Below are 72,089 nucleotides of genomic sequence, written 5' to 3' on the forward strand. Positions count from 1 at the left end.
CAACAAAATCAAGTTAATTCAAATAAATATCCTTTATTAAAGAAAAAGAATGTTGTTAAGCACCAAAACTGTGTGTTGTTACATTGCATGTACAATAAGAAAAAGGTGAGTGCAATTTTGGGTGAGCAAGTACTTAATTCTGAAGTCAGGAGTCTCAAACGTAAAAAAGAAAGCAACACAACAATTACGATGCAAAAAGATTGCACTAAAGAGCAAAAGGCAATAATCAAAACAATTATTGATTTCATAGTATTGCTATAAATGCCTGCTTAGTATTTTCTTTGTATTGTTAATACTTTAGAATGTTAATTGAGCATATTTAAGTATGTAAATTTGCAAGAGATGGCATTTACAGTATGATGCAGACAATGCACTTAATGTAATGGTGGGAGAGCCATCCTGTAAAGCCAAGCACAGTGCACTAGTGTTTTGCTTCTGCCTTTATAACATTGTACAAAGCTAACAGTGGTGAGTCAGTTTGCCATTGTAATCTTCATTTACCCAAAGCAGGTAAAAACAAAGTGTCAGTTTCTTTAGCCCCAGTGGGCTTTACTCATGCAAAATGATCTGCAGCCTTCCATTCCTCAATAAACTACATAGTATGGTTTCACACTTGGCAATGCATACAGTACAGAGACATCATATGTTACTGCTATGGGGTGCACTGTCCAACCTTTGTAACATCACACAAATGAAGGGACTCCTTCCTACTGGTAACTAGGAAGACTTTGTAGTAAAGGCAATGAATTTGCATGGAAAAACCTAAAACAACACATCATACCCTTTGATAGTTGACTATACAACATGCAAGTAAAAATGTTTTCTCCTGTTAAAAAAAAACTTCAACATACATACCTTTTGCTTTTAAATTTCTCAAGGTCTTTCCTACTTACTTTCAATGCCCCAAACTGAACCACTCTTAACTGTAACTGAATCTACAAAAAAAAAAAAAAAAGAAAGAAAGAAAGAAAGAAAGAAAGAAAGAAAGAAAGAAAGAAAAGAAATGGAACTTCCCCCTCCCCTCAAAACAAATGATTGCTTTAGAGTCCGTGTGGACCAGCATTCACCAACATTTAGCATGTCACCTCAGAGGTATTCTCTGTACCTGCACTTTGTAGTAACCCAGTAAATGTGGTTTGAAGAGAGGGGACATTTCTAAATTTGGAATGCAGTCGTACAAATGCCAAGTTATGTGTTTGCTGTGGGCAAAATGAAACTTTAATAGCATCTTTAACATAACTCAAGAAACATTTAGTACACACTCATTCTCTCTCGCTCTCTGCCTCCCACTTTTAAAAAGCCTCTGTTTAAATACATGACAGCTTAGATAATGATATAAACTCATTTTGTATGAAAACTTTTTAAGTTACATTATATTTATAGGATAAAAAATACCATTGCTTCACTTTACAAAGCAATTAGGCAGAATTTTAATGTGCTTTAACAAAAAAGGAAAGTTCAAGCATGACTACTACTGATGTTCAGTAGGAGACAAATGCTGTGTGCTCAACAGTAAGGTGCTTCTACGCTCCCACCTGTCTTCCATCTAAAACAAGTCTCAATGGTCACGGGCATCACCAAGCACAAATAAAATGTTCGATATGCATATTAAGCATTATATAATCATTTGTATTCAGTGCAAAAACAAAGATAAACGAAAGTCTCCACTTCCCATCAAATGGCTGCCTTACTCTGTCTGCAGCTGTATTCAATGTTCTGTATGTAGTTGGTCAGAATTTCTTAGTTATTATGTTTTACTTGGTAAAAATATAACCTCCCTGATAGGCCTGCTAAAGACCCGAAGTCACTACGCAGATTGGTTTCTGCTGATGAGCATATCGCAAAGCTAGGCTAAAAGCATTGATTTAAATAAATACAAAGACATCCTGTGAATGAGTTCCAAAAAGGTCTCAGGGAGTATAGAGAATGCAACTGCATCAATGAGTGTGTCCCTGTGCCACATGGATGGCACCTGTGAGGCTGCGACTTTCCTAGTGTGAGGTGTCTATGATACACTGTGCAATTTAGTCTACTCTAGGACATACTGTGGCACGGCTGTAGAAAAGAACCCTCTCAACACACACAGTAGATTCAAAATATTCATTACAGGAAAGGCCACCACACCAGTATCTTTTTTTAAAATGATAATTTGCATCATGTGTTGAGGTACATATCTATAGTCCCAGCACTCAAGAGGCAGAGGCAGGTGGATCTCTGAGTTCAAGGCCAGCCTGGTTCTATATAGCGAGTCCCAGGACAGCCAGGGATACACAGAGAAGGAAAAGTTTAAGTGCAATGAACAGCTCAGGAATGATTGTTTTTATGAACTCCATACCCCAATAAAGCACTCTTTAAATAAGGTCATTGCTTATCCCCTGAAGTCCTCGTTCTCTAGTAATTTCTTACTGCTAAAATACAATTAGGACTTTAAACCATCAGAGATACCTTTTTCTATACATACACTGGCTAGCTACTAAACACAATTGTGGTTGTATTAGGGGAATATTTGAAATTAACATTAAAATATAAACGTTAACAATAAGCTAAGCATCCCCAAGTCACCTACTTGTTTCCTGTCATCAGTATACCATATATGGGAACAGCATGAGCAAGCAGGGCCTGTGAGATGGAATGACACAGTGGGAGTCTAACTGTAGACACAGACTGGGAATTGGAAGCATTGACTGTGCCATGACAACTGAACACATGACTGTACTGTGAAGGCCAGAGCTCATCACTTCTCATGTGCTGACTTTTTCCAAAATTAAGCCAAAGGTCCTTGTTAAGTGTCTAGGGAACTAAGATAGAGGAGGGAAACAAAAATAAAAAACACCATGCTTATTGCTATTTTTCTGGGGCTATAAATCTAGTGATTTGTTGAACACCTGTATACTAGTTATTTCAAATTATATTATTGTGGGTAAATCCAATAGTGTGTGATTTTTTTTTTTCAAGTAGGAATATTTTCTACTTGAAACAACGCTACAGATGGAAGTCTACTCCTGAGCCACACTCCAGTACAAGCACTAGAACCCTGAGGCAGGGAAACCAGCATGTTGGAAGAAAACTGTTTGCTTCACAGTGGGTTGAAGGCTCCGGTGCTGCAGTGTGGGTTGTCAAGAATAAAGTCATCCCTGGAAAGCTGCTGGGGTGCCATGCATCCACATCTAAACTGGCCAGGAGTTTGGTGCCAAGAATGATTACAACACAAGGACTGCTGCTTATTGTACATTATATTCCATTTTTTCCTAAAGTTTAAAAGAAATATGGGCTGGAAAAATAGCTCAAGGGTTAAGAGCATGAACTGCTCCTTCAGAGCATTTAAGTTTGATTCCCAGCAACCACATGAGGGGTCTGTAAATCTAGCTCAAGGTGAGAGCTTCTGTGGACATACATAATTTAAAAAAAAAAAAAAAAGTCTTTAAAAACGGAAAAAAATGGAGCCGGCCACCTTGACACCCAGCTGCAATCCCAACACTGGAGAGGGAAATGGGAGGAGGAGCGTGGTGAATCCAGTCTGCAGGGCAAGTTCCAGGCCAGCCAGGGCAAAACCTGGTCTCAAAATTAAAAAAAAAAAAAAAACAAACAAAAAAAACAGGATAAATACTGATGCATTGGGAGTGTGTGACAGGTGACTTCTAGGAAGCTTGCAAACTTCGTAATTTTTCAAATATTTTTATCCAGCCAATGACTCTTTTGGGTTAAATACATGCTGATGCTTTGCTGTGGGTAGAAAGGACCCACAGATCATCTTGGGGTGAGGTCTGTATATCAGAGCTCTTTTAACTGTTCCAGACAAGATATGAGAATTATGCAAGGACTAAAATATATAAATAAAATGCTACAAGAGCGGCAGTCTCATCAACAAATGTGCTACAGACACTTAAGTGTAACGATTTGGTTTACTTTAAACCCGTTACAGAATGTATTTTTTTCCATAATTAAAGAAAAATATCTCTTTAAAAACGACAAGAAAGGGAGCCATGCTCCTAGAGAGAACCTCTGGTGCACAGTGAGGTGCTTGCTTCCCCACCAGGGTGGCTTTCCGGGCTAAACTGGGGAAGAACTCTCTAGGAATGAAGTTCTTTTTGGTATGTTAATCCCTCCATATAAAGCCAAGATCTGTCTTCACACTACAACGTGCTGTAAACTAGGTGCAGCATATATACCTTCATGCACGTCCATACAATCCCACTGACAAGCCATGCCAGCTCCATTCATAAATGGACCCTTAAGATACTGCTAAGTCAGCGTTCAAACTAAGTATGTACGTTTAAAGATTTAGTAACAGCAACAAATGCTCCCCTAATGCCCTATCCAAAGCCTAAGAACACAGTGAAATGCCAGTGAGAGGCTCTTGGGATTGGCTATCTTCTGAACACACACTCTTCACCATGGAGCGTAACAATAAGTACTTAAAACTGGTGCATGATAATAAAGAGTTGTAAATCTGTATCCCTACTGTTGAATCCTCATTTTTGATTCTCAATAGGAAAGTCATGAGTTATAGTAATCAAGCAGTAGTTCAAACAAAAAAAGACTAAAAATAATTTGAAACATTATCAAATTATGAAGCATTGCTTCTCATAAATGGTGCACATAAAATTCAAACTATTCTAAATTCAGAATTATGAAACACTATTTTAAAGGCATGGAAATTTTAACTTCAAACTCTTACAAAATGTAAGACGGTGGCGTCTTAAAAATATGCCTTGTTAAATGTGTCATGTTTGGTGCACACATTAATGGATATAGCTCCATTAGCTTCTCAGATACTGAACATTTCTGGAGATGGAAATGTGGAAATCTTAAGTGTATTCCATTTTCTTTTAATTCCTGACTGTAACTACCATGACAAATGTCTTCTTTAGCATGTCACTCTAGTCTAGAAGCTCATGTGGAAGCTGCTGTGCTTCAGCAATTATCTTCTCAGTTCACTGAAAGATGAATCCCAAAGTAGCTCACACAGTAGAACTCTGCCAACCCCATGTTAGGTGTGACTGGCCACTATGAGATCAGGAATGGGTGGATAGGAAGAGGAGGGGTGTAAGAAACAACCATCTTCAGGAGGCCTTCTCACAGCTGTCAGGAACATTGCACATACATACAACACTGACATCACCACTACCAGTGAGTCTTAACAGGAAGTTAACACCCTCCCCTCCTCCAATGGTGCTTCCTTTCCACACCACTTTGCCAAGACACTCAAGGTCTAATGGAATCCAATATGGGACCAAGAGCTTAAACTTCTCCCCAAAAGAATCAGACCCAGTCTTCATCCATGGGCATTGTTCTTCTTTAAGTCACCTGTTAGTAACAAAATAACACAATGTGTTAGGACAAAATGCCTCTTAAAGGTAGGGTATGTTTGTTTTTAATAGTCAGCTATATAGTAACGGTGTAGGAGTTTCTTTAAATGCTTATACTTTTTTTATTATTTAGTTTTATTTTATGTGTATGAAAGTTTGCCTGGGAATGTATATGCACCATGTGCCTGCAGTGCCTATAGAGGCCAGAAGAGAGCATCAGATTCCCTGTGACTGTTGCCATGTAAATATCGGGGCTTGTACACAAGGCTCTGCAAGATGGTTTAACCACTAAGTCATCTCTTCAGCCCAGTGATGTCTGTATTTTTCAAGAGGTAAGAACAAAATTCATTTAATACAAATTTTGATCACTATTGAGAGTGTAAGATTCACATTAATTCCTATTACTCTTAGGCTAATACTTTATGTCAGGGGGTATATTATATTTTACAAACTGCCAACACAATAAGACTTATTACGGTTGTCTTTAAACATCAATAGAGACAGACTATTAACTGACCCTCTAGGAGAAGCATAGAAACATGAACACAAAGCAACCACGCTTCTGTATTCCAGTTCTGTTTTCTATTCAAAGCTACACACAGGCACTGAGTACTTGAAACCCAGCTAGTTTTAGGTTAAAAAGCTCAAACAAAATGGTTTTCCAATAAGTACATTTTGCTTGGATTAGATATTTCACCAAGATGTGCTATTAAGGAAATACAACATAAACACTGACTTTGAATCAAAGCCTGGGTTTGAAGTACCTAAGAAGGCTGATTGCAGAGGTAATATTTCAGTTTTATGGCAACTGTATATTAAAAGGTACCACTTTGGCCCTCTGTCAGAAAGATTAATAAAAATCAATCAATTCCACATATTCCTTTTTACTTTTGAAGCAGCACTAACGTTTGTCTTAAAAGACAATTGTGCCTCACATTCTCTTTCTATCCTTATACTGACAAATTTGAGAAAGACAATTTTGTTTTTCTTGTGATTAGAGAGCTATTTAGGGGCAATGTTAGCCACAGCTGTCTCACAGCAAAATGATAGAGCATACATTCATCTTTTAAAAGCATCTAGGTTGTACAACATGTGCTGAGTATTTACTGGTTTCTTTCAACACTGTAAGAACTAAAAGCCCCTCACACTCCGACAGTCAGTGCTCAGACATATAAACTGCACTTCAGCTGAGTTACACAAAATCGTGCTGCAATACCTGGTGAGATGGAGAAGACAGGCATGGAAATGCTGACTTGAGCAAGCTATAGTTAACCCTGAAAATACAGCCATGCAATTACCCAATCACCAGCAAGTGGGTGAGATACAGCATTAGTGGCAAGAGAAGTTACAGTCAGGTGGTGGCTCTAATTCCAGCACTTGGGAGGCAGAGGCAGGGGGATCTATGTGATTCAAGGACAGCCTGGTCTATAGAGTGAGTTCCAGGACAGGGCTCCAAAGCTGCACAGAGAAACCTTATCTTGGAAAATATGGGGGGGTGGGGTGGGGAGTGCTGCAAGCAGGAGACAATATAGCAGGAGCAAGAACCTTAAAGAAGTGGATGATCTGCAAGTATCTACTGTGAAAGACAATTTGAGTCTCTGAATATTAGCCTATTAGCTAGAAACACTTATTTGTCTTACACTACATTTCTTAAAGGAAAGTAAGTGTTTTCCTATAAAATAAGTGAGATGAATAGCAGTAACAGAAAATGCCAGTCAGAATCCACAGTGGCTGAAACCAGGGTTAGATAACACATGATAGAAACCTTGTGAAGCTCGAGACAAACACTGGTGCAGATGGACCTGACAGCAACTTCCTCCTTTCCTGGGCTCAAGAGGAAAAGGGAGAAATGCTTTAGCAGTAATGCTCTATTTGACTTGGTCATATGTGACTGTGCCAAGTGCTCAAAAGTTATGTGCACTTACAGATACATTAAATATCCACTTAGTGAGATTGGGGTCAAAGGCAGGAATCCACACTTCTTAGTAAATCCCTTAGGCTATGCTTAACACCATACAAAGTTAGGGATCACTGTATACCTTCCCATCCAAAGATAACTATCCTGGATCTAAAAATAAGCTATCACCTCCTATCCCCTTGAGATGGGGTCTGGAGTCTTGGTTGTCCTGAAGGTCACTCTATAGACAAGCTCAAAAGAACTCAGAGATTCTCCTGCCTCTGCCTCTGAGTACTGGGATTAAAGATGTGTGCCACCATATATGGCTTTAAAAAACAAGCGATGTTGTATATAACCCCTCTAGAAACAGTGTTCCCTCTCTTGGGGCTTGCTTTTCTGTTTTTGTTTTGAGATGAGTTTTGATATGTAATCATAGCTGGCTTCAAAGCCATGATCTTTCTGCCTCCACCTCCTCAACATTGCCTGGGTATTGCAGAACTGAACAACCAAGTCTAGTTGAGTCTTCCTGTTTGACTAAATACCATGGAGTCCATCAGAAAACAAAACATTTTACACACTCTGTACATGTTATCTTATTTCAGCTGAACCCACTGCCAATCCTTTAACTATATAACTTACAGCATGTGCCACAGCTGTTTATTCTTTTAACATAGTGTTACTTATGCAATTTAAAAGCAGCAGAGGGCTTGGTGGCACACACCTTTAATTCCAGCACTCAGGGAGACAGAGGCAAGTGGGAAGAAGGGAGGCAAACACTAGCCTGATCTATATAGCCAGTGCCAGACCAGCTAAAGACGAAGAGAAGCAAGCAGACTTCGTATTAGAATGCATTAGAATGCATATGTGTAACCAAATACAGTCTTACTGCGCAGAGGACTCAAGATGATTATAGCTTGTATTTATAAATAAAGCTATAATGTTTATTATAGACAACACAGGAACAGTAGTATGACCGAATAGTTTTAAGTTACAAGCAGCTAAGAAAGGATCAAATATGCCTAATTTAATTTAATTTAGTTCAGTTAAAAAGGCTTTTCTGGTCAAGATAAAAATAAGAGTATCTCTTCACTTGGAATATCACACAGCATTTCTGTAGCCACTGCCTTTGAAAGGAGCTTTCTGAGGTTGGAGTACTCTTGGCACTCTGCAAGAGGCCCTGAAATGAGTGATGGATACCATGAGGCAAGAGAATCACAAAGCATTCCAGACCAGCCTGGATATTGGATACAGACAGATGCTACCTTAAAAGGCACATACAGTAAAGAAAATAACTGCAACAATGATATAAAAACAAACCAATAAAAATACAGAATGTGACTTCTAGAAACATACCCACCTGATTAGTCACAAGAGGAACTACTGTATAAAGGAAAAGGATTTGTATTTTGTGTGTGTATATACACGCATGCGCGCGCGCACACATACACACACGCACGCACGCACGCACAAAGCAAATCAAAATCCAGGTGGAAATAAGATAATGTTTTTGAGTTAAAACCTGGAGTTCACATTATCTATTATCCACACTGAAACTGATCAATATAATGAATAGGCCACAGACAGACAAGAAGACATGCTGAGCATCACACTTGGCCAGGAAAGTGTTTTGTTCTTTATTTTCTATTTTTAATTTTTGTATGTGTGTGTCTCTGAATCGGGTATGTATGTGGTACCCACAGAGACCAGAAAAGAGCATTGGATCCTCGTACAGGCAGTTGTGAACCCCTGTGCTAGGAACTCATTTCAGGGCCTTTTGCACAATGCCAAGAGTACTCCAGCCTCACTTAGGAAAACAGAATAAATATCAGGGTTAGGATTTTTGTATTTAGTGTCAAATCTGATGACCTCCAATAAAGCTAGGAGATGGTCTTGACATGATGGTGAGATTCCCAAAGGATCCCCATACTGCATCCACTGGATATTGGATAGCTGGCACAAGCTGCCAAAGACAGCAGGTCATTTTTACCTGCTAGTTTTCCCAGTCTGTGCAAGGTAAAGCTTCCTCTTCCTCCTCCGACTCTGGGGAGGCCTCTTTAATTCTTCTTAGCGCTTCATGGATGCTCCGAGTCAAAGGGTCTGTGTCAGGCAGGAGTGTGAAGGATTCTCTCAAAACCTCCTTCTGAACCTTCTTCAATTTCACCCCTTTCCTTATCTGCGCCAAGATGTTATTACTATCATCTTCATCAGGGAAAGGAGGCAGAGTCCGCTGTTCAACTTTTTTCAGATGAAAACTACCACGTTTCAAGGATGCTAACACCTCATCCATGGGTGAACTCACTTAGGAAAACAAAACAAACATCAGAGTTAGGATTATTGTATTTAGTGTCAAATCTGATGACCTCCAATAAAGCTTGGTCTTGATATGATAGGTGAGATTCCCAAAGGATCCCCATACTGCATCCACCACCAACACAAAGTAAGACAGTGATTGTTCCATTTAATTAGTTAATTTGTTTTCTGTGTGTATCCCTGGCTGTCCTGAAACGTGCTCTAAAGATCAGACTAGCCTTGAACTCATGGGAGATCCACCTGCCTCTGCCTCCTGAGTACTGGGATTAAAGGCATGTGCAGCCACCACCACCCTGCTTTTTTTTTTTTTTTTTTTTTTTTTAAATGTTTTTGGTTGTGAGCCTAGCCTTTAACAGCTAGAAGACACCTCAGGGGGTAACATCTTTGCTGTGCCCAAGATGAGGATCTGAGTTCAAATTCCCAACATCCATATAAAAACTAGACACAGTGGTGCATACCTATAATCCCAGTACTTGGCAGATGCATGGTGACAAGCAGAGCCTGAGGGGTTGAAGTGGGTTACTGGCTGAACTGGTGAGCTCCAGGTTCAGTGACAGACCTTATCTCAAAAAGTAAGACAGAGAGCAGTTGAAGAAACCTTATCTCAAAAAGTTAGACAGAGAGCAGTTGAAGAAAACACTCAAAATTGACTCGGGCTCAACATGAAAAACCAAGTGCGTATAAGCACACCCTGCACCACACTCACTGCATCACATAGCACTGCACTGCGTGCACACGCACACATGTGCATATGCATACACACACACACACACACACAATTTAATCTTGGTTCACTGTTGATGTGCTTTTTCGTTTAGTTATTTCACACAGGAGAGTCTATTCAAATTGTGGTATGAAATATTTTACAGAATATTCTCAGATTAATATGTAATATGCTCTCCATTATTTGCCCCATGCAAATTTAAAGTCCCTCAAAGGCAAGAAAAGATGTGTTATTTTTTAGAAATGACTTTATTGAAGCATACTGGAAATGTGATAAATGGTACATATAATCTCCTTTCCTTCTTTAGTGGCTTCAAACCCTTTCTTACATATGTCTTCATCATCATCATCGTCATTATCATCATCATCAATAGCATGAGCTCCACCACTAAGCTAGTCAGGGACACATTCAAGTTAATCATCAAAAGTACTACCTACCTAACATATAGGTCAAATGTCACTTGGATATTTTAACAATGTGCCTAACAGCTCAGGTAAGACGCTAAGAATTCTCTGCTGTGACCTTGGGTGCCATTTGTTGTCAAATCACATTCAAAAACTAACTTTAAGGCTTTGCAACCCAGAATTCAATGCAAAGGTCCTTCCCTGGGCTTCAGACAGGCCCTGTTCACTCACCTCTCCTCCTCTGTAACCCTTCAGCAGTCTTTCTCAGCTTCTTCCGGGCGCTGACCAGCTGGCTGCTATCAAAGAGCTGTGCTGATGGGGCGCTGGCTGACTTTGGGATCCTCTTCTCACTGCCCTCCTGTCTAAGCATCTCTTTCTCCAGGGTCTCTGAAGTGGTGGTGGCACCATTGTCCTTTGCAACAGGCAGGGGTGGTGGTGGGGGTGGAGGCAGTGGAGGGGGAGGGGGAGGTGTTGGAGGAAGAGGGGGCAGGGGTGGATCCACTGTAGCAGAGCATGGTTTGAGGTCATTACTAGTCAAAAGTGGAAGCGATGAAGGGGGAGGCGGTTCAGAGGTAACAGCATTGGGAGGTAATGAAGTGGCTTCAAGTTGTACTGACGAAGTGTCTTCAGGATGGACAAGGCTCCGGGGCTCTGCTGCCTCTGAAGACTGGAGCTGGCTTCTTTCTTCCCCAACCTCTGTCTTCTCCTCTCCTTGCAGAGCTCCTACTAGAGAGGCACACTGCTGATCACAGGGCACGGGACTTGCTGGACTTCTTCTTCTGGCATGAGCCGCTCTTAGTCTAGTTGATTTAAGGGTGACCTGCCCAGGGTACCTCTAAAACACCAGAGTTACTGTATGAGTATGTTATATTAAAATGATTGTCAACCAATGCTCAGTGATTCTGCCCTTTAACACAATGTTATTATTGGCTTTTTTTTTCCCCCCTGACTTTTTCCCCAAGGGATAGGCAAAAAGACAACCAGGAAAACTAGAATACCTGTGCCTAAACTTTCAATACCTTTCAAACAATTATCACCAACTGTTTTTGCCTGCTATCAGATAATAAACCTTGTTCCCTCTTACCCAACTAAGCCAAATGCTTAAAAACAGCATGTGCAGGGCATTGGGGTGCACTTGCCTTTAATTCCAGCACCCAAAAGACAGAGGCAGGTGGATAGCTATGAGTTTGAGACCAGCCTGGTCTACATACATTCCAGTCTAGACAATGTGTATGCATGTAATATCTCATAGGCAAACAAGAAAACCAGCCACATGACTTTAAATCTTCAATGGGAAAAAAAAAAAAAAAAACCAGTATATAAAACTCAAGACAAACACAGTATTACCTTTTATTTTCAAATTCTTATATTAAAAAAGTTGAAACCTTTAAAAAAAAAAAAAAAAAAAGGGGGGGGGTGTCAAGGCACTTTTTCAAATGCCTGATAATAATTTTATGATAGAAGGGGGACAAAGCAGTGAAGTTTTTTGTAGTATTGGCTTTTTTTTGTTTCGACAGAAGGCCGTCCATTGTTTGCACTACTAAAGCTGTACACCAGGGTCTAGAGAAAATTATTGTCAGACTCAGTCACAGCAAAGGGAGACGACCGAACTACTATGGCTGGACTACATTCTAACCAGAAATCGCCTAATAGGAGTGTATGATGGCTCTCTCTGAAAAGGAATGAAAACCAATCAATAGAGTGAGTTTCTATTACCTGCTTAAATGTTCGGAGTCTATCGAGGGTCCTTTGCCTCTCTTGGCTAACCCAGGCACTTTTTCTTTCCTCTTCATCATGTAATTTTTCTCTCTTCTGGTAAAACAAAAGAACACATTACACTGTGCACAATTTATCTTACTATTTTCAAGGGAGAAAGAAAAGATTTCCCCCAATATGTTAAATGATTTTTAGAGAATGATTCATTGGATAAAATCTTTTATGATGTAAAATACTCTACTCCCTGTAAGTTCACACTGGCCTGATAAAGTGAGATGAAATTGTTTCTAAGCTAAACACTGATATTTGTACATCCAAATGCACATACAGTTGCTTTACTTTCCACAGCCCAATGCACTGATCCCAACACTCAATGCTTTTCCAACTAGCCTCGTAAATAAATCTATAAAATGCTAAGCATTCTTTCAGAGTCTCTTGCTAAAAGTAGCAACAATTCATTCTGGAATCCACTTATTCCCTATAATGATCATGTATCACTTTATATATTATATACAATAAGGGTTTTCAACTAGTTGAGACAGACTCTGCTTGTCAAGAGGTTAAATCAAAACTTTATAAATTTAAATCCTTTTTTTGTTTTCCTCTGTGTAACCATCCGCTGGGATTAAAAGTGTGTGCCGCCACCACCAGAATTTAACATCTGATGTATGATCAAAATTTATAAATAGACATAAAATATAGAAAGGTCACACACCAGAAAGTCATGTAACTTGTTAAAATATCCAAACATAGTAAGAGTCTATTAAAGAACAACCAACTCCATGTTCTCTGTCATTTATTATTTTATATGTCAACTACATATCTTTTATCTCATGCTAGGTCAGGGCTTACTGAACCACAATACTTGGTTTTTGATACAAGGACTCACAATAGAGTTCAGGTTGGCCTTGAATTCACAGGCATGCATTATGATTAGCTAGAATGGGGGGCTTCTCCATAGAGGCGGGAAGGATCACAAGTTTAACCAACATGGGATCTGTTGGCAAGAAGGAACTTTGATAACAGACACTATCTTTAGAGAACAGTAGTTTTAACCCATGTATGAATAAAGTTTTTTTTGTTTGTTTGTTTGTTTTTCAAGACGACTTCTCTCTATTGCTTTTAAAGTCTGTCCTGAAACTAGCTCTGTAGACCAGGGTGGCCTCAAACTCAGAGATCCACCTGCCTCTGCCTCCCAAGTGCTGGGATTAAAGGCATGCGCCACCAATGCCAGGCTTGAATAAAGTTCCTAAATTGTGCAGGCAGGCAGCATGTATAGCAAGCTCCAAACAGCATCCAGTCTCTTAAGTGACATTCTTGGCAGAAGGATGAATAGCTGAAGTAGTGTTAACTATGTGATTGAAGGGCTGATGACTGATTGATACTGATTAGGGAATGACCTGTTTCCTAATGGGTAGAACTGCCAGATATACTTCGTGCCTCTTGGTAGTGGGGCAGATCCTTTGGATAAATATTAGTTCTATGGATTATGACATGGGACAAGGAATTATGAACAGCACACTTGGCATTAAATTAGCTGAGTCACTTATTACTAGATACAAAAGCCAGGACTCTCTTCCTAAGTCTCAGATGCAGACTCACTACATCATCTTCAAGATTTCCACACAGGAAAACAAACAGAAAACCTGCTTTAAGCTCCACAATAAAAGTAAATATAAAGTTAGCTGTGGTGATGCACACCTTTAATTCCAGCACTGGGAGGCAGAGACAGGTGAATCTCTGTGAGTTTGAGGCCAGCCTAGTCTACAGAGTGAGTTCCAGGACAGGCTCTAAATCAGAGAAACCCTGTCTTGAAAAACATATCTTCTGCCTAAGACTACACCCCACATACTTGGTTAGTTAGAGGTGAGACCCAAATCCACTTCCCCCTCCCGGTGCTGAGACCCTATCCAGCTTTAGCCTATGCATGTCTTGTGCATGCTGCCAGACCTTGTGAATTACTAATGCACCTATCCTGCTATATATATCTGGAATACAATCATCCAGAACCTCTGGCTCCTAGAATCGTGCCATCTCCTCTTCCATACAGTCTGCTGACCTTCGAGGAGGGCTTTGAGGAAGACGGCCATGTAGGACTGAGTGTTCCAAAGGCCCACACCCTGTCCAGCTGAGGAGGGTTGATCAAGGCACTAACTGTGGCCCAGCCATGAGCTTTTAACATTTTCAGGCAGTTTTACTGGACTATCATGCCTGGAGTCATATCTCCTGTCTTAGTTTCTAGAATGCTGCTAAGATTACAGGTATATGCCACCAGGCACTGCTCAAGCATTTTTTTTTTCTGTCTTGGATTTAAAACAGTTTTATGTAGACCATGATGGCCTCAATTTTTCAGTAATCTTCCTGCCTTTGTCTGCCAAGTTCTAGAACCATAGTTGTGCACCACCATATACAACGGTGGGTGATATTTTTAATGGGGAAAGGTAACTTTTTTTTTTTTCTGACCACAATTTTCTTGTTTACCATTTGTTGGGGTGGCACTGGTCAGCAAGTACACTTGGTGCTTTCTTTAGTTCATTTTCTGAGTTAATATTAAGCTACCTTAGATATTTAATTGCATGGTTTCTATGAAAAACTATTTAAACTATTAGGATGTTATATTTTAAATAACCTATCACCTAAGAAATTCCAATAAAGATAACTTCAGCTTCCAAACAGGCTTTGAGAGACAATAATCACTTGTAATCTAAGGCTCTGGGCCCTCACATCTGATGCTTATAAGCCAGATGGAGCTATGTGCATCTAAGAGCAGCTCTAAATAAGGTCCAACACAAAGGATGTAAACATAACAGCATTATGAAATAGAGGGAGTTGATGGTTGAGTTTGATTTTTTTTTTAAAGACAATTCAAAACCGACATGCCTGAAACCAACTCTCATTTCCCCTGAGCTATTTCCACATGAAATCCTACCAAGACCAAACAACCCAAAAAGTTAACAGCAAACCTGAGCAAGGATCTGAACGAGGACTTTACTAAAGAAAATATACATGTGGCAGGTGAGCATATAAAAACCATGCTCAGCACCTTGTCTTTTAGGAATATGAACTAAACCATTAAGATACCAGTAATCATTAAAACAGTTACATTCTGACAAGAGCCAAAGCCGGAGAGGGTATGACAACATAGAGCTCTCATTTATTGCTGAGTAAGTGCAACTGGCACATTTCATCTTACCCTGCCTTACTAAGTGAAATACATCAACCTGAATATGCTACACTCTGTACATTACACACACACAGGGCAGTGAAAGGAACCTGTTTGATTCTGTCAGATTCATGTCTGTAAGACCTTACTGCACCAGGAAAGAACTCCAACATAATCAACAGGCTTAGACAGAAATGACGTGTCAACACTGACTTGCTGCTAACACATGTACAACTTTGGTGGTAACAGAAAGCTAAAGGTGAAGCTAAGAGTGGCACATGGGAACTAGATCTCTCATTTCCTAAACTAGATCTCTCATTTATTCATTCAAACATTTATTCCAGCACTTGGGAGGCAGAGACAGGCAGATCTCAATGAGTTTGAGGGCAGCTTAGTCTACAAGGTTCCAGGGCACCTAGGAGTCAAGATGTAGGCCGTGAGAGACATAAGTCCAGACTCTCTCTGAAAATAAAAAGCTGTGGATTCCTTCCAGACTACCATGGTTTGATCAAACAAGACCCCCTAAAACAGTGTTCCAGGTGATCCAACATTCAAAACAGCTGGGACAGAAAGCAGCCTTACAGACTACAGCCAGGATTTCTGTGTCTTCTTAGGATTCCCATGGTATTACAGCGTACCCTACCAGCAGGAAGCAGTTTGGAAAGAACAATGCCAAAATTCCCAAATACTGTTTATACATGTTTGTTTTCATTTAAGTGGGGTTGGTTAATGATCACAATGATCTTTTTTTAAAGGTAAAAGGGGATTATGGTATAGAAATGAATACTTTGCATTGGAATGGATTTTCATTTATTGGTAACAAATTTAAGGTCAATTTTGTGATAAGTATATTTCTCCTCTTGTTTAAGTATTGTGTTTATATACCTCATTTTAAAATGTAATGTATAATTATGTACAAATTATAGTTACCTATAATAGTCAAAATGTATAGCTAAGTTTGTTAGGTTTTTATAGCTATATAGAGATATATTTCAAGTGAATAGGCATTCTTCAAACCTTTCAGAGACCTACAAAATATGGCATTTAAAATGGTTTAGGGTTTTTCTTGATAGTGAGACACAATTGCTCCTGGCAACACCACCTGCATCAAAAAGGAAGATGGACATCCAAGAAACTCGTTATGGCGTTTACTCCCAATATGGCAAAACTAGCCATTTGGGCAAGATACTGCTCTTGTCTGGACTGTTTGACTTTGTGCTCTATAAACTAGACATGCAGGGCCCACAGAAAAGTGACTGCTGAAACAAGATGGACATTGTTACAGAGTTCCTGATTCATGGAAGAGTCTGCCAGACAGTCTACAGGACACAGAGAAAAGTGACTGGCAGACAGTTTAAAGTTTCCTATAGGCTGAAGATGAAACATTACAGAAGAACTTCAGGTGACTGACCAAGCAGCAAGATGTCTCTCTCTCATCTAGAGTTTATATACTATCCTCCTGTGGTTTTTGATGGAGTTGAAGATAGATAGTTATGGTTATAATAAGTTTTCCTTAGTTAGGATTAAAGATAAGTTACATATAAGACTTTAGACCCATAAAGATAGGATATATGATAAAATATTTTCTTTAATTCCTGATAATGTTATTGGGCTAATTATTGTTAACTGTTTTGTTATATATTTTACTACATGTCAAAGTTAAACCCCTTCTTTTTATTTTGGAGAGAAAAGTTGATAGGAGATAATTCTGTTTCTCTTATTGGTTAATGAATAAAGTACTGTTAGCCAACAGGAAAACAGATGGGTGGAACTAGGAGACAAAGAGGATTCTGGGAGATGTAGTAGAGGGGAGTCAAGATATAGGCCATGAGAGGAATAAGAGGTCTGGACACTCTCTCTGGAAAGACCAGTTGGAAACACTTTGATAGAAATGAGTTAATAGCTAAGACAGAGCTCTAGCCATTGACCAACAGCTTTATAACAAAAACAAACATTCATTCATTCATTCAATCATTCAAATATACACATTCACAGTCACTAACATGCAGTGACACAATTCTCATACTGTGGGCTTTGTGCGCCTTCCAGACACATGTAAGATTTCTGTTCCAAGAGTCCTGACTTACTAATTGTGCTGTGTGATGGGCTTTATACTCATCTTCACTCTGAAAACGCTGCTGGAACTTTTCGTTATGTTTTGCAATACAAATTTCCTAGGGGGGAAAAATGTTTTAATTAAAGTGAGATTTAGACTGAGGCAAAGTTTATCTATTCGTTTTACTCAGACGCACAGAGTGATGAGGACTAGCTCACTAAACCCACTAAAACCCATCTCTACATGTCTGGAGGTTCAGAAGTGGCCACTAAGATCAGTCTAACCTAATGGCAGTGCCTCAGTACTCTCTTAACACCCCCAACCTCACTAAATAAGATTTAGAATACTGACATCACCAATCAGAATATTTTAGCATTGCAGAGTCACCCTCAGAACAGCTGGACAACCAATACTGGCTGTTAGGATGTATGTTGGAGGTCAATTATAAGAGAAACACAATTGTTTAATGAAAGAAACTAAGAATAGATCATGGCAACTTAGTTTTACAAACGGAGGCAATGATGATAAATCATCACAACTTCAACGAAAACAAGTTTTTCGTACCTTTTTATTTCTGAGGTAGGCTTTCTTGGCTGAGACACGCCCCCTTCTTGCTTCCAGCTGCCGTGCCTTCTGCTGCAGTTTCTGGAGCTCCTCCCTCTGTGCATGCACAGATGCCACCATCTCTTCCTTCTCCAGCATGGCTTCCATGCTTTCGTAAGTGTCATAGTATACCACTTCATCTCTCTTTTCTGTCACAAAGTTGTGGTTAGGAACAAGCTTTTTTATTAACCAGTGATTAAAAGGAGAGGAAATAGACCTCAGACTAAATTATACAACATTTTTAAGTGTCTGGTACACAGTAAGTGTTCAGTAAATAAAGACCTAATTCTTCTTTTGCAAAACTACAAAAATTCTGATTCTAGGGGAAGCATCCTTTAACAAAGTAGGTATGCTACAAAAATACTCAAAACCAACAAGCAGCCTGAATGGTTGAATCCACAAAAATCATTCCAGTTCAAGGACTACTTTTTAAAGTCTTAAGTCTTGGGACCCATGCATTCTTTTTCCATGTCCTCTAACTTTTGTGGAATCTGTGGGTAAATGCACACAATACCTGATATGAGTCTTTTGATGCTCTCCAGTTGTGCAGTCAATAGTAACTCTTCACACTTCAGGATTTCAAACTGTACTTCATACAACTGAAGCTGCAGATCATAATAATCAGCCTCTAGCTGATCCAACTGAGCTATAGCTTCTGTACCGCCCTGTAAACTTTGCATCTGCAGGAAAATAATAACACTACTATTAACTGGTAGAGACAAGGAAAAAAAACTCAACTGGATATTAATACTAATCCAATATGGTAAGTTCCTAAAGCAACTTATTTAAGAAAGTAGTACCAAGCAATGGGGGCACGTGCCTTTAATCCCAGGTGAGCTACACAGAGAAACCCTGAAGAAAAACACAAAACACTCAGCTCTGAAAGTCTGAACCTCTGTAACATCACTATGTATGTTCACTTCGACTATCATAAGCACATTGGGGAGGCAGCTGTAATTTTAGAAAATACACACAGAACCAAGGAAGAAAGAGAAAAATCATCTAAACATAGGAAAAACTAAACCAAAACTTCCCAAAGTTTTAACTTATCACAAAGCAAAACTTTAAATGTTTTACTAACATAGCTCTTTCTTATTTAGAGTAACAATGTATTATTATTCTGACACAAATCCCAATGGCGTCTCTTCTCAGTTCAAAAGCAGACGCTAAGTTATAGATCTCCCTTTCACAATAAACATACAAAATGTAAAGTGGGAAAAGCAATTACTATACACATCTGCGCCCCCCCTCCCCCCCGTTTCTGTTGCAGCAAAGCTTCCTGGATTGGCTGGCTGGACAGGAAGGTGAGTATATGTTAAGTAGATCAGGCGAGAGAATGACTTTAAATATGAAAAGTCCTTACAGTCTATGGATGATAGTCACTGTTCTTTTTGGTAATGAAGTCTGTATCTTTAACAAAAATGAAACTGGGACCCTAGATTGGGCCTAAGTGGGAAACCTGAAATTTCTGGAATCAGTTTCTGAAGTGGCCTGGCTGGCTGGCCCTGAAGAGGTTTCCTCTTCATCTTATTTGATGTAATCAACGACAGAGAAAGGATTCAGAAATTGTGTCCCAACACTACTCCCTCCAGCAGATGCAGCTTTCTCAGGAGCTTCCCATGTCAGGCTGTAAGCACTCTTCTATTCTAAGAGCATTTCTTCCAGAGTATCTACGACTCTTATGGCTCCTGTGAGGTTCTCTTTCCTTGCCCCACAAAGACCCTTGCACAGACATCAATGTGCCCTGAAGATCCTGGTAGTACAGAAGTGGCCCCAGGCTTCAAGTGACTTTGCAGAAGCAACTACCAAAGGCAAAGAATGGAAGAACAGAAAGGAATTGGGGGGGGGGGGGTGAGACAGGATTTCTCTGTGGCTTTGGAGGCTACCCTGGAACTAACTCTCGTAGACCAGGTTTGTCTTGAACTCAGAGAGTGGCCTGCCTCTGCCTCCCAAGTGCTGGGATTAAAGGCATGTGTCACCACTGCCCGGCCAGAAAGGAATTTTTAAAGCCTCACTCATATGAGGCTGACATCATTTGGGTCTCCAGTGCATAAGGGAGGTATCTAGAAAAGCCTATGGCAGTAAGGGGGAGGGGGTCGCTCTGCCTCATATCACTGTTGAATTGAATGATCCCTTTTGTCTTGATGTTAATGGACACATGATGTTTTGAACAAGATTTTAGATTGGCTGAGGAACACTTAAACAGATGTTCAATATCCTTAGCCATCAGAGAAATGCAAACCAAAATGACTCTGAGATTCAATCTTACACCTGTCAGAATGGCTAAGGCCAAAAATACAACTGACAGCTCATAATGGAGAGGATGTGCAGTAAAGGGAATACTCCTCCATGGCTAGTAGGAATGAAAACTTTACAGCCACTCTGGGAATTAATATGGTGGTTTCTCAGGACTCTGGGAATCAATCTACCTCAAGACCCAGCAATACAACTCTTGGGAGTATACCCAAAGGATGCTCAATCATACCACAAGGACACTTGCTTAACTATGCTCATAGCAGCTTTATCTGTAATAGCCAGAATATGGAAACAACCTAATACACACAGCTGAGGAATGGGTAAAGAAAATGTGGTACATATATACAATGGCTTAACTCCATTCTCAGAAGTCTGACACTTTCTTCAGAATTGAACAGATATTTAGCATGCTCATGATACACAGTCAAACATGCAGGCTAAATATTTATATGTATAGAAATAAATTAACGGGGAAAATTATATATATCCTACTCTTTCTTAGGTAGCTGCAAAAAATTTATACAGCAAAAAATTTTAGAAAGTTAGCAAAAAACTAAAGTAAGCCAGGCATGGTGGTAGCAGAGGCAGGCAGATGAGTTCAAGTTTAAAAAAAAAGTTAAGGTGACATAAATCAAAACATAGTGGAAGAATAGTGAAGTATGGCTTCACATTTTGTATGTTTATTGTGGAAACACCTAGCATCTGCTTTTAAACTGAGAAGAAAATTGAAATGTGGGTGGGGGAGCTGGAAAGATGGCTTAGTGGTCAAGAGCAGTATGATGACCAAGGCTGGATTCCCTGCATGGTGGCTCACAACTGTCTGTAACTACAAGAGCTGACTCTCACATGCAGGCAAAAACAGCAATACACATAAAAAAATTTTTTAAATGATTTGTGTCAGGATAATAATAATACATTATTACCCTAAATATAAGCAAGCTATGGTATAAACTTTAAAAGTTTGCTTTGTGGTAAGTTATGTTAAAACTTTTCGGCACAGTTTTATGTATTACAGGCAGCTTTATGTAGTCCTGTCACGTCTGTATTAACATCATGATTCAAAAAACAGTTTAATAACTTGATCACACAACCATATGGACAAATAAAAATTTTAATATGAAAGAAAAAAAACCCACTTTTCAGTGATTTACTACTAGTTCAGCTTTTTAGGCAGTCTGTTTTCTGGATGTTTAGGAGGTGCCCTTTCTCCTTCCTTAGTTCTATGTATATTTTCTGAAAGTATAGATACTTTTAAAAAGGCTCAGTGGTAGAATACTTGTCTCGCTTGATCCCCAGGACTAAAGAAGGGAACTCAATCTTCCTTCTACTGCTTGGCTATACCCAAATCTAAGCTCCTTGGGGTTGGAGCTTTCTGACAAGGCCCATAAGACTCCCACATCACCATTCAATAGCATCCTCTGGTGGTCACTGAAAAGGTGAGTAAACAGCTTAAGCACAGGAATTGTATCTTTCTTCTCTTTGTAGTCCCTTTCATAGTACTTATATAAAAATGCCTTTCAGAATTAGTGTTAGTTAATGCTGTGTTCTCCTATGCCAGGCATTAGGCTAAATGTTTCACATATACCAACTCATAGATCATGACACCCAGAGACTAGACATTACCATTTTATAGAACAGTAAGAAGCAGGCAACTACTAGCTGCAAGTGTTTTGGGTTTTTTTGTTTGTTTTTAAGTAATAATGTGATTTATTTCATTGCAAGATGTTCTGATGGGCAATAAATTAAGATCTTAAGTAGGAGCATACAATAATGTTCAATATTCCATGTATTAAAGTAAAACTGAAATAGGGAAATATAAGCTTAATTATAATTTGCCTGCATGCTTTTTTAGGAAAAATCCAAAAGAAACAATGAATTGACCTCAGAACTGGCATACAATATTCAGCTCAACATGCTAGCAGTTTGCTGCTTGCTGTCACAGAAATGGCTCAGGAAATCAGAAGCAGCAGTGGTTTAAATTCTCTGTGGTCAATGAGAAAACACTAATAAGTCAGCTTTATACAAAGGCAGGGTCCTTCTGGGAGCTTTCTTATTCATCTTCTGCTAACCAGTAGATTAAAGTTCATTGGCCACTGAGCCGAAACTGCCTTCCATGACTGGTTTCACAATGGTACATTAACTTTAGTATCTTCTTCCCTTAATAACTATAAAGAAAACCTAATCACAAATTAAAGTCAAGTCAAAAGAAACAGTGTTTAATCTTTGCCTTAGTCAGTGTTCTATTGCTGTGAAGAGACACCATGACCACAGCAACTCTTATAACAGAAAACATTTATCTGGAGCTAGCTTATAAATTTCAAAGGTTTAGTCCATCCATCACTCCATCATGGCAGGGAGCACGACAACATACAGGTAGACAAGGGGAAGGAACTTTAAATTCTACATCTGGATTAACAGAGAGCAGAAGAGAGAGCCACTGGGCCTGGCTTAGGCTTCTGAAACCTCAAAGCTACCCACAATGGCTCATCCAACAAGGCCTCTCTCTGCCTAATCCTTCTCAAGTAGCACCATGCCTTGATGACTAAGCATTCAAATAAGAGCCTATAGGGCCATTCTTATTCAAACCATCACAATCTTAAATGTGAAAATTCAAATGCTAAATACAGCACTGTTTAAGAGATTAGTGATAACTAAATGTCAATTTGGAAATTTTATTTCAAGTTCATCATTAATCTAGTGAAAAGTACTCCTAATTCTATCAATTCATAATTTTAATTTTATGATTAAACATCAAGAAGTTTGTCTTTAAAATAACTACTACTATTTTTCTCAAACAACACAAATGTTTTAGAACTGGATCATATGGTCCTTTCTCTTGTCTCATCCCAATTTAAAATGCAATACTGGCCTTTAAAAAAAAAATATGTATACAGCATTCTGGCATGTCATGTCAGAAGAGGGGACCAAATCTCATTATAGATGGTTTGTGAGCCACCACATGGTAACTGGGAATTTAACTCAGGACCTCCGGAAGATCACCCAGTGCTCTTAACCTCTGAGTCATCTCCCCAGCCCTGAAGTACTGACATTTTTAAGAATAAAACTTAGCATTTGTTTGGGATGGGTTTAATATTTTACATGTGTTCTATTTCTCATGAGTAATGCAGACACCTAAAATTAAGGCTATTAAAACTGACACAGTACATCATCACAGTTAAATATATATAAAACACAATACTTATATATACAACAAGCATAAACCTGGCAAGAATGACTTAACTGGCAATTTAAAAAAAAAATCCTTTGAAGAATTAAGACACATAATGCAAGACTTTTAACCCCAGATGTGGCCTATAAAATGACCACAGATTCAAACTCTAGAGCTCTGGTAAACCTCTCCCTTCCTTTGCCTCTGGAGGCCTATTTAACAGAAGCTGTACTACTGTCCAATGTTAGGAGTCAAGGGTCTTGCCTGGGCACCCTGTATTGCCAGAGCAGGCCAGTGTCAGACAGATCATGTCTGATAATGTCTACTTCACAGGCAATAAAAAGGCTGGGATTTGAAAAGAAACCCAGATAGCCAATAACAAGAATTAGCAAGCTCATTAAAGAAAAACTGCAGTAGAAATGCCTCAGGGGAACATGGAATGGTGGTGAAACCCTTCAGAGACGAACAGCTCTACCTTCTAACAACACACACACACACACACACACACACACACACACACACTTACACACACTCTCTCTCTCTCACTCACACAAAGAGCGTACACCTATGAGGCATCAGTTTATCTCATGTGCTGTTTTTCAAAGTAGCAGAAAAATATTAATAGTGTCAGTAAGCACAGAATGTTGACATCCACTGGCAATCCCAACACACAGAAACAGTAAAGGGCAGCCTAGATTATATAATAATGCAACATTTTGTTATACTCAAACCAAAAACAGATATAATCTTTAAACTTTCATGCATATGGGTGTTTTTGCCTGCATGTATATCTATGTGCTCAAGGAAAAATGGAAGGTGCTGGGCTGTCTAGAAATGGAGTTACAGGGGGCTGTTAGCCACCTTTTTGGCTGTCTGTCCTCTTAAACACTGATCCACCTCTTTGTCCAGCCCTGCAAAAGCAACATGTTCTACATAAAAAGAGGGGTCCCAGCACCCACATGGTAGACAACCATCCCTAACACCAGTTCCAGGGAATCAGATGTCTTCTGACCTCCAGGGGTAACAAGCGTCTATATGGTATACATACATTCGTACAGGCAAAACATTCATATACATAAAATTTAATTTCACAGAGTTTCTCTGTGTAACTGTGCTGGCTGTCCGAGAACTCATTCTGTAGATCACAGTAGCCTGGAACTCAGAGATCTGGCTAGTTCTGCCTCCCAAGTGCTGAAATTAACGGTGTACATCACCACCACCCTGATGGCAAGTTCAAAAAGTTTTCAGTCTGTACTATTAAAAGTAGGCATGAGAGTAACAGCTTGACAAATACATGAGGTACGAGAGTGTTGATATAGAATCTCTCACATAGCCCAGGCTGCCTATACTTGTTGCATAGTTGAGGACGAACTGAACTCAATCTTACTGTCTCTACCTTAAAGGTGCTAGGACAATTAAGAGTATGCTCCACCCTAAGGGGAAAGGGACAAGATTTCCTTAGCAAATTGGGAGTGGGGGAGGGGAGAGCTGGTAGAGTTAGGAGAAAGAGAAAAGGAGAGAAGAGGGGAGAGAGGAGGACATGAGGGAGCAGGAAGACTGAGTCAGGTAGAGAGATACCGTAATAGAGGGAGCCATTCTAGGTATAAAGAGAAATCTCGCACTAGGGAAATGACCCCAAATAACAATCTAAGCAATAGTGGAGAGGCTACCTTAAATGCCCTTCCCTGATAAGGAGATTGAGGACTACCTTATATGACATTTTAGAGCCTCCATCCAGTAGCTGATGGAAGCAGAGGCAGACACCCACAGGTAAACACTGAACTGAACTCCTGGAATCCAGTTGCAGAGAGGGAGGAGTGATGAGCAAAAGGGTCAAGACCAGGCTGGAGAAACCCACAGAGACAGCTGACCTGAACAAGGGGAGCTCATGGACCCCAGACTGATAGCTGGGAAACCAGCATATGACCAATCCAGATCCCCTGCATGTGGTGTTAGTGGGGAGGCCTGGGCAATCTATGAGGCCTCTGGTAGTGAATCAGTATTTATCCCTAGTATATGAATGGACTTTGAGAGCCCATAGAGGGATACTCTATCAGCCTAGACACACTGGGAAAGGGCATAGGCCCTGCTCCAAATGATGTGACAGACTTTGAAGATCTCCCATGCCTCACTTTCCCTGGGGAGCAGAAAGGGGATTGGTTGGGGCAGGGGAGAAAGGGAGGGAGAGGGAACTGGGATTACCATGTCTTTAAAAAAAAAAAAAGCTTGTTTCTAATTATGAAAGGGGGGGGGGAGAGTGTGCTCCAACATACCTGGCTCCACATTTAGCATTTAAAAAAAAAAAGAGCAACCAAGAGAATGAGAAAAAAAGCAGTTCTATATTGGGTAACAGACCTGAATCCAGAAAATAAACAGAATTTTTAAAACAAAACAAAAAAAGCTTTAAAAAGATAGTTAGAAAAGACAGCTAACTTCAAGGGACACTTCTTAAAAGTAAATACACATTGTTTTACACATTCTAACAATCACACACTGCCAGTGGGGATAAAAATGACTGGAAATGAATGCATTATGGCTCAGAGGTTTTGTTTTGTTTATTATATAGTTCTCTGTAAATACTGTGGCTGGGGATGGCTAGATTTTTCTGTTATGTGACTAAGTGGCTTCATTTTAACTTTTCATTATTTTAGTGCTGGGCATCATATGCATTCTATGCTAGAGTTCCACCACAGAGCTATAATACTCCCTAGTAAAATGGGTTTAAATGTGCATGGCTTTGTAAATGTATACATATGTCTGTGTACACTGGTGAGTGTAGGCTGATAATGCAAGAAAGGAAATGAAGAGAGCATATTATTAAATGAGAAAAGAATTTCTATAGCTGGACAGTGGTGGTACACACCTTTAATTCCAGCACTCAGGAGCCAAAGACAGGTGGAGCTCTGAGTTCAAGACCAACCTGGTCTACAGGACAGCCAGGGCTACACAGAGAATCCTTTTTTTCGTTGCCTAGTTTTGACTCCTTTGTAGCTTTTTTTTTTTTTTTGGGGGGGGGGGGTTGATGTGATTTCAACTGTCTGGGTGTTAAAGCATAAGAACCATGTTTGTATTCCAGAAGAAACCAATATGTGTTATACCTTTGAGACAGTGACTATGAAAGCTGGGCTTGCTTTCCAATTCCACTGTTCATTAGAGCAGTAAAAATTGGACATGACTTGTCTGAACACACTTGTCATGATGACAAACAAACACTAATGGGGAAAAAGGTTTTGTAACCTGAAATTACCCCCTTTCCATCATTGTTTAAGTCATTCTACTCCACCTATTATTTAGTGTCAACTGTATTTCTATATACAAAATAGTTAAAAAGACAACACAATCTAAAAATTAATCAAATAACTATTTTATAACTAATATAAATTCAGTCACCTCTGCCTAGCTCACTCTCTTACCAATCTATTCAAGATGAATGTGTTGCAAGCTTAGATCTAACCATCACCAAATGCTCAGACTACAAGAAAACCTGCAGTTTTTATGTTTTCCTAATTCCACATTGCTTTCAATATAGTTTTCATCCATTAATGTACAAGAGGTCCAAATTATATAAGAGAGTTGTGTGTGCTCATTTTTGAATCATACCTTGGTTTTTACTATTGACACTGAAATCAAGTTTGTCAAGTCAGGTTCTCCATAGAAGGATCCTCCTAGGATGTATCTTCTACACTTGTTCATATATAACAAATCTTGTCATGTTTTCCTTACAACGGAGACATACTGCTGCTTTTTTTTTTTTTTAATTTTCATTTATTTTACCAGCCATTTTCTCCTCCCTCCTCTCTCTACCTCCCATCTATGTTGCCCCCACCATCCACTCCTTCATTCAGAAAGGTGCAGGCCTCCGATCGGAGTCAACAAAGCATGGCACATCCCCCTCCCTGAGAAAAGACCAAGTCCTGCATCAAGGCTGGGCAAGGCATCCCAGCATTGGGAATAGTTCCCAAAAACCAGCTCAACCAGGTCCTGATCCCACTGCTAGAGGCCCCACAAACAGACCAAGATACACAACTGTCATGCACAGGCAGAGGGCCTAGGTCTGTCCCATGCAGGCTCCCTAGCTGTTGGTGCAGAGTCCCTAAGCTCTCACCAGCTCACGTCAGCTGAGACATGCTGCTTTAAGGGTAATGTCTGACTCTTGGCTGGGCACAAAACACTCTGTTTTTCCAACTTTGCTTCTTACCGCTCCTGTAACTGTCTTGCCCACAACTCTCTAGTCTAAGCTCTGTACTTCTCCAATGGTCCACCTTGAATCTGATCAAGCTCACAGATCATTTTCACACGTACTTTTCAAATCTAATTATATGCTATGACCAAATCTTATTCATGCTTTAAAAAAGACAGCTTTTAAAAGACTATATGCAGGATCAATGACATGGTTCAGTAGGTTAAAGGCTCTTGCCTCAAAAGTATGGAAGCCTAAATTTGATCCCCAAGAACACCAAATTCCATATACAGAAGCAACTTAATTGTGGAAGGATAGACCTGACTCCACAAAGTTCTCCTCTGGCTACACAGAAACACCATGGCATGAACACTCCTACATATAGCACAATAAACTTAAATGCATCCTACATGCATCCTATATGCAGGACAGGAGGTAGGTAGAGTCATTTATCTTTATCACTCATAAAAATTTCTGGGAAAAGCACATTTTTGTTTAATGAACTTAGAGTGTGGTGGATTGAATAAGAATGACCCCATAGGCTCATACATCTGAATGCTTAGTCACCAGGGAGTGGCTCTATTTGAAAGGATTAGAAGGATTAGGTATGGGATTGTTAGAGTAGATATGGCCTAGAGGAAGTGTGTCACTGGAGGTTGGCCTTGAGTTTTCAAAAGTCCAAGCAAGTCAGGCGGGCATTCTCTCTCTTCTCTGAAGGCCAGGACGTAACTCTTGCCTACTGCTCCAGAGCCAGGCGAAGCACACCACCATGCGTGTTGTAATAATGGACTAACCTCTCTCTGAAACTGTGAGCAAGCCCTAAATGAAAAGTTTTCCTTTAGAGTTGCCTTGGTTATGGTGTCTTTTCAGAACAAGAGACAAAGGGATAAATTGAGTTGTGTAGAACTCCAAATATCAGGGCTGGAGAGATGGTTCAGGGGTTAAGAGCACTGGCTGCTCTTTGAGAGGTCCGGAGTTCAATTCCCAGCAACCACATGGTGCTTCATAACCTCTTCTGGCATGCACGTATACATGCAGAGCAGTCATACATAAAATATAAATAATTTTTTAAGACACACCCCAAACATCAGGGGACAAAATAGCAAAGAAACAAAAAGAATTAAATACAACACCAAAGTTTGGGGATTAAGCTACCTTGAAGAATGATGGGTCTGTGAAGCTAAAGAGTTGGTGTCAGTCAGAAGCCCAAGTTTAATTACCAGCACCCACAAGAAGCAAGCAGCTTACAACCACAGAAATGAAAGAGGCCAGGCAAGGTCAAAGAGAATCTATCCCATATATAAGAAAAAAATAATTTGTATAAAATAAACAATTATCCCAAGGTATAAAACTGATAAGGGAAAGCAAAGAGAAAAGTCCAACATACAATAAACATTTAAATGTTAAAATTTTTACATATAGATGGTTTTTGTCTTCATGTATGTCTGTGGCTGGAAGAGAGCAACCAATCCACTGGGACAGACAGCCAGGCACCACATGGATGTACTTAACCACTGAGGCATCTCTCTGGCCCTCAACAATACTTTTTACCTCCCATACTTTCAAAAACACACTTCTAGTCCTTAACTTCTAGTGCTTACAAGAACTATCAGCAGACGATGTTTTTTTGTGTGTGTGTCTGAGTGAGGGGTGCCTCTCCAGTAAAAGTAATCTACTGCAGACCAGCTTAGTCATAAACATAACAAACAATTCTAACACTCTGAGGCATAATGTAAGCACCAACAGTGAAGTCAGTGCTATATTTGAACATGATGAGAAGAGTAAGATGACAATGAAGGCAGCAATGGAGTTTTCTCAATGAAGATGGCCAAGAAAATTAAACCCCAACCCTGTTTTGTGTCTGATAAAACAAAGTAATGGTATGACCTTGTTAGGGACAATCCCAACACAACTCTGCTGCCTCAAGACTCTGGCACAGAAACTTGCTTTTCAAATCAACCAAGTTCCACTGGCCTTGGTGTATAGCTGTCCACTGCTATGCAAAGACACAGTGAAATACAATGTGTCTAGATCCTCTACAGGTAGCAATCTTGAAGTGGGTGTAATCACAAACATCTCACAGAAAAAGGTTTAAAAAAAAAAAAAAAATGGTGGTTTAAATGATAACGGCCCCACCAGATCACATCTGAATGCTTGGTACCCAACTGGTAAACTGTTGATGAAGGATTAGGAAGGAGGTGTGGCCTTTCTGAAGGACTTATGTCACTGGTTTTGAGGTTTCAAAAGATTGCCACCATTCCCAGGTGGCTTTCTCTGCCTTGTGAGCTGTCAGCTATTGCTCCAGTGCCGTGTCTGCCTGAGTGTGAGTGCGTCCATGCTCCCTGCCATGACTGGCCATGGGCTCTAACCCTCTGGAACCATGAGCCCAAACTTGAATTCCCTTCTTTTTAAAGGTAACTTGCTTGATAATGGTGTCTTATCACAGACATAAAAAGTAACTTAAGTGGGGCAGGAGAGATTTCTCAAAGGTTAAGAGCATTGACTGCTCTTCCAGAGATCCTGAGTTCGATTTCCAACAGCCACCTATAATGAAACCGGCAGGCATACATGCAAGCAAAAGGCAGTATACATAATAAAGAAGCCTTTTTTAAAAAGAGAAAGAAAAAAAAAATAAGGCTGAAAGATAACCATGTATCCTAGTTATCATTAACTGTCAATCTGACACAGTCTAGAATCACATGTACATTTTCCTGGGCATGTGATACTGGGCAGTTTTTTGTTTTGTTTGTTTCCCAAGACAGGGTTTCTCAGTGTAACTGCCCTGGCTGAGCTGGAACTCACTCTGTAGATCAGACTGGCCTCAAACTCAGATCTGCCTGTTTCCTGAGGGCTGGGATTAAAGGTGTGCTCACTATGCCCACCTATCCTGTGCAGTTTAACCAAACTAGCTTAAGCCTGAACCAGTGAGAGAAGCCAACAAGCAGCATTCCTCCATGGTTTCTGGGTCAAGCTCCTGCATGACAACCCTCAGGGATGCACTGTGACCTGGAAGTATAAACCAAATATATCCTTTCCTCCCTCTAGTTACTGTCATAGCATCAAAAGGAACCCCAGGGCCCATCTATATAAAAATGCTGAGTGTGTTGGCACACGTTTGAAATCCCAGGGCTGGAGAGACAAGACAAGGGTGGAGCCTTTGGGTTGGCCTGCTGAGCTTAGTTCCGGCAGTGAAAGATCTTTTCTCAAAAAGCAAAGTGGCATCAGCTGAGGAGTGACACCCAAGACTCACTGCCCTCATGAATCTCATGCACACACATACAAGCACATGCATCACACATACACACACACATTAACAAACTAGCAACAGAATAAGAAAGTTTCTTTATAAAAACAGTATCAAAAAAGATTTCTGTCACCAGACAGTGGTGGCACACAACTTTAATCTCAGCACTCAGGAGGCAGATGGGCAGATGGATCTCTGTGAGGCTAGCATAGTCTACAAAGTCGGTCTCCAAAGCTAAAGAGAAACTCGTGTGTGTGTGTGTGTGTGTGTGTGTGTGTGTGTGTGTGTGTGAGTGTGTGAGTGTGTGTGTGTGTGTGTGGTGTGTAAATCTGAACTTTTTACATTTATCTATTTTAATGACAGCTCTTGTTACCTCTTCCTTTAGTGCATGTTTCTTCTGTTCCAGACAAATCTCTTTAGCCCTCATCATCTGCAAAGTCTCCTTAGAAACTGCATACTGGAGTTTTTCCATGCGTTCTGCAGCTGCTGCCCATGATGCTTTGCCAAATTTCTTCTGATCTGCTCGCATCCGATCATACACAGCTGGTAATAACAATTTTGTAGAGACAGTAAGGCACAAAACTACTAGACATCAAGGAACTATAAGGTCTTACATTTCACTGACCCCCCCACAATAAATTGTTTAATATCTCTAAAATAGTTTAATAGTATCATTCATTCTCTGTTATCTCAAGCAATGGTGCAAGCCTTTAATCACAGCACTCAGGAGGCAGAGACAGGTCTAACTTTGAAGCCAACCTGGTCTACATAGTGAATCCCAAAACAGCCAAGGCTACATAGTGAGACACTGATTCAAACAAAACAAAACGAAGAACCACCTTATGATGAAAGGACTGAGAAGATAAGCATGTTTACTGCTCTTGTAAAGGACCTAGGTTTGGTTCCCAGCATCCACGCATACAGCCGTTCACAGCACCTATAATGACCAGTTTCAGAGAAGCAGATGCCTTTTTCTGGCCTCCTTAGGTTCTGTACACACATAGTACACATAAACACATAAATAGAAAATATGTATAAATCAACTTTAAAAAAAATAGCTTAAAGCTAGGCATAGTGAGTTGAAGCCAGCCTTATTTACAGGACAGTTAGGGTCAACCACATAAAAAGACCCTGTCTCAAAAAACAAGAAAAAATAATAATCAATAAAAATAAGTTAATCAGTAAGAATATGGGTGAACATGATCAAAGCACATATATACAGCACTCATGTAGAAGCTGAACTCTAAGCCCTAAATATTCAATCCTACATTCCATGGCTTATCACTGTATAAGCTGAAAATTCTGTGATAACAAATGCAGGAGGAACTAATACCACATACTAGTTCAGTTCTCATCCAGAAGGTAAAACTGGAACCATCGGCTATGAAACAGCACAGCCACTTGGGTTTTTCTGTTTGCTTGATTTGTTTTGTTTTTCAAGACAGGTTTTTTTTTTTTTTTTCTGTTTAAGAGTCCTGGGTTTCCTGGAACTCATTCTGTAAAACAGGCTGGCCTTGAACTCCTAAGTGCTAGGATTAAAGGCATGCACCACCACTGCCCAGAAAGAAGATCTTTTTTAGCTGGTAATAGGCCTGGCTCAGATGCTAATGGTTGATAGACAGCTAATATCTTCCAGTTTAAAAAAAAAAAAAAAAGCAGGACTAAGCATGTAGTGATGGTGCATACCTTTAATCCCAGCGCTTGAGAGGCAGAGGCAGGCACAACTATGTGAGTTTGAGGCCAGCCTGGTCTACAGAGTGAGTGCCAGGCTCCAAAGCTACACAGAGAAACCCTGTCTCAAAGAAAAAACAAAACAAAACAAAACAAAAAAAACAAAAAAAAAAAAAAAAGCCAAACACACCCAAACAAGTAAAAAAAAAAAAAAAAGAAAAACAAAAGTAGAACTACAGAGCCAGCTCAGCATATAGGAGCACCCACTGTTCTTCCAAAGGAGCCAAGGTCAATTTCATAAAGGCATAAAGCCAGCTTCAAGAGAGCTAATGACTTGGGCCTCATGGGAACACGCACGCACGCACGCACGCACGCACACACACACACACACACACACACACACACACACACACACACACACGTACACATAAATGAGTTTTTTAAGAGAATACAGATGGGAACATTGACAGTGGTTCCCACCTGAACGCTGAACTCTGTATCTTTATGCCCAATCACAAGTCCATAATGATAGATGCTTTCTTACAAATACTGGCAATTAGATTAGTTCCAAATGCAAATCAGATATACTCACTGGTACCTTCTTTTATATTTTAAAAGGTGATTAACTCTGTACTGTTATTTTTGTCCTAACCATCTTTTATAATACAGAGTTGTGGTGGTTTGAAAGAAAATGGCCCCCATAGAGAGTGTGGCATGATTAGAAGGGATGGCTTTGGAGTAGGTATGGCCTTATTAGATGAAGTGTGTCACTATGCAGGTGTGATTTGAGGTCTCATATGCTCAAGCCATGTCCACTGAGTCAGTTCACTTCCTGTTGTCTACAGATCAATATGGAGAACTCTCAGCTCCTTCTCCAATACCATGTCTGCCTATATGCTGTCATATCCTGCCAAAATGATAATGGACTAAACCTCTAAAACTATAAGCTAGCCCAATTAAAGGTTTTCCTTTATAAGAGTTGCTGTGGTCATGGTATCTCTTTTCACATCAACAGAAATCTATTTAAGGCTGAAATTGGTACCAAGGACTGGGTTATTTCTGTATAGGCCTGACCATGTTTTGTTGTTTGGGGAAATTTGGATTTTGGTACTTTTGAGTAAGGAAAGTAGGGGCGCTTTAAATGCTGCTTAATGAGCCATATTAATAAAAGCATGGATGACAGTGATGCTCTGGGTGATCTGGACTGTGGGGGTCAACATAAGAGGTTTCAGGAGAATTTTAGTATGTTGACTAGAGACAGTTCTTGTGATATCTTTCTTGGTGAAGAAAGTGGTTGGTTTTATTTTTGTTTTGCTTTTTTTTTTTTTTTCTCTCTCTCTTGTACCAAAAATCTGCCTAAGGCTAAAGTGAAAAGTTTTGGATTAATTGCACTGGCAAAGGAGATTTCAAGACAGCCTAGCCTAGTATAGGCTGTCATGTGGTTACTAATGTTGATTCTTACACCAAGACTTATAATGAAGAGGAACAAGCACATCAAGGGAAAGCAGTAAGTATTCTTAACTGTGGAGCCATCTTTCTAGCCCCGGAACGCCTTTCTTTAAGAAGAAATAAGCTCATAATAATTTATGTACATCTGTATGCAAGTCAGCTCCTTATGCTGATCTCTGCATTCCTATACTGATGCTCATAGGGCCAGCTGACTTCGAGCCTGTGGCGCTTACCTCAAAAACACTGCTGTTTCTTGAACTTAGAGTCTTTAGAAATTGCCTGTGTCCCTGGCCTAACAGATAAGGAATCTGCTTCTTTAGAAGGTGTGCTGCTCCCTTTCCTTGATCTCTTTGAGCTTTGTTGCTAAGTTATTGCTGCTCTTGGTGACTCTTACACGACTAAGGGAACAGCTTTTCCTGAAAATATGTCTTGCCTTCAAAAACTGAATTTTTGCCAGACCCTGCAACCATGTTAATAGCATCCCTTGACCTTGTGTTCATATCCACTATATGTTCAGCCTGTCTAACTTGCCCTTAAGAAAACAATGAACGGCCAAGCATGGTGGCACACAACTTTAATCTCAGCAGAAACAGGCAGATCTCTGTGAGTTGGAGGTCATCCTGGTCTGCAAAGAGTTCCTGGACAGCCAGGACTGTTATATGGCGGGGGGCGCAGATGAAGAATAATGAATGAACCAACCCTTACTATACTTTCAATATAGTCATTTTGTTTAATAAGCTAAGCACATGGTTTTGATTTTTAATATATGCTTCCATGCCCCTAACCCAGAGGGGTGTGTGTGTATGTGTGTGTGTTGTGGTTGGTAATCATTTGCTAAAAGCAGCCAACAGGCTGAAAGCAACCTTACAGAATACAAACACCCACCCTAAATGCTGGAAGCAACATGTGGAGATAACATGTTTGCAGTTTTGAGTGCTATCTTGGGTCAGCTTGTATCAATAAAATATCTCTTGCAAAACTATAAAATGTTTACAGAAGAAAATTTCTCATTTTTCCCCATATCTTATTTTCTGTACTGTTTAATAAACATGGAACAAAACCCTTTGTTAGAGAAAGACAACAAACAAACATCATGCAACAGTAGATAACAGACCACAAATTTCAGATGAACAAAAGAGACAGGGCAACGAAATTCAAGTTTGTGCTCACTCTTAGTCTAAACTACCCCAAGAAGAACCTTTTTTTTATTATTTAATGTGGCATGAATGGGCATACTAACAACAGAGCAAAAGTTTTCCACTCAGCATCTCCTCGAGCTTCAATTTTAAGGTCTCAAACAAAATATCCCTATTGTCTATTTTATATGAAATATATTTTTTTAAAGTCTCTGACCATCTTTAAAAATTGTATTCAAACATTAAAGTAATTGTAAGATCAATAAAGTAGAGTTTACTACAGGCTGGGAAATGTTCTATTTTAAGTATGATATATTTTTAAGTCAAGTCTATGAGGTTTAGTTTTATATATATGGTTAACTGTTTAATCATGTTTTTCCAGTAATCGATTCTATCTAAGATTAAATAGCCTTACTGTGTTTATTTCTGTATATGTAACAGAGTCTCAGTTCTTAGTTGGCCCCCAGATCTAAGCACAACTAACTTTATGATGGATGTTCCATTCATACCATAAAACTCAGCATGGAGACAGTACCACCTGCCAAAATGAAAACAAAGGCCCAATCCATCAAAGCCCATATTGAGAATGTCCCTAACTGCACTAACCTTGCTTTCTGGGTTCTGCAATTCCACTTCTGGCTAACTGTTCTTGCTAATTCATGTTTGTCAACACAGAACATAGATTCTGTGCTTAAAAGCTCACCCTGAAAAAGGCTCAGGACTACATGGGATCCCTAACACCTAGTAAAGTTGACAGCTGGCTAAATAAGACTTACATCCACATGTGATAAGCATTTTCTAGTGGCTACCCCACAACAGTACTCTCTGAGCAAGCCATACACATGTGCCTAGAAGAGGCTGAAAGGATACCTTGACTTGCTACTCTCTGCTGTGGTGAGCCACACTTACCCAACTCTACAATTAGTCTAAACTTAACTCATCTTCAAAATCTGCCTAAGGAATCTTCCTGAAAATCTTACCTTTCTGAGCTTTAGCTGTTATTTCAAAATATTTGACAGTGAGATCCTGAATAGACAATACAGCCATGTGAGCTTTCCGCTGCCAGTCAGCATCTTCTTTTTGTAGACTCTCAATTCTTCGAGGTCCCAGATAATCATTCTCCATGGAAATCTGCACAGAGAAAAAGGGGGAAATCTCTCACTCATTCCTCAAACATGTAATGAGTACTTGTTTATTATATGCCAGGAGCTAGTCGGAAGCACTACTTGTATCCTGCTCTAGAATAGACATCAGTGGTCGTCAAACTGCGATTTAATAGCAATGCTGAAGATATCTGACATGGGAATCTGCCCTCCTTTCCCTTTCTACCTCCTTCCACCCTCCATTCTCTTCTACATATGTGGGAACAATACACAGCAAAGCGTTTGGTCATTTCCAAGTGCTGAGATAATAAGCTATTTATTTTCTCAAAATAGTAATATTTTATGTTAATTATTTGAGCAATGATTATACTTAAAAGCCATTAAACATTGAAATATAGATTTTTAAGATCGGTGACACTAAAAATCTGTCCATGTGCATACTGAAAATACTCTAATAAATTTTCTTTTACATATTATTTTCCTTTTTCAAGTACTAAGGCCTGGCATATTCCAAGCAAGCATTCTATCCCTTTAAGATAAAAACAAAACTAGCTATGTATTACCAAAGTGACAAACAAAATGAACAGAAATGGATCATGTATACATATAATCCTGCTTTATCATTATATACAGAAGATTAAAAAAATAAGAAACATTTAAGTAGGGCATGGTGGCCCATGTCTGTAACCCCAGCTCTTTAGCATGAAGCATGAAAGAAAAGTAATAATACTGTTAATATAATGAAAACTTTAATTAAAAAAAAAAGATAATGAAAACTAAGACTGTTGACACATGTCTTTAAAACCACTCAAAAAGCAGAAAGACCAGTCTGTCTACATAGTAAGTTCCAGAACAGTCAGGGCTACATAGAAAGACCATGTCTCAAAAAAAAAAAAAAAACACGCGGGGGGGGGGGGCCCTAGAGAGATACTGCCTGATACTGAATACCCAGATTCAATTCCCAGCACCTACAACTATGCTGATTCACAACTATCTGTAACTCCAGTCCCAAGGTATCTAACACCCTTTTTTGGTTTCTGTGGGTACCAGGCACACATGTGGTATACAGAAGTATATGCAGGCAAAACACCCATATACATTAAATGAAAACAAGTATCAAATCACTGAAAATAATTAATGAATTTCAAAGATACAAATAAAACAAGCCATGTTTTCTAAGCAATGCAAAAAACAAATTAACATAAAAACCTAAAACTGAAATAAAATTTAATCACCTGGAATTTAACACCCTTCATTTGAGGAGGAAAGGAACTTCAAAAAAGAAAAGACCTAGCATTTATATTTGTGAGTATTTTTTGCAAAGGTCATGGCCAGATATAAATCTGGGCATCAACAACACAAATCCATAATGGTTAGGCCAGGCAGTGGTGGTGCACACCTTTAATCCCAGTGCTTGGGAGGCAGAGGCAAACTGATCTGTGTGTGTAACGCCAGTATGGTCTACAGAGTGTGTTCTAAGAGGGTTAAATGAGGTGTACACACCCACACAAACAGTCAGTGTTCACGAGAGAAAGATAGTCAACAAAAGATTCTTCAACTGCATAAAGAGCTGAGATAGAGAGGTTCAAGAAGAAAGCTCCTTTGAGAAGTAACTAGAGATATTCACACTGAGGGGTGTTTGAAATAAAGGGAAAAATGAACATCAGACATATGAGAAAGTTGTGTTTGACAGTCATGAAATCCAAGTCTTTGCAATAATAAATGTTTACAAAGTTTCTCTTAACATGAAATAATGCTATAACATAGGTGGATATAGCTCAAAATCATAGATGAAATAAAATTCAATTACATAATGAATTTCCAGAGAAATAAAGGCAAAGCATATAAAATGTACTATTGATGTCATCTTCAGGTGGCAGGATTTTGGATCAGTCATTTTCTTCCTGTTCAAAACTCCACTTTCAAGGGCTGGGGATATAAGTAGGGGGTAGAGCTCTTGCCTACACATGTAAAGCCCTGGGTTCAATCCACAGCACCTCAAGAACACAAAAACCAGTTTCTGACAGGTATGTGACTCATGCCACACTTGTTATTCCAGCACTCAGAAAGCTGTGAATTTCAGCCTGAAATACAAAGTGAGACCTTGTCAAAAGAAAGGAAAATGAGAAGAGTGGAGAAAGAGAATGGCCAAGAAAAGACCCTGCATTTTCTACTTTCTTCATTGAGTGAAATATATTTAACAATGAAGAAGTGGTGGTACACATATATACATATAATAACAAACGGGAAGAGATTGTTTCATTTCTTTGGGTTAACAAGCTATATCAATGAATGGGTTAAAAGCACATTAACCTCAAGTATTCCATTTTCCTCTAAGAGGATCAAAGATGGTAAACATGAGATGCTTCTCTTGGCAGTGTATAGGAGAGGAGGAAGCAGCAGCAATATCCTGAGAACCCCAATGTCTCCCATTCACAGTGAAAAACAACTATGTGAGTCCTGTTTCGGGAACTATAAAACCGGTGTCAAGCACATACTAAGGAAGGAAGAACATCTCAGCCTCCTGACTTGCTGGATGACAAGTGTGTACTAGCATGTCTGGCATGGAACCTTGGTTCGTGATAGTCAACTCCCTAACTCATTTATGCTGGATTCGTATTCCCTAATACACAATTTATATATATGTAAATATACATATATATGCTCTGCATATTGTTCATTTCTTTTTGAACTTTAACTGTGGTTCATAATTGAAAATATTAAGTGTATAATTTAAATAAAGAGAACACTGTAGGGCAGTAGAGCATGAAAGAGTACCTGGGTTCGGTTCCTAGCACCTACAAGGTGGTTTGTAACCATCCATAACCATCCAGTAAGGCAATGCCCTCTCTGATCTCCATGAGTACCAGGATCAATGCCCTATCTGACCTCCATGAGTACCAGGACAGACATGGTACACATGCATACATGCAAGCAAACACTCATACATGCAAAACATAATAAAAAATAAAATATACATGGGGGGGGTACGACACACCAGTGTACCAGATGATACAAAGGGTACAAAAATGAGAAGGATGCAGTAGTCTTCACAGGATATTTATAATACAATGGAGGGGAGGGGGTGTATTAGTGATGCAGAATTCATGTACTTATTTACTTATCTGCAAAAGTAGGAGACATGGTTCTGTTACTAATTAACCATAATGTTTTTCACAAATACCTTACCAAACCAATAATACATTTAAATGATCATGGTGTGGCATGCTTGAAATCCCAGATGCTACAGAGGCCTTTTTGCCTCATCTTCAAGTTCATCCTCCCAATACCTTGTAATGCTCGGTTTGGAATCTGCAAACCCTTTTCAGGTCCTATCATTGGAAAGGTTGGATGGAGGGAGATACCCTTCTTTCCTCCTATCTGAATACCTTTAACTCTGCTGTGCATGCATCATCCCAGCCTTGGTTTTCCACTCCAGGACTAGCAGTTCCTTTCTCAACAACAAAATCAAGTTTTTTCAACCCCAGCCTCACAATGCAACTTTACCTTTTCCACCAAGACAGCCAGTACCAACACACCAAGTGCCCTATCCTTAGAGGTCTGGATCTCTCCATCAAGGTTACTACAAGAAGCAACATCCTTTTTGTCAGGACATGTCTCCAGGGGACCAGCCTTCTGTGCTTGACTCAATAAACCCAGTCCCTTTCCTTTGTTCTTTCTCCTCTAAAAGTGCGGCGCTCTTTTTATAATTGTTTCCTTTGCGGTAGTTTACTTTCTTGCCTTAATTACCTGCTTTACTTTATACCTAGACAATAAATCTTAGTATTAGAACACTCACTGTTGAAGTTACTAGCTTGATCTTCTGGTCAAAACCCAAAAGACTTAACTACAGAATAGAAACTCAATAAACACCATTTTTTAAAAAATGTCCTAACTCAGAACATGAGGACAGAAATCATTTCTACCTGCATGAATAAACATCATAACTCCCATCAACAGACAAAGGGAGGGGATGGACACCTAGAAAACTGAGATTCTGTATTAAGGCTTTTGTGCGAGGAGGTTAAAACCAAACAGAACAGCATAGTCATCTTAAGAGAACTTGCACACTGCTGGATTAGCACTTGCCTGTCCCCACCTCACAACAGAACATGAACAAACACACACACGTAACACACACACACACACACACACACACACACACAACTTGTGCGCGCACCTCCTGAACCACATTTCTTCTGTGGCTTTGTGGATGACTTTTGAATTCAGCAGCTATAGTGCTGCAACCAAGTGCTAGAAAGCTTGTCTAATCATTTTCCTATACTCAAGGCACTGAGCAGCAATCCTCTCTAGCTTCTTTTCCTAACTTGGGAAACTTGAAGATGTCACAGCAGCCCTGTTCGGCTGGACTGTGTGTTAAAACAATGACAGCTCTGTTTGGAATTTCAAGGCTAGAAAGAAAACAGAGCCTGTTTTAACATGGAAAAAGGTGTGTCAGTTTAGGTAGCCAGGAGAATAAAACTAATTTATAAACACAAATTCTCTGGCATGGAACTCTCTATTATGAAAGTATATCATTGCTAGGACACTGCAGTTTTATGAGCTCTTATTATAGTATTTCTGTGTGTTGTTAAGATACTGGGAAAATATAGCTTAAGATTCTTTGGTGAAGCAAATGCCAACACAGATTTATGAATATACTTACTGATACTGCACACAATGTAACTTTTCCAGACACTGGGGCTGCTTGTTCAATGATAAGCAATTAACAAAACTTTTTTAAAGTCTTACTTTCATTGTGTGTGTGTGTGTGTGTGTGTGTGTGTATGTGTGTGTGTGTGTGTGTGTTAAGGTGCCTGTGAAGGCTAGAAGAAGGCATTAGATCCACTGGAGTTGGAGTTACAGATGGTTATGAGCCACCATGATGGGTGTTGAAAACCAAATAAGATCTTAATTCAAATGGGCACAGGGCCTAAGACATATGGCTAACTGGTATATGAAAAATATTCTATACCACTAATCATCAGGGAAATTAAGTCAAACCCATAATAAGTTATGATCTCACTCCTATTTAAATAGATACTATCCAAAAGACAAATGTTAGAAAGAAGATGAAGAAAGGGGAGTTTTTTGCATACTGTTGGTGGGAACTATTAGTATTAACTTATGGTAGCTCCTCAGACAATTAAAAACAGGCCACATGTTCTTCCAGTTCTACTTTAAGGATATGACCAAAGACTTGATGGCAGTATGAGGTTCCAATGTTAACTTCAGCATTACTCACAATAATAATGACATGGAATGAATGTATGTGTCCATCAACAGGTGGACAAAGAAAACATGGACATGCATATATGTATATTCTTTCTTTCTCTCTCTCTCTCTCTCTCTCTCTCTCTCTCTCTCTCTCTCTCTCTCTCTCTCTCTCTCACACACACACACACACACACACACACACACACACACACACACGTGTCATTCAGCCTTTAACAAACTCATGTAGAAGAGAAGGACTTGAAGCTTAGGGAAGATTTTAGTTAAAGGACACAAAATTTCAGTTAGGAAGACTAAGTTAAAGAGGTGTTACAACATAGTAAAATACATTTACCAATAAATATATTTTTTAAAAACATAACAGCAGATACTAAAGTGTTCTCACCAAAATTTAATAAAGTATATAAGACATTAACTAGTTTATTTTAGGTCTTCTAATTTTTTTTTGTTTGTTTTTATTGAGACAGAGTTTCTCTGTGTAATAACCCCAGTTGTCCAGGAACTTGCTTTGTAGACCAGGCTGGCCTCAAACTCAGATATCCACCTGCCTCTGATTCCTGAATGCTGGGATTAATGAGTGTGCACCACCACACCCAACTTAGTCCTTGAACAGTGCAAAAATAAAATATAAAACATTACTGTAGATGAAATCTTATTGCTAAGTTAAATGTTAACCTTAAATAAGAATAAATTGTAAAGGCACTGCTAAATTTGATTTTATTCAATATACTAATTAAATGAGATCTCACTACTATAGTTTAACTATATCTCTCTGATCCCCAAAGGATCATCTGTTGCAAACTTGGTTCCCAGGGTGGTTCCCAGTTCAGCTTAGGATGCATTCAAGACGACTGTGAGCTGACTGCACAATCTTATGCTCATACTTGCACTCCTATTACTGCAACCACCAAAAGGTGGTATTACTGATGCCCTCACCAGAGCCTGCATTATTTAGACTACTAACTTATCCTTCCTAGGCGTTATAAGAGCCTGCTTTGAACTTTTTTTTTTGGGGGGGGGGGGGGTAGTAACAGACAACAGACCAGCATACTGACATACTATATAATGAGTCTTCTAATCTATTAATGTATAACACCTCTAAAGTTAGTCACTCTATAATTTGTGTGATATATTGGTGTTTATTTGTTCTGTGCTACTGGGGACTGCATCCTAGGGCAATAGGCATGGCAGGACAAGTACTCTACTACAGTGACTTCAGCATTTTTTTACAATTCTTACTTAAAAGTACTTTCGTGTATTTTAGTGGCATTTATTACCAAAAGTTTTATGTATAAGGATTTCTAATATAAGTGGCATTTAAAAATATTTCAATTTTAAATAGTTCGCATCTAAAAGACAATATGCAACCAAATCTTTCATAATGACTGTATACCAAAATTCCATTAAACTTACTTATTCTTTCTAACAACTCCTTTAAGGTTCCTTAGAATTAGCTGGGCTGTGGAGGCGCATAAATCTCAGCACTTGATTGGCAAAGGCTGGAGGGTCTCTGAGTTCGAGGCCAGCCAGCCTCCTCTACAGAACGAAGTTCTAGAACATCCTTGAAGCTACAGAGAAACCCTTGTCTTGAAAAGCAAAAACCAAAACCAAAGATCCCTTTGAACTTTCTACATCTTTCTAAAAACAATGAACTTTCCTTCAATTTTTCCGGTTTATGTATTATTTTTACAATTTTGTATTTTTATACTTTTTTGTATTGTACTTTTATGGGCTTTTTGGACTGCTTAGACCTTTAGAATAACACTGAATAAAAATAAGTATGAAAAGGTTGAAATGTAAATGGGCATGGTGACACAGGTTTTTAGTTTCAGCACTCTGGAAGCAGAGGCAGGAAAATCTGAGCTCATGCCTGGTCTATATAGTGAGTTCCAGGACAGCCAGGGCTACATTAAGAAAGACCCTGTAACAAAATGAAGACAATCTATCTGTCTCCCTCTCTCTCTCTTCTCTTTTCTCCTCACTCTCTCCACATAATACAATGTATGTATACTAATTTCTTAAAAAAAAAAAAAAGAAAAAGAAAAAGAAAAGAAAGAAAAAGAAAGAAAGAAACATTTAGACTAAGTTTCTAAAATACACTGAAATAATGTGTTTTTAATGTAACCAGGGTTAGGTTTCATGAATTTTTATCTAAGTTTTATCTGTTTCACACTTACTCTCAATCTTTTCCTTAACTCGTTTGTTTTGTAGAGCTAAACACTATACCAATGTTTTTTCCTAGTGTCCTCACTAAGAACCTTCAATGGTTATTTTAGGCCCCTCTCTAACAAATACCTATTGTCCTAAATATTCTTGAGCTTCAGTTCACACCTGAAGTCTTGTTAAGGGTGCAGAGCTAAGTCATATTATGTTCACATTCTGCCTGCATGTATTCCTGAAGGCCAGAAGAGGGCACCAGATCTCATTACCATGTGGGTGCTAGGAACTGAACTCATGACCTCTGGAAGAACAGTCAATGCTCTTAAACACTGAGCCATCTTTCTAAACACACTACACATTGCACCAACGGGTCAGAGTAAATCATGTTTCTACCTCTATTTAGGCACTAATTTATCTTCTTAAACTAAGATAAAATAATGTCCAGGAATTAAGGTGGTAAAAGGGCTGTCTCAATCATAAATCCCTAGATTCAATTGAACTGCTGTAAAAAACAAAAACTGTAAACAGGGGTTTTGAAATTTTATTGATATACCTAGCTTGGTTATAATCCAAATACAAGTCTCAATTATTGTGCCAGTTAGTTTATTTTGAAAGAAGAAGCCTCAATAGAGAAAATGAGCCCTTACTAGATTATCCTGTGGGTAAACCTCTGGTGCATTTACTTGATTGATGACTAGAGTGGGAGGACACAGCTCACTGTGGGTGGTGCCATCCCTAGGCTTGTGGTCCTGGGTGCTATAAGAATGTAGGCTGAGCAAGCCATGGGGAGCAAGTCAGTAAGCAGCACCCCTCCATGGCTTCTGTATCCACTCCTGCCTCTAGGTTCCTGCTCTGTTTTGAGTTCCTGTCCTGACTTCCCTCAGTGATGGACTGTGATGGGAACTTTAAGTTGAAAAAGTCCTCTTCTCCCGAAGTTGTTTTATCACACACACACACAAAAAAAAAAAAAAAAAAAAAAAGCTAATAACTAAATTATATCATATCCACATGATACTATATAATAAGTGATTGTTTTTAGTTTTTGTTTTATAACAAATAATTTGCCAAAGCAATTATAATTCCTTTTTTACAATGTGTGTCCTTCTAACTTAATAGTAACTAGTAATAATAAAATAAAGACATTCTTTGGAATTATAATCACCTAAATTGGTGACTATTACTAGCTATGGACATGACATAAATGAGTAATTTGTGTAACAGTACCACTTAACATATTCATTCATCTGACACACTATGAACTATGGGCAGTACCATCCCTAGGTTGATGGTCCTAGGTGCTATAAGGACTCAATAACTAAGTGTAGAGAATTATTAGGAAACATGCCTATATGTAGCAAGCATTCATAAGCACAAAGAATAAAATAGTTGTGGTTGAGTGATGGGAGATGTCATTCTATAAATGTTCCTCTTATTGGTTAATGTATAAAGCACTGTTGGCAAATAGGACAGCAAGATAGATGGAACTAGGAGACAAGGAAGATTCTGGGAGATGTATAAGGGTCAAGATGTAGGGCCTTGAGAAGGTCTGGACCCTCTCTCTCTGGTAAGATAAGACCATGTGGAAGCACTTAGGTTGATAGAAATGGGTGAATATTTAAGACAGAGGTAGCCAATAGTAAACACTAGTAACTAGCCAACAGCTTTATATCTAATACTGTGTGTGTTATTTGAGGCTGGTGTGGCTGTGGGATTAGGCTGGCGGGAAAACTGCTCGTAATAGCTGATGGTGTGATAGGCAATAGCTTATAACAAATAGAGTCAAATACCGCTGTTTGCCTTAAAGAAAGTTACAAATTGAATAAATATAATCTGTTTCTCCTCATTTCCCAAGAAAAATGGAGTAAGCAGTGATAGTAGCTCACCCATTCAGTCTATAGATTTACCCGAATGAATGTTCAATACACGCTTGCTAATTAATTACTATACCTCTAAGAACGAACTTAAAGTTTGAATAGTCAACGTAGACTATGTCTGCAAATACTGCAAGCAGTCCAGTATTGGGGAACACCACAGCTAGTTCTTTTTGGCCTTTCAGGGTAGAATCTCAAAAAATGACTACAGTTGGTTTTTAATTATAAATTCTAATATCCAGTCTTAGGTTTCTGACACCCTTTTGATCCAAGTGCCAAATTTATTTTAAAATAACTGGCAATCTGATATTTTTCAAAAGTTCAAGTAAGAATACAATAATACATGCACTTATTGTCCCAACATTGGACAAAGGATCTTAGAAAAGAAAGGTCAAGGATCTGTTTGCACTATTTAAAATGTGTGACTAGCCAGCCTCAGAACTAGAGTGGCTATAGTTTATGATTTAAAAAAGAAAAAAAAAAAAAAATACCTTGATCTGCTGCCTTCGCAGCATGGCGAGCTCTCGCATGTCTCGGAATGGCTGAAGTAAATACTGGTAGAGTTCAGTTGTAGCCTCTGCAAGGCTGCTGTAGGCCTCATCCTCCATCTGATACAAGTCCAAAAGCTCCACCATGCTCTCTATAGTCTTGTGCTTGTCCAAGAGCTGCAAACAAAAAGTTTCAATACTAAGAAAACTACAGTAGCTGATAATACTGTACTCAGGTTGATGCAGAACCAAGAGGTTACTAAACAGACAGTTTGCATGTCCTCTCCATACTTGAAGTGTCTTACTATATGTAAGAGACCTGATTCATTAGGGGTGGAGGAGTACATACTGCCTACCTGTCTTTAAATCCCCATCTAGTAGTGCTCTCCAACCATATAATGAAACAAAATAATAACAACAAACCCACTTTATTACTGTGCCAGTTAGTTGCTGACACAGCCCTACACACATCTGGGAAGGAGGAATCTCAACTGAGGACTGCCTCCATCAGACTAGTCTGTGGGCATGTCCACAGGGCATTTTCTTGATTATTAACTGATGCAGGAGGCCCAGCGGTGCCATCCTGGACAATGGGCCTGAGTTATGTAAGGTAGCTGAGCAGAAGCTATGGAGAAGCTTAGTGTCATCCTTATATATGAGTGAGTGGGAAAGCTACCTCAGCTACATGAGATCCTCTCTCAAAAACTAACCGCAGAATAAAATATACACACCTAAAAACAAAACAAATGACAACAAAACCCCACCACCTCCAGTATCAAGAAAGACCTATTGTAGGTCATAAATAGGTTTTTTGTTTTGTTTTTAAGCTGAACAGAACTAGAGTATTAAGGACTTTTTTTTTTTTTTTTTTACTACACTGAAATTACAATAGCTGGAAAGCTCTCAAAAAATATAAGTTAAGGACTGGAGAGATGACTGCACTGGACCCCAGCAATGAGTTCTAATTTGAGGCAAGAGTGTCCACCTTCACTATACTTAACACTACACACACCAGAAACAGTAACAGTAGGGAAGGGTCAGACTTGCTTTGGGGGCGGGGGTGCAGGCATACTAAATTTTTAGTGAATCACAAACTACTCATTTATACCTCTAAAGGCAATAAATCCTTAAAAGAAAAAGTAGATGAACCTTATCTCTCTTTAAAATGATTAAACACCAAATTTTATAAACATCAAAATAAGAAATGAGAAAAAAGCAAATGGCAGCAATATGTCTAAGTAACTAAACTCTTCCTCTCCCTTCATTGTTACTTAACTATGAAATCTACAATTCAAACTTAGAAAACCTCACATACTATATAGGCTTGAGTTCTGCTCTGAACACCAAAGTCAATGTGGTACTACTACTTTCTATCAAAATAAATGTACAAAAACTAAAGCAGAAATCAGTTTTCAAATATTAAAATACTTACCCAGCATTCCCTACATGGTTTTTACTCTCCAACAGGGCAGTACTCAACTATGCAGCAACTAAACTTAATACTCTTGGCAGAAGCCCGGGGCATCTCACCTAACAATACTAATTTATTAATCTGTCTTTGCTATAAAGTTTCATGCTTTTTCCAACACTAGATTACTTTAAAAGCAATGATAACTGTATTTTAAATTCGATTATATTTCTATTTTAATCTAAGTAATCTGGAAGTAATCTTAAATGAAATGTGCTTAAAATTACAATACACTCAACAGACTTGAAATCGTTTTCTGTCATTCATGATAAAGGAATTCAATGGGGACGGGCAGTAGAAGGAAAGGGAGAGCAAAGGAGCGGGAAGAAAGCAATCACTCTTCAGCTAAGGAAAACCTTGAAAAGTCTAGAGAATAAATGCACACTCATGGTTATAAACTGTGAAATATGAGTAGAAAGAAATTATGACAATTGGAATACTTAGGATTATTGAGGCTGTTAAAAAATGAGGCCGATAGCAGCCTGAGAAATTTGAAATTATCCACTGAGACACTCACTAAGAATGCAGATGTACCCGGATATGAGTAAAGCATTTCTGCAAAGTGTTTCCTAAGGGCTCAAAACCCATCAGTAAACATAGCAACAGGAGAGACAAGTGGGGAAGTGGGGTGGAGAGTAAAGCTCTGCACTCTCTGCTCTAGCATCTGACAGAGGGCTGGAGAGCACTAGAGGCGCTCTCTCCCAGAGCCCAGCCAGCACCCACAGCAACTCAAAACCACTGTGTCTAACTCCAGTCCTAAAGGATCTAACACCCTCCTAGCCTCCACAGGCACTACACACACATGGGGTGGTACAGACATACATGCAGGCTGAACACCTATAAATAGAATTAACAAAGCACTGGGGGTTGTGTTTTTTTTTTTTTCCCAGACAAAGCTCTTTGGCAAGTTTGGGGAATAGAAGACACAAAGTAAAATTTACCAAGCATTACATATAACTAACCACCTAAGCTTAATAAGTAAAACAAATGGGGTTTGTGTGTGTAATTGAAGGTTGAACCTTGTTTACACAAGCTAGGCAAAACCACTCCATTACTTAGCTGTATTTCCAACCCTTCTTCCTTTTGTCCTTGACACAATCCCACACAGTGCAAGCTAGCCTTGACCTCTCTAAGCATCCAAACAACCTTGAGTTGAACTTCTGATCCTTCTGTCCCTACCTCCCAAATGCTCTAAACCCAGGACTTTCTGCACAGGAGACAGGGACACAAGCATTCTGCCAACTGAAACATCCAGCTCTTTTTTTCTTTTTCTTTTTTTTTTTTAATTTTATTTTTTGGAAAGGGTCTCACTATATAGCTCTGGCTAACCTGCTACATAGAACAGATCCTCCTACCTCTGCCTCAAGAATGCTAGGATTAAAGGTGTACCATCATGTTCAGCTTTTTGGCTCCTGCCTCCAGCTTTTTGTTCTGCCAGGAAGTCTTTAAGTTACTTGGGACTCCTTTAGCTCAAATAGGAGTTGAGGTTGCAACTCTACTCCAGCCTCCTAAAGCAGCTGGGATTACAGGTTTGCACCAACACTTCTAGATATCCTTTAATTTGTTTCCATCTCAATGTAGTCCTGATAAGAACTGGCTCTAACTTAAAATGTTTCACCTTAAGTCTAAAGTCTGCTTAATGAAAAATTCCTCAAACACAAGGACATACAGTTTTATTTAGTTCCTTAAAGGAGTCAGTAACAACTTAAATTTCTTTTTCAACTGAGCTCACAGACCTATTAACAGAAGAGTGGGTGGGTTACTAGCGGGAGGAGCGGAGGGGAAAAGGGTGAGGATTGGAAGAAACCGTTAAACTGGTACAAAGTCATAGAAAAAAATGAATGTTTTATTACATTGGTCATTATTATGTAGTCACTACTGTTTCATATAATTCTAAATAACAAGGATTTTGAAGAACTAAATGTATGAGATTTTGAATATCCTGATTAGATCAATATGTAATATATAAATGCACCACACTAATGCCTGGTGCCGCATAAACATAATGATTGAGAATAAAAGTTCTTACTGTTCCCTAAAAACTATAGCAAAATAACTGCCACTTCTCTTCAGGAATGGGTACATCTTTCTAACTGCATGAGATACACTTTGCAGAGACAGCAGCAATCCTGCCACAGTTCCAGTGCCATCACACCCTAAAGCTTTCATACTCCTCAATGACTCACACACAACTTTTAATCCTGCAAGACCCATTCATTGATACTGCCTTACACAGAGACACATTTTTTACAGTGCCTCTTCTGTTTGGATACACAACTGTTCATTGTATTATAACTGTTTACTGAATTCCATACAGTAATATGTTATGCAGGCTTTTAACTTAGAAGCAACAGACCACAGCATGTAGCTTAAGTGTACAGTGCCTTAACACCTACATTTATGTAAGGACAGTGTAAGAATAAGAAACTGACTATACCACTCCTTCCTAAATAGAAAGATACCTACAAAGAAAGTGACTTATAAAGTAATTCTTCATAAGCATAAAACTCTGGGGGAATAACTCAGTCAGTAGAATGATTGGCATGCAAACAAAGGACCTGAGTCCAGATCCCTAGCACCCATATAAAAACCCAGACAAAAAGCTCGGGCATGGTGGCATGCACTTATAATCCCAACGCTGGGGAGGCAAACACAACAGATTCCTAGAGCTCAAGGGCTTGCCATGAATGGACAATCAGAGACCCTGTGTCATAAAGTAAGGCGGAGAGCAACTGAGAAGACACCCAACACTGACCTCTGGCATGGTGGAGAAAGCCTTTAATCTCTCAGCACTCTGGAGGCAAAGACAGGACATCTGTGAGTCTGAGGCCAACCTGATCTACATATGGAGTTCGAGGTCAGCCAGAACTAGGTGGTTATAGTAAATATATAAAAATCAATGTTTTTCCAAAAATATTAAGTAGTGTGATGGTTAATCCTGATTGTAAATTTGAATCACAATATAAACAAACCTCTGGCACTTCTGAGGGTGTTTTTAGATAGGTTAACTGAGGTAGAAAGACCTACCCTAAATATGGGTGGTACCATTTACACGGGCTGAGAGCCTGAAATGTATAAAAATAGAGTGAGCTGAGGGCCAGCATTCACCTTTCTGCTCACCAACTGCAGGGGAGCAATGTTACCAACTGTTTCACGCTGCCATGGCTCCACCACCATGATTAACAGCAACCTCACACTGTCAGAGAAAAGAAATCCTTCCATCCATCCAATGCATTTGACAGGTAGTTTATTACAGCACATGTCCTGGGTGGTACCTCAATATGTCTGACCCTGTGCTGTTTCCAAAAGTTAGACACTATGTGTGACAAAATACTAAAAAGCAAACAATTTTACCAATTATACCAAAAATCCCCAAGAACTATTTATAGTCTGTTGTGGTGCGCATATGGCCTGCCACCTATAAGCGCATGTGTTTAAGGCTTTGTCAGACAATGACACTATTTAGAAGTGATCTGAGTACAAAGGATTAATCTACTGATGGGTTCATAGTTGAATAGGCTAATAGATGGTGAAGGCTATCCAGAGAAAGCAATCACTGGCAGTGTACCTCTGAAAGATGTATCTTGTCCATAGCCATCTGAGATGGACAACCCAGCTCCATCAACCCCTCTCTGCCATGATAGCCTGTCTTACCTCAGGTTCAAACAAGAGTAATTAATCATGAACTGAACTGAGCAACATCTTTCCTCCTTTTAAGTTGCTTATGTCAAGCATCCTTCATGGTAATACAGGGAAAACTAAGTCTTCAATGCCTTCATCTTAACCTTGAAAATCAATCCTATCAGTAACAGAAGTAGGCAGATTCAGAGGAACCTATCTTAGTCTTTTACAGAGTAAAGAGCCACAAGAAATTTCTCATTACAAGAAAACAAGAACACAGATTTAACAACAGATGGCCCACCTTTGGTTTTTTCTGTTGGTAACAGTGCTTATAGTCAGAAAAAAGCCAAGTAAATAATAATGGAGAACAGTAACACCAATAAAGTTATAGGTGAAGGTTTAGGAAATGAAGGCAACATAACCCACATCTTCTCACTTCCAAATACACACATCACATTACTAAGGAAGTTGGCCCCGCTTTAGCAAGGAACAATCAAACCCAGATGTGATGTGTGAAATAATTTGATTGGGCACTATGCAACCTTGAACCCCTTCTAATTGCTTCAAAGAGTGTAAACATTTAGATAAGTGGTTCTCAACTCGTGGGTCTTGACCCCCTTCAAAGGGATTGCCTGAAACCATGGGAAAACAGATATTTCCATTATGATTCATAACAGTAGCAAAAGTACAGTTAAGTAGCAACAAAACAATTTTACAGTTGAAGGCCACAACAACAGGAGCTGTATTAAAGGGTCACAGCATTAGGAAGGTTGAGAACTACTGATTTAGATCAAGAAACCCAAAAGAACCAGATGTGGTAGGCTACTGCTATAATTCCAGCATTGAGAAAATGAAGGCAGAAGGATCATGAATTCAAGGCCAGCTGGGGCTACCTGAGTTACTTTATTTTTGTCTAGGTAAGAAAAAGGAAAGTTAGGAAGAAAAGAAACCAAACACCTTATGGCACCTTATGGCAGAAAAAGCACAAGGTTGGTAAGACAGGCCTGGGTCTGCATCTGAATTCTGTCACTCCTTAACAGTTTTAACTTTGCCAAACCCAAGACCACTTTAAGTTTGTCTTCAATAAAATAGGGGAGACATCCACTTGGACTGGAGATGTAACTACTCAATGGTAGAGTATTATCTAGCTGGGCTCCACCAGGAATACTCAGAGCTTGATACCTACACCATACTTACTAGAAGCCACTTTTGTAAATGCCAGGTAGCTGTGACTTCATATCGTCCTAATTTGCAAGAGACTTTAGAGACAAAATAGCTAAGCATGCCATCAGAAGTAATGAGTCCTAATCAAATCCAGACTGCTGACTCTAAACCGTGGCAAGATGGTCTGTGTGCCTCTTTGAAAGCACTTTCTGCTGTCAATGGATAACTCAAAGTTAGAATTCAGCATAAATTCCAAAGTAAACAGTTTTAGACGTTAAATAAGCCTCTATCATAATCGAGGTTTGAGCTAAAATGCCCAAATCAACCACCTGAAAAATAGCTATGATTATACAAGAAACCATTACTTGAAAATCCAGGTCCAAGTTAAGTTTCAAGCTACCTATGTGCACACACAGTAATACAAACCTTAGTACTACTACACTGTTCAAAGAGGCCTTGGTGGTACCTGTATTCATATAAAAACTGCCTACCTACAGTATAAATAGTAGATACCACAATAAGCCCATGTAAAAAGTCCAAGACAAAATTACAAATAACAAATACTACATTTTATTTAGACTGAAGCTTTTAGTATATAATCTTAGAATACATTTGTCATTTAAAAATAATATTGTATTATTGTATAGCCTGTAAAGCCTCATGAACTGTAATGTCCAGGTGTGATAATAGACATGTGAGGGCTTCTTAAGCTCCCCCATACCAATTTTTCTTTCCCTTTTTTTTTTTTTTTTTTTTTTTTTTTTTCTTTTTGCAGTACTAGGGATTAACCTAAGGTCTCACCCACAGTAGGCAAGTGCTCTACCATTGACCTATCTCCCCTCCAGCTCTTTATTTATTTATTTATTTATTTATTTATTTTTGATAGGATTCCACTTAAATTCACCTAGGCAAGTCTTAAGCTTGTGACTGTCCCACCTTGGCCTCCTGAGTTGGATGACACTAAAGGCCTGGTAACCCATATTAAACCTTAAGGGTGTTGCAAATATTAAAACTCCAAGTGTCACAACCTTCCATAACAACCAATAATTTGCAATAATGGTTTTTGTTCTAGGTGTTGATTTTTTGTTTGAAGCAAGGTCTCACGCGTTCCAGGTTGGCTTCAACTTGCCCTTGCTCCAGCCCCTACCTCAGAAGTGCTGCAGGCAAGGGATACTACACTAGGGTTCCAGTGCTGGGGAATGAAACCAGGGTTTCATGTCAGGCAAGCACCTCATAAACCAGGCTTCCAGCCCCCATACCTTTTTGGTGTTTAAAAGTTAATAAGCCAGGAACTGGGACCCCCCCACATTCTCCCTGTCAGGAGGCTAAGGGAGAAGGATCATAAATCTGAGGCCAGCCTCAAAAATCTAAAATCTAACAATGTTAAGAGAATTTTAATATTTAAAGTATCTTTCCTAAGAATATACATTTATCAACTTATAAAAATTGTATTTACCTACAATTTTATATTAAATGGATATGCTTTATCCACTAATATTGAGTGCTCTGAACTAGGTGGTGGCAAAACAGAGAATTCAACTGTGTCAAGGTCAGTAACCTTTGATACAATGTTGTTTTACACGTTTTTCTGTTTGGTTTTTTGAGATAGGTTTTCTCTATGTAACAGCCTTGACTGTCCTGGAATTCACTCTATCCTCCAGGCTGGCCTGGAACTCACAGATCCACCTGCTATTGCCTCCTAAGTACTGGATTAAAGGCTTGTGCCACCATAGCCCACCTACACTTTTTTTTTTTTTTTTTTTTTTTTTTTTTAAAGTGGAGGGCTGGAGATGTGGCTCTGGGAAAGGTTTGGCCAAGCATTTATTTACAAGACCCTGTATTTGAATGCCCTGAGGATAAAACCTCCCTTAAGCAATTCACTGATCATCCTGAACAAAAACAAGTAAGGACTTTATAGCTAGGAAAAAGTCATGCTATAGGGGTAGCATAACTTGAAGGAAATTAAAGGAAAAACATGAACAAGAATTACATGTTCAAAGTATTATCTCTTAAAACATGTGATTTACCAGAAAAATCCAGCATAAAAAAATGTGTTCAATTCCATAAGCTATGTTGGTTGAGATAAGGAAGGCAACACTAAATCAAGTAGAATAAAAATAAACGCAACAGAAGAACTAATACAAGTGATAGATACAATTGCTACAAAAGATTTTACCTTTAAAAAGAAGAGTAAACATGGTGCATGCCAATCACTCAGTGACAAGAGAGGCTAATATGAGACACTGTGCTCAAGGGAAATCTGTGCTGTTCAAGACCAGCCTGGACTAGAGTTCTGTTTCACCAACCAAGTGTTATATCAAGGGATGACATATTACAGCTCTGTGGTAGAGTACTTGCTTAGCATAACACAAACCACCCCCCACACACTGCCACCCCAAAGAGCAAACTACTAATACAGAAAAGAATCTAAGCTGCAGAACATATTACCAACCTAAATAAGTTACTTAGAAGTAGTTTTGCTCCATTCCATCATGCCCATGGCAGACATCTCTTAACTAGTCTCCACATTCAATTTTCCAGTATAATTCAGGATAGATATTACAAACTTTTTGTTATCATTGAGAGGTATTCCTATTCAAGTAAACTTCAGGAAAAGCCAAAAACTTACATATTTGTTGTTTATGAATTTATAATAAATATTTTGTTTCCCAAGGAAACAGACTTTAAAAAGTACTTTCTTTTGTTCCTCTACTGAATAACAAGAATAAAGCTGTCAGATGTGGTGGTTCACACCTGTAATCCCAGCACTCAGAGGTTGAGTCAGGAAGATCAAGAGTTGGAGGTCAACTTGAGCTACATATTGGTACATTTCCAAGCCACTTTGGCCAGATACTTTCTCTGCCTAGACACATGGGGGAGGGCCTAGGCCCTGCCCCAAATGATGACAGACTCTGAAGATCTTCCATGGAAGATCTCACCCTCCTTGAGGAGCAGAAAGAGGATGGGTTAGGGTTTGGTGGGGATGGAAGGGGAGGACTGGAGGGTGAGGGAACTGGGATTGACATGTAAAACAGCCTTGTTTCAAAGAAAATAAATAAAAATTACAAAAAGAAATTAAAAGCACCTTAAAGAGAATAAAATAAGCAGGGCAATGATGCTGAACATCTTAGATCCCAGCACTCAGGAGGCAGAGGCAGGCAGACCTCCGAGTTTGAGGCCAGCATGCTCTACAAAGCCAGTTCCAGAATGGGCTCCAAAGCTATACTAAGAAACCCTGTCTTGAAAAACAAAAAAATTAGTTAATAGCATTCTAACTAAAATTTTTAAAATGTGTTCTTTTTGGGAAAAAAACTCAAAATTGAGTTCTATAAAACTAAGATTTTTGAAAGCTCACTTTTGACCCATTTGAATTTAAAAGCAAAGATAACCATTTTTTTTAGCCACCTTTGAATATCACTAAAGTTGGAAGCAGACATCTCTAGAGATTAAAAAGCTTCTAGTTTGGAAAACACTATAATTTCTAGTTTGAGAAACTAGCATACATACACATACATAGCTGAGTAATAAAATGTTTTAGAAGCTTTAAAGAAACATAGGTTAACATGAACACTAGAAAGAATTATCATACTTGTCACTTCTGTCCAAAAAGACATCAAGGTAGAAGTCTCCAGGAGTGAGATAATAAATGGGTAATGAAAACAGATCCCTTGAACTTTGTTTCTCAGTATAGTTTTGGAGCCTGTTCTGGCACTCACTCTGTAGACTAGGCTGGCCTTGAACTCACAGAAATCCACCTGTGCCTGCCTCTGCCTCCTGAGCATTGGGATTAAAGGTGTGCACCACCACCGCCCAGCTTCTCATGAACTTCTAGGATCAGATTATTATGGGTGATGTTTACCATACAGTAAACAAAAAGGAGTAAAGAATCTTTTTTTTTTTTTTCAAGACAAGGTGTCACTAAGTGTTTCTGGCTTCCTAGAACTCACTATTCACACCAAGCTGGCCTCAACTCACAAAGATCTACCTTCCCCTGCCTCCAGAGTGAGTCCCAAATCCTGGGACTGAAGGCAGGCAACTACTAGTATAGTATCTTGGTTAAGGAAGTTGTAAATATACTGTGTGTGACATAAACAAGAAACAAGTGTATCCTAAATACTTAGGTCTAGAAAAGAGAAACACCTAATATTCTATGGAGAAACCCAGAATGCCTAATAGCAGATCACATACACACACACACCCCAAACACCCAAGTCAGGAATAAAAACCCATGAAAAGGAGTTTTTCTCCATCCCAAATCCAACCATGCTATATAATGACATTAAAATAGTAATTTACTTTGAAAAACTGCACATATTGTTCATTAGATGAAGATATTAATTTACTTTTAAATAAGTTTCAACAGAAGCTGGTAAGGAGGCATAACTTTGTAACATACCTTGCAGAGCTCATATATACGGCTTTCAGGAAAACTCCCCCCTTGCCCTTATTCCTGTCATTTAAAGAATTAAAAGAGTATGGACAAGTTTGCACACTACAAACAAAAGCATACATGAGATGTTGACACACGCCTTTAATCCCAGCGCTTGGGAGGCAGAGGCAGGATCATCTCAGTGAGTTTGAGCCAGCCTGATCTACAAATCAAGTCCAAGACAGCCATGAGAAAACCTGTCTTGGAAAAACAAGAAGCAGAACAAGCAAACAAACAAAAAAGCATAATGAGCATTCCTGCCCATGACCTTCCTTCTCCCTAAAACAGGAGTGAAACTTGAGCCATCTGTAAAGGCTTGATAAGTCTGAAAATTTGTGTCAGTTGTCATTTGGACAAGTCAACAAACTTATAAATTTAGGGCTGGAGTGCAGCTCAGGGGTACACCTTCAGCACTAAAAAACACAGAAAGGTAAACTTTCATACCCACGTACAAGAGGAACAAAAAAGGAGATCAACGTTGTTCCATAAGACAACGATTTTGAATACATAAGCATGACACCTGGAAAGAACAGCTGATGTCTGGGCAAGTTATTGTCGGCTTAGGGACAGAGTAGCATCCCTTTAGTTCAAGTTTACAGAACACCTATTTTCCTAAATGATTGCATCTCTGCCTCTATAAACTGGAGGAAAAACAAAACAAAAAAAACAAAAAAAAAAAAAAAAAACGGGAAAAAGAAACCCTAAAGACTTTCCAAAAGTCCTTCGCTGAGATAAAGAAAGCCGGCTGCGGAACCCCTGCCCTGCGCACATCCCAAACCGAAGCTCCAGCACTTGACAGACACCAAACCAGGACGGCGGCTGGGACTAGACACTCACCTCCTGGATGCGCTTCCTTGCTCGCTGAAGCACCTCTTCGTAACCCTTCTGCCTCAGCTCGCTGAGGCTCTCGTAATACTCCTCGGGGTCATCGGTCTCGGTGAAAAGCACCTGGGAGAGGATCTTCCAGCCGCACGTGTCCAGGCCGTGGCCCAGGTAGACCTGCAGCTGGTAACACAGAGCGTCGATCTCCTGCTCGGTCATCTCCGGGGCGCCCCCGAACAGCACCGTCCACATGCCGGACGGCTCTTCGGGGAACACCGGCAGACACGGTTCTAGCTGGGAGTTCACGGAGCACAGCTGCTGGTGCACGGCCCGCAGATCCTGGAAGGAGAAGAGCCCGGCCCAGCTGCACTCTTCAGCCGGGGACTCCAGCTCCGCGGCGGGCGGCGGCGGCTCCGAGTCGGGGAGCGGCGGTGGCGCCTCGTCCTCCCTCACCATTTCCAGCACCTCGATCTCCTCGGAGACCGCCCCGGAGGCACTCACCACCCGCACCGACGACACCCGGGGCGCCGGCGGGGCAACGGCGGCCGCATGTCGGGACTCCGCGCTTCTGCGGAGCGGGCTGGCCTTGGCCCGCGCGGGGCTCCGGAGGGGACTCTCGGGTCCTTTGCCCGCCGGACCCCGGACGGGATCCCCTCTCGCGCTGCGCGCCCTGCGCGGAGAGCCACCCTCGGCCCAGGCCGGGCTCTTCCGCGGCCCGGGGCTCCGGAGCGCCGTGGCAGAGGTAGCGGCCTCGGGCCGACCCCTGGTCGCCGGGCTGCCGGGCCCGCGGCTCCCGTCAGGCGCGGGAGTGCCCGCCTGTTCCCGGGAACCGCTCCTCTGCCTCTGGGCCGTCCGGTTGTGGCAGGTTATGGCAAACTTGCCTTCGATCTCGTTCCAGGCCACAATGAACACGAACTTGTGCTTCTCGCGCTCGTCGAATACATGGGGCCGCACCGCCACCCAGTCGGACTCGAGCGTCTCCTCCAGCGCGAACGACATGGTAGCTCCAGTTCCCGGCCGAGGGGGGCCGCCCGGCCGAGTCCCCGCCGTGGCCGCGCCCCCGGCTCACCCTCGCCGGGCGCCTTCAGCCATCTTAGCGCTACGGCCGCTCTCCCACCGAGCGGCTCCTTTGTGGTGCGATCCTCTGAAGAGACAATACGCGGCCCCGAGCAGGTAGTTCACATGGTCACGTGCGGCCGGATCTGTTTACAAGCCGCTCGCTGCGGCACTGCGGGGCCCTGGGCCGCCGGGCCGGCCTGCGCCAGGCCGCGGGGCTGCGTGATGCGCGCGTCCCGTCCGCCGCTCGCTGGGCCCGGCCTCGCCGCCGCCGCCGCCGCTCTGCCTCCCGCCGACCGCGCCGAGCCGGCCGGAACCCGAGACCAGACTCCTAAAGTCGGCGTCTCAGCATCGCCACAATGTTGCCATTCGGCTGTGACGTCGGCGGCTCCACGAGGGACGTAAACACGGGCACGTGCGGCACGCTGCTGACGCGGCGGCGGCGGCGGCGGCGCGCGTCTTGCCCGCGAGGCGGCGCCCCGCCCCCTCCGCGTCCCTCAGCAGCGCCTGCGCGCCGCCGCGCTCCTGGCCCGAGCCAAGCCTCCTCCTCCCTGGCCCGCAGCTAGTGGCTGCAGGCTGTAGAGTTATTATTGCCAAAGGTCAGGCTGTTGTGTCCCGAGATGCACACAGGTGGCCTTGGGGGAGCAAAAACGAGAGGGACGCTGAGACTTTTTCCACGGTCCCTCACGTGTACATTGGCCTCCCTTAACCCTGAAGGAATCGGTTCGCTTCTTCCCTCACATCTTTGATACAAAATTTAAGATAGACAAGTGTCCTGAAGACAATTCAGTGGGACCTAGAACAATAGAAAAATTCAGCCATGCGTGAACATCTGTCTTAATATAGCTGTCCATCTTTTGTTATTTGCCTCTGCTTTCATAATTGTGTACTGCTACGAAAACATCTTTGAGGAGACACTGGGCTTAAAGCCCTTTTGAAGTTGTATTTTGAAGTTGTATTCAGTTATCTCGAGTTCCCAGAGAGCTCGAACAACAAAAAGTTTTATCAGCCCAGCATAGCAGTACATGACCATAATCCCAATACTTGTTCAGTATTCTCGCAGGATCCTGGAATTCAAGGCCATCCAGCCCCAGCTACAAAAGACCTTATTTCAAAAACAAGTCATTAAGATCTAATTATTCATACGAAACTACGTTGAAACATTCCTGACATTACCTAGTAAGTTTATAATTCAGTTTGTATTATCGACGTTATCTTTCCTGTCAATATTCAAGTCATCTGTATGAATAAAAATTAGTTGTTTTAATTTAAGCCACAGTTCTAAAAGTTGTATAAAAATGTCTGGTTACCCTCACATTGTCAGCTATACTCAGATTTGTATTGTCCTGACATCTAAATTAATAGTCAGAAGTTTTAGAGCCTTTACTTGGCTGAACATTTTAAACCTTAACACTTTTGCTTTGAAACTCATACCTTGTCCCAGATTTGGGGCGGGGGGGGGGGGGGGGGAAGGCACTCAAAGGAAGATCTGCAGAACAAGTTGAAAATTACTTTGACATGGCACATACTTTGTATTAAATGGTATATTTTCAAAGTTTGTATGTGCATTTGGGGTAGCTCTCCCATGCAAATCAAAAGCATACTGTTGGGAATACTGAAAGGGGTTTGGGTGTGGTGGCCTATAATATGTTATATTGTAGAAAACTTCATCTTGATAAAAAAAGATAACTGCTAAGTTTTTTTTTTTTTTTTCTGGGACAGTTACTGACATGATCACTAGCTGTCTTTATTCAATACAGTTTACATGTAAGTGTGAATCTGGAGAATGCAAGCTAAGTATGTTTAATAGAAATCTATGCCAGGCTTGGTGGTTCATACCTGCAATCCCACCATTTGGGAGGCTGGTGCAGGAGGATTGCCTTCTATAGCCAGCCTGAGCTACAGTTAAGTCCTGTCTCACACAGAACATTTATGCACACTTGTAAATTGTAATATTTACCTACAGCTGTAAAATTGCGTCTTATCACAAAGCAGCAAGGGGCACTGGGGCTCATGGTTGCCCAGGTGTTACGTATTTCTCCTAACACGCCTGCCACTGTGCTTTCCCAAAAGGCAAGTCTCAATGTTTCAAGTTTCCTCTGTCTTAGTCATTGTCCTCCTAGAAATGAAAAGAAACAAACCAAATTCCCATGACAGGTTACTGTAGTGCTCTAGAATTCTTTATTTAGCTCTATATCTGATTGTCAAGTGTGTAAATCACTCCCTGGGAATAAGTAAAACCACAGGGGGGAAACCATGTACAATACTAACTTTGAAAAGGCTTGGAAACTATTGAGGATCGTTTGGTAATCTGGGAAATACTTTAACACTTTAGGCCTTTTAATAGAAACTCGAGCAGTTTAATTGTGTTTTAAGAATCGTGGCATTTCCGCACACAGTATATCCATCCCCACAGTGCAGTGCGATGTGGGTATGAAAGGAATGAGTAACTTTCACTTTGCATGTGAGAAAACAGGAGCTCTGGTCAGCTGGGATCAGTCCCAAGGGTGGGGAGTGACTGACAAGTTAAGGGAGCAGGCTCTAAACCCTCTAACAGCCCTAGTGGATTTTCCCAGAAACAGACCCTAAAAAGAAACTAGGATATAAAGGCTAGGGGTGGCCAGGGGCCTGGATTTTAATATTTGTGAAAGACAAGAGGCTGAAGCGGGACTTAGCACCTTACCTAACAAAGTTTGTCGAACTCCAGGACAAAGATTGTGTCTTTCAGGGGCTCCAACTCTGATGGAAATGTTAAGCCTTGTTTGATTATTGGCAGAGGAACATCCTGAGAAAAGCGTGAGATCAAAACTTGAAATTGACTCAGAAGATGACCCTAACTGCTGAGTACTGTGGATTTGTGACTCCTTATAGCTGAAGTCAACTTTGTTGTTGTTGCTTAGTTACTATTTAGCTGAGACTGGTCTTGAACTCACCCACCTCCTACCTCAACCTTCCTGAGATTATTTATGGATGTGAACCACCATATATTCAGCCAGTAGCTGTGAGGGAGTGGGTCTTCCATTCTTTCTTTCTTTATTATTGAGATAGGGTAGCCCTGTGTAGTCTCACTGTGTAGCCTTGGCCAGGCTGGAACCCACCATATAGACCAGGCTAGCCACTAACTCACAGAAATCCACTTGCCTCCCAAGCACTGAGATTTAAAGGATTTAATTCACACATCTTCATATGAATCACATGACAGTTTGCCCTGTGAGCCATCTGGGAGCTGCTCTTCCAGGGCTGCAGTAAGCCTCTTTTTTTGAGGAAAAACATAGAAGAGGGAGTAATTACAGACTCAATGACTTCAGTTGCTTTCATGGACATACCTAACTTACTATCTCCTCCATTCTGCATAACAGAGCCCCACCCCCACCCCCTTTGTCCCTGATAACAACAGTTGCTCACCTGGTACTATGTCCCAAATCCTCCTCTTTGTGAGGTCTGAATCCTGGTAATTTTACTCATATATCTCATATATCATATATCATCACGATTATTATATCATCATACATGTTATAATTAAGCAGGCATGGTGACATGTGCCTGTAATCTTAGCATTTAGTAGGTGGATCAGGAGTTTCAGGTCAGCCTCAACTACATAGGGAATTTGAGGCCAGTCTAAGTAAGCTACAAGAGATGCTGTCTTACAAAACAAAACAAACAAAAAGTCTATCAGGTCAGGCCCTCTAGTCCATCACTCGAGTTCTGTATGCTTTCCTTCTTGCTCCCATCAATCTCTTGCCTCCTGCTGCTCATAGTCAATGAGCTCTTATGAGCCACTAATTCTTTGTCTTGCTCTGGTTAACAGAACTCAAAATATCCAGTGAAGATATTGCCTTACAGTTCAGTGGGACCATTGCTATGTCCCTGGCAAAACTAAATCCCTGACCATGCAGAATCCAGAACTGTGGTCACTCCTGGGAGTCTCCAAGAGTAGGGAATGAGTACATTCTTGCTTCTTCCTCTTGGTTCTCAGATTCATGCACTCCACCTACTGGGGATATAATGCCTTATAAATGTCTCTAATTCATTGTCTACATCATGACCTAGAGGGTTGCATGTCCATCCTTTCAGGACATTGCCTCGAGCCAGTACTTTCATTGTGCCCTCAACGTACCAAGCCGATGCTGTACTTACCCAGCGACTTCTAGAGAAGGCAGTTTATAATGCATCAGTAAAGAGGGTCCTCTGTTTGGATCCTATGATGTGTTGGATCTGTAGACCACAGATAGTATGAGTGGTTTGATAATGGTGCTGGCTAAGACTCTGGGGGCAGGAAAGGCAAATCCGTACTCAGATAAAACATCTATTCCTATGAGAAAAAAAGGAAATCCCTTCCCAAATAAAGGAAAGGGATCTCATGTAACAGTCTACTTTCTTCCAAGTACAAACTTCTCAAGCAATAGTGTTTGTGTTACCCAGGGGCTCAGCACTGTCTTCTTTTGCTGACAAGGTGAACCATCTGATGAGGCTCATTAGGTCAGTGTCAGTAGGTGGGGAAATCGTGGATCCTTGTTTTTCCCTACACGCACTTTGGTGAGGCAGGAGAGAGGAGATCAGGACCTAACTATGTAATTCTGTAGGCCTATCAGGCCGGAAACTTACTGGGTAGCTGTGCCTGCCTCTAGCTCCCAAAAGCTGATATTAAATGCAGGCACCACCATGCCTGGCGCAGCCCACCTTTTCCAAACCATACACAAACTCTGTGTCTGTCACTGTGGTCACTCACTTGCTTATCATGACAATGAACATCAGCCAGTTGGGCTAGTTTGGCTATGTGATGCCCTTGCAGTGGGGTGCCTTCTAGAGGGCATTAGTGTGGTTTTGAAAACCAGTCATGCCTTGTGTCATTCTCATGTCCTTGTACCTCACTCTTGCTTCTAATATTCTAATTTTTCTCTTTCCGGGCTCCTGACCTCTCCTTACTGTCCGATAATCTATACACAGTTTGACCTTTCACACTGCAGATGACTGGATGTAGGTCCATGGAGCTCTGCCTGCTGGGAAGATGTCTTTCACACAGTTACTCATCCCATCATTCAGGGTCATCCCTGGGTAAGAGTTTGATGTAAACAGAATCTAATTCTCTCCCGTAGGACATCCTAATGTACTCAAGTTGAACCAGTTCTGAGCAAATTCTACAGCAGGTAGATATGGGACCCCCACATGCCCAATGGTCATATATTCCCCCAATGTCCATGTTAGGGAATATGTAGTCATGGGCAATAGCACCAGTGACTGCATGATTCCATCTTCTTTCTCATCTCTCTGACCTCCCTGCTTTGATTTTTGTTAGTTTTGTTTTGTTTTGAACTAGCTATGGTGTCCAAGATGACCTTGAGCCTACCATTACCACGCTTGGCATCCATTTACATTTTAAAATCCTTACAATAACATAGCAGGTCATTCCTCTCTCTGGTACATTGTCTCAATTCACCACCAGCGAACATTTAGACCATCATCTTATGAGTGTTTGTGTCTGCTTGTATGTGTGTGCACTTTTTGTGCCTGGTACCCAAGGAGGCCAGAAAGGGATAAAGATTCTCCTGGAACTGGAGTTATAGATGCTATATGAGTGTTAGTAGCCAGACCCTAGTCCTCTCAAAGAGAAGCAATTATTCAACAACTGAGCCACCTGGAGACTGTCATCTTTTGTCAGGAATGCTGATGTCCCGCCTACCATTAAGAATTTGGTGCTTGGCTGGGTGGGGTGTTGCACACCTTAGTCCCAACCTGGTCTACATAATGAGTTCTTTATCAGCCAAGTCTGTATTGTGTGACCCTGCCTCAAATAAAATAAAATAAAAAGAATGGGATATTAGTGGCTATAAGCCAGAGGGCCAGTAATCAGCCCCCCAAATCCACATTCCTCCCTGTTCTCTGGGACCACATCTAGTGCCATCTGTGCCAGCTGGCTCTCTGGGAAGCAAGCCACAAGAAAGCAAAGAATATAGGCATTTGTAGATGAACATTTATGAAAACAAAAAGGAGACTGGGTTGAGCAGAGGAGTCAACTACCTATATTCAGACCTCAAAGCAAGAAGTCAAACCAGGGGGCAGGCCAGCAGCGCTGACTATCAGAGAAGCTGGATGGGAATGGCTAGGCACTGGTAGGAAAGCCTTGCTCAACCATTGCATGGCACCATCCAAAGAAGAACTTGATCTAGGCAGCCTTTGTCACAATTTATCATGGGCCAAGGCTGCTCAAGAAGTGTTTAATAGCTGAGCAGTGGTGGTGAACACCTTTAATCCCAGCACTCAGGAGGCAGAGGCAGGCTGATCTCTGGGAGTTCCAGGTCAGCCTGGTCTACAAATCAAGTTTGAGAACAGCCAGAGCTGTTACACCAGAGAAACCCTGTCTCAACTCCCTGATGGGAACCAGCAGTCTGCTGACCCCGCCCCCCCCCATGATGGGTGGGACGCTCATGGCCATGTCTCCTTTATGTCATGACTTACCCGGCTGCTCAAGCTTTACCTGGCTGCCAGGGGACTCAGTTATGTATGCACAAATTTCCCTTTTAAAGCAAGCACGCCAAGCGCGCCTCTCTCTTGCTCTTCCTCTCTCTCTCTCTCTCTCTCTCTCTCTCTCTCTCTCTCTCTCTCTCTTGCTCTCTTTCCCCTTCTCTTCTCTCTCTCTCTCTCTCTCTCCTGCTTCCGGTTGGCCACCAGCTACCCCCTTTTTTCTCCCCTCTATCAATAAACTCCACGTGGGCGCTGAGTCTCATGTTTGTGTTTCTTAGGCAATAGTTGTATCAAAAGAACAACACTCCGCCGACATACACCCCGAAAAAAAAAGTGTTTGAGTTCAGCTAAAAACTGAGACAAACTAGTTTGTAGCGGTGTCCATCTATATATAATCCAGGAGACTGAGGCAAGAGATCTTCAAGTCTGAGGCCATCTGGGAAAAATTATGTATCAAAGAAAAGAAGAAGAAAAAGAATGAAAATTAGATGAATATGGAATCCTAAGGTGCTTGCCTTATTTCATGCAACGGAGTAGCGAGTTTCTACTTAAGGGAGGTCTGCACAGTGTTTGTCCTCATCTGCCTTGGTGACCCGCATGGTGCTTTATATCATACCAATCCTGATTTGACATCCCAAGCAGTGACACCGAGGGACAAAGGACAGAATGAGAGGAAAAAACGTGATGCCTGAAGGCCCTGGCGTGGGTGGGAATGCCACATTCTACATGGTCCCAGGGATTGACCTAACTGGGGCAGCAAGAGAATGACAAACACATGGGCATACCAACACAGAGACGGCAGATCAGATGGCCCGGGCCCTCTGATGGAAAAGCCACAGCAGCCCTGGAAGCTCAGCATGTTTATTATATACAGCTGAACAAGGAGGCAGAATTACCCAATCTCAGGAGGAGCTAGCTGTCCCTGTAGGGGAGCAGTCTTCAAGTAGCAAATATCCCAGGGAGAAAGCTGTGCATCGTGGGGAGAAAGCAACGCAGGAAGAAAGCAACGCAGGGAGAAAGCTATGGCAGGCATTTTCTGTACACACAGTCAATGTTCACACTCAGATCTAAGGAAGGCTTTGGCATTCCTATGAGCTTTGACACTCCTGATGGGCTGAGACATTGGCCCTTCACACTCCCATGGGGCTGAAACATTGGTTCTTAACAGGGCCAATTCAGATGTCAGCCACACACACCCACTCAGGACTTAACATACTCAGGGTTTCTTCCATACTCCTCATTGGAAACACCGGAATGATAGAAAAATCACCCTCAGGGAAGTGACTGGAACTAAGCAGAAATGGAGAATGTGTATGGTTGCTTCCTTCCTACATCCATGTCTCCAAAGTCAAGTTTCACCCCATAAAGAGCTCATATCTCCAGGCTGACACATTCAACGCTTCAGGAAGACAGAGCCTGTGCCCTGAAGATCAGGATCTCAACTCTTAACCAAGCCTGGGAATGAGGGAGAGAGGCTTCCATGTCAGAGAGGTTCCCTGAGCCAAGCCTGAAGCTATGAAGCTGGAAAGAGGGAGAGACAGAGAGAGGGAAAGGGAGAGAGAGAGAGAGAGAGAGAGAGAGAGAGCACACGCGCAACAGCGGGGCAGTGTGGGATGACACAAGTCATGCCTTTAGGGAGATTGGCAGAATGGAGAGATAGAAGGCAAAAAGTGACATCCAATAAAGCCTATGAACAACATGCATAATCACAGACTTGACTGTTTCTTTAAAGCTTAAAACAATCTATTATTGCAAAAAACAATGTGTTTTATGCATATATATTTGAAATTACAGGCAAACCAAAACAAATTTTTATTTAATTTTAAAGATATATACATATAGATATTTGTTTTTGAGACAAGGTCTCTCTACATAGCCCTGGCTTAGTCTCCTTATGCAGACTAGGCCAACTTCAAACTCACAGAGAGCCACGTGCCTCTGCCTCCCAAGTCTTGAAATTAAAGGCATGTGCTCCCCACAGCTGGCCCAAGATTTGTATCATTTTAAGTTATATGTATGTGTGTGTCTAGTGTGGGTATTTACACATGTGAGTGCAGTTGCTGCAGAGTCCAGGAAAGGGCATTGGATCCTTTGGAGCTGGAGTTACAGGAAGTTGTAAGCTACCTGACCTGGGTGCCGAGAGCTGAACTCAGATCACCCTTGAAAGGGCAGTATATACCAGGTATGATGGCACACACATTTAGTCCCAGCACTTGGGAAGCAGAAGCAGGTGATCCCGGTGAGTACAAGGCCAGCCTGGCTTACATGGTGAGTTTGGGGACAACCAGAGCTACACAGTGAGACCCTGTCTCAGAAAGAAAAAGGAAGGAAAGAAGCAAGGAGCACACACTTCATCATTTTTACCACTGAGCCATCTCTCAAGCCCTCAAGCAGTATATGTTGTTTTGTCTAATTAATCTGTTTATGTGTGTGTTTTGCCTGCATATATACATACATACATACATATGTATGTATGTATATGTTGATGTGCCATAGCAAATTCTCTTAACTGCTGAGACATCACTTCAGCCTCATCAAAACAAGAAATCCCACCCAGCTCCAGACAGGGTTTCTCTGGGCAGCCCTGGCATTCCTGGAATTCACTTTGTAGACCAGGTTGGCCTGGAACTCACAGAGATCCTCATGCTGCAGCCTCCTGAGTGTTGGAATTAAATGCATACACTACACACTACCTAAGAAAATTTAAATGCTTCCTAGAGACAAGAGCTTTAAACTTTCTGCCACAGGCCTCAGAAAACAGTTTTGTTGTTAAAATACTTGCCTAGCACGCACTAAACCTCAACACCATAAAAGAAACAAAACTCACACAAAAAAAGCCCTTCTATGTTTATTTACTTAAAAATGAGATCGCATTATAAATACTATTCTGTAAGCTACTCTTCCCCTAATGTGTCTTTAAAATGTTGCTATTTGTATTTATTTTTTTTTTTTTAAAGAACTCCATGATGCTATGTGGTAGTACTGTGAAGGCAGAGGCAGAAGGATTGCAAGTTAGAGGCTAGCCTGGGCTACATAGCAATACCAAATTCAAAACCAAAGCAAACAAAAATCCAAAGAGAATTTCATTGTTTTACATAATAATAGCCATTTAGGACATTTAATGAATATACATGTGTGCACATGCACGAATGTATTGCTGGGGATCAGATCCAGAGCAGGACATTTAGAGTGTGCATCCTTAATTATGTCTGTTTTCCTTCTTATGTGCTGTCTAGGAGATCCTTTGAAACTCAGACATTTAAGCACTATTGTTTAAAAATCCTCTAGGCAACAGACAATGGGTAGGATTAGACATGCAAGAGATTTGAAAGGAAAGCATCAACAAGGGAAAGAAGGAAACTGGGGTAGAGGGAGCCCTGGAAGGCTGAGATGTCCACCTGACCTCTGGGAAGGGAAGAAAGGTCTCACAAAGCATCCTAGAGTAGAATGTGGCTTCAGACTTTCTGGCAAGGTCAGTGTGGGGTGTAGTATACTTTGTTTGTAATCTAACAAATAAAGCTTGCCTGAAGATTTCAGTACAGAGATAAACCACCAGTAGCCACACACTTAAGCCACTAATTAGCTATAGAGAACAGGCAGTAATGGCCACACCTTTAATCCCAGCACTCGGGACACAGAGGCAGATGGATCTCTATGAGTTCAAGGCCACCCTGGGCTACTTGAGAGTGAATCAGTCTAAAAGAGAAACAGCTCACACCTGTGATCCCAGCACTTGGGATGACATGCCTTCAATCTGAGCACTAGAGAGGAATATAAGGCAGGAACTCAGTGCCATCTGAGCCTCAGAGGTTTGGTGGAGAGCAGTGCAGTCTGCAGTCAGTCTGAGGGCAGGGTCAACCCCTTTGGTCTGAGCCTTAGGTGAGAACTCTCTAGTGGCTTGGCTGCTTTGCTTTTCTGATCTACATTTTGAACCCCAATATCTGTCTCTGAGTTTTTATTATCCCTACAGTAGTAGGGGTCTTCCAGAGGCCACTGTCTGAGGCTTCCCATGCCTGCTTAGTCCCCTTGCCTTATTCCATCACTGGCTGGGAGCCCGGGGAAGGGTGGAGGATTCTAAAGCAGCTGCCTGGGCATCTGTTGCTTATGCTCAGAAGTTCGAGGCCCATTCTCATTGCTGCCATGAACACCATCTGTGCCTTCTACTACTGATTCATTGATTCATGACACGTCAACGACACAACCGAGTATGATCACGGCTGCACTTACAACCTAGTCATCAACTCCAGTTTGATGGATTGGCATGACAGTCGTGAAATTAGAATAGCCACATTTTCAGAGCATCCCAAGGCTAATTGCCAGAATAAAGGTTCTTTGTTTCATTTTCATTTTTTTTTTTTTTGATACTAAAGTAACTACAAAATAGGACTTTTGGACTTTTTCTCATTGCACAGATACTAATGTACTAATTTTGCCTGGTGTAGTAAATCCAGTTATGAATAAAGTCTAGATATGACACAATAACTTCATTTTTAAGTGATTTATTTATTTTTATTTCATGTACATTGGTGTTTGGCCTGCATGTATATCTGTGTGAGCTGTTGGCGCCTCTGGAACTTCGGTTACACTTGTGAGCTGTCATGTGGGTGTTGGGAATTGTACCTGAGTCTTCTAGAAGAGCAGCAGGTGTTCTTAACCACTGAGCCATCTCTCCAACCCCCAATAACTACTTTTTTTTTTTTTTTATTTTGGTTTTGCCGAGACAGGGTTTCTCTGTGTAGCCTTGGCTATCCTGGAACTCACTTTGTAGATCAGGCTAGCTTTGAACTCATAGATCTGCCTGCTTCTGCCTCCCAAATACTGGGATCAAAAGCATACACCACCACATCAAGCTTCAATAACTACGTGTTAAAAGGATATTTTTGAGGGAGGAAATACACACATCCCCATGTACAAATTTTCCTTATTTTCCATTCATAATAAGCCTTATTTTAAAACTGTTTTCAGCCCAGTATGATGGCACACTCTTGTAAGCCCAGAATTTGAGAGCTAGAGGCAAGAAGATTAGGGATTTAAGGTCATTTCTTGGTAACAGAAATTTCTAGGTTAGTATGAGTGGCATGAGATAGTCTCAAAATATGATATCTAAATTAATTATTTTATTTTCAGAAAGATCTTGTTATGTAACTTAGGCTGACCTTTAACTTCTCTCCAATGTCTCAGACTCACAAAAAGAATTTTTAGAATTTTAGAATTTAGAAGTAAATTGAGACTTTTAGAATAAAATTTTATTTTATGCTTATGAGTGTTTTGCTTGCACGTGTGTATGTGCACCGTATTTGTGCTGTTTGAGTCCATTGAGAAGCTGGTTGTGGGAACAGTTGCCCTATCTCCTCAGATCTAAGCATGTTTGTGTTCATGTCAAGCTTCTCCCTTATCTGGAGATAGGCTGCCCCAGCTAATTGACAGGGAGCCCAAGAGTAACAACATTGTATCCTTGAGAACAGCTAGAGGGTCAACTACTTCCAACAGAGGTTAGTTACTATTGTTTATCCCATAATATAAAAGTGTCTTCAGGGGGAAGAGAAGCCAGGGTTTCAGTCTTGGGAAGCACATCCATGGAGAAATAGCCAACTGATGGTCTTAACCTTTCCAGGCAGCTTCCGCTGGTTGTGAGAGCCCAATTTGATGATGTAATCTCAGCCTGTTCTATCTGCCCTTTTACTCTGAAGCCTCACCCAAGGGACACTCCACTCTGCCTAGGACTCTCTCTATGGGGAATTCCACCTGAGTGTCTCAATGGGGCTTCCCCAGTCAGTTTCTGCTGGAGTTTTGAGCTCCTGATTTGATGATGTGTTGCTATCTACCTATCCACCCATCAGCCATCTGCTATCTTTTACTTTACTTTAGCTTCCTACATACTTAATAAATTTATTCATTCAAATGAAAAGTATAGCTACCATAACATAGGATCTCTCATTGATTCAGCCAGACTGCCTCGCCAGAAAGACCCAGAGATCTTCCTGTGTCTGTCTTCCTAGTGCTTGGATTCTATGCACATGTTGCAGCATCTGGAATTCTAATTCAGATCGTTAGGCTTGCAAAGCAAGCACTTTACCAACTAAACCATATATCCTCAGCCCTTTATTTACTTGTCACAGTTTTTTCTCAACCCAATGGCATTGTGGGACATTTCTTTCCCTCCACATTATTTAAAACACGATGATAAAGGGTGGGATTGAGAGATTTGCACTGTCAAAAGTGCTTCTAGTAACTCTAATTACTGACAGGATTGAAAGTGACTTAGTCCGGTTTCTGGGATCATCCCTGTGTACCTGCGTTGTTCTTTTTCTTCATGACACAGTTTCCCCTCAATTCCCTACAAATTGGACAGAGTTTTCTACTTTGCCCACCCGTGGGTGCTAAGGGTCAAACCTGTAGCTTTGACCAGTGTCTCAGTTAGGGTTGGTTCTATTGCTGTGAAGAGACACCATGACCACGGCCACTCTTAAAACATTTAGTTGGGGCTGACTTGCAGTTCAGAGATTTATCTCATTACTGTCATGGCATGGTGGCACGCAGACAGACATGGTGCTGGAGAGGCAGCTGAGAGTTCTGCATCTGGGTCTGCAGGCAGCAAGCAGAAAGAGACTAAGCACCCTGGCAAGGCTTGAGCATCTGAGACCTCAAAGCCCGTTCCCCATGACACACTTCCTCTAACAACACCACACCTACTCCAACAAGGCCATGGACCTGTTAGTGCCACTCCTTACAGCCTATGGGGGCCATTTCTATTCAAATCACCACATTTCTATTCAAATCACCACAACCAGGCTAAGTCAATCTATCTATCTATCTATCTATCTATCTATCTATCTATCTATCTATCACTATGTAGCATTTGACTCAAAATCCCCCTACCTAGCATCCCAAGTCCTGGAATACAAATATATGTATACCACTGC

General features: G+C 40.7%; 1 protein-coding gene across 1 annotated transcript; it reads right to left on the minus strand.

The window, feature by feature from the left end:
* Positions 1-9,194: 9,194 nt before the first annotated feature.
* Positions 9,195-58,929, minus strand: Jmy (junction mediating and regulatory protein, p53 cofactor). Its single transcript, XM_051182979.1, has 10 exons — positions 57,664-58,929; positions 46,148-46,321; positions 36,268-36,418; positions 31,405-31,574; positions 18,697-18,862; positions 18,144-18,331; positions 17,611-17,697; positions 12,361-12,456; positions 10,876-11,479; positions 9,195-9,504 (listed from the first exon to the last, which is right to left on the minus strand). Exons 1-10 carry the CDS (start codon positions 58,645-58,647, stop codon positions 9,197-9,199), a joined length of 2,928 nt encoding a protein of 975 aa, XP_051038936.1. The 5' UTR covers positions 58,648-58,929; the 3' UTR covers positions 9,195-9,196.
* Positions 58,930-72,089: the final 13,160 nt, after the last annotated feature.

This window comes from Phodopus roborovskii, unplaced genomic scaffold, assembly GCF_943737965.1.
Source record: "Phodopus roborovskii unplaced genomic scaffold, PHOROB, whole genome shotgun sequence".
Classification (NCBI taxonomy): domain Eukaryota; kingdom Metazoa; phylum Chordata; class Mammalia; order Rodentia; family Cricetidae; genus Phodopus; species Phodopus roborovskii.

Coding starts and splice junctions, on each gene's coding strand:
- Jmy (XM_051182979.1), bottom strand. CDS start 58,647: ATGTCGTTCGCGCTGGAGGAGACGCTCGAGTCCGACTGGGTGGCGGTG. Junction 46,322..57,663: donor CAAGGAAGCGCATCCAGGAG/GTGAGTGTCTAG, acceptor TTTTGTTTGCAG/CTCTTGGACAAGCACAAGAC. Junction 17,698..18,143: donor CCTACCTCAGAAATAAAAAG/GTACGAAAAACT, acceptor TTTCCCCCCTAG/GAAATTTGTATTGCAAAACA.